The sequence below is a fragment of the Trichosurus vulpecula genome, chromosome 1, assembly GCF_011100635.1.
Source record: "Trichosurus vulpecula isolate mTriVul1 chromosome 1, mTriVul1.pri, whole genome shotgun sequence".
Taxonomy (NCBI): domain Eukaryota; kingdom Metazoa; phylum Chordata; class Mammalia; order Diprotodontia; family Phalangeridae; genus Trichosurus; species Trichosurus vulpecula.
This window is the reverse complement of record NC_050573.1, coordinates 405,055,027-405,127,115: the sequence shown is the minus strand read 5'-3', so window position 1 is coordinate 405,127,115 and position 72,089 is coordinate 405,055,027.

Below are 72,089 nucleotides of genomic sequence, written 5' to 3'. Positions count from 1 at the left end.
CTTAAGCAATGACTGTGAAGGTAGGAACTTCATAGTACTGTGAATGTTGTTTGTATAGTTTTCTTTTTTAATATATCTGTGATATATATATATATATATATTCATTTATGCCATCATATTTCACAAAGCACAATTTTTAAATCATCCACTGTAATTTTTCTATCTGAGGAAATGCTTTTATATTTCCATTTTTATTCTACTATGCATTTTAAAGGTGAGGCAGTTAGGTGGCACAGTGAGTACAGCACCAGCCCTGGAGTCAGGAGGACCTGAGTTCGAATCCAGCCTCAGACACTTGACATACTTACTAGCTGTGTGATCTTGGTCAAGTCACTTAACTCCAATTGCCCTGCCTTTCCCCCTCCCTAAAAAAAAAGAATTAAAAAAAGATTTTTATTTTATTTTATTTTTATTTTATATACAAACAAGCTATGTACATGATAAATTGGAGATAGTCAATGGAAGGAAAACACTAGAATTAAGGGAGATCTAAAAAGGCTTCCTATAGAAGCTAGGACATTAGTAGGGACTTGAAGGAAGCCAGGGAGACAGGAGGTGGAGATGAGGAGGGAGAGCATTCCAGGCACGGGAGACAGCTAGTGAAAATGTCAAGAATTGGGAGAGTCTTGTTTAAGGAACAGCCAAAATGGCCAGTGTCACTGGATCACAGAGTATGTTGTGTGGGCATGGGGATGGGGGATAAGGTTTAAGACTGGAAAGGGTAGAGGAAATTATGAAGGGCTGGCCATATTTGCATTCATCCTAGAGGGCTTTAAACTTTCCATTTGAACATTTCCTGTGATTTGTACCGAGCTGGTGATTGAATAGCTAACTGCACGCCACTTTCCCACCAGTGTGCAGAATAGGGCAGATTCCTATGGGCTCTGAGCCCATCTGTGTTTCACAACACCTCAGTCTAGACTCTCAAACCTCAGGGTGGCTTGATGTACTCTGGGTAAAAAGCAGGCAAGTTTCAGAAAAATCTGTCACCAGAGGGAGTGTGCTCCTTAGCAGTATTGGCTGCTTCCAGTTGGCAATATTTATTAGACTCTGTGGTAGGTGCTTTGGAAGGTCCAGTTAAACAGAAGAAACAATTGGTGTCCCTTAGGAGTTTACTAAGTGAGTTGAAGAGACAAGCCATAGGTAGATGCAAAATAAAAACCCAAAGCAGGATAGCATTAAGTGATAAATGAGTGATCCTGACAATAAGTGGGGTTAGGGGGGTTTCATGGAAAGAACACTGAATTTAGCAAGTTATTGTTTCAATCCTAGCTTTCCTACTTGCTCACCACATAACCTTGGGCAAGGAGCTCATTTTCTCTAAGTCTGTTTTCTTATCTCTGAAATGATGCAGCTCAACTAGATAATCTCTAAGATCCCATCTGAACTGAAAAACCTATGATCTTAAGTACTAAAGTAATTCTGAGAAGGAATAGATTACTGTGAGGTGTGGTGATCTGGGAAAGCCTCGGAAAGGAGATAAGGCTTTAGTTGGACTGGAAAATGGGTAGGTATTAAATAGGTGGATTTAAGAGTGGGAGTAAATTATAAGAAGGGAGAATGATTTGAATATGGATTCAGTAGAGAAAGGACGAAGTGTTTTCCCAGAAAAAAAGAAGAAATCTGGCTGGAGTACAATGGGAGATGATGTTGGAAAAGTAGGTTAGGAGTAGATTGTGGGGAGCCATTGAGTCCCTTGAACATTAAATGAAGGAACTTAAACACCTTCTAAGAAGTAGTGACTTATTGAAGGCATTTGAATAGTAAATTAATATGCCTGCAGGACAGAATGGATTTGAAGGGAAAAGAGCTGAAGGCAGATAGACTAGGGAACAGTCTATACAGAGTAGAAATCCTGGAAGTAGGTTTATGATTTATATGGGAGAGAAAGAGGAAGAGGACAAATGATATGGAGGATGCAGAATTAAAGAATGTCTGTTATTACCTTCATGGAAGATGCAGAGGACGATGGGAACCTTCTGGTTTTCATCTTCTCCAAGACATCTGTGATTTCTTGATTGAACATCCTTGTTTGTTCTGGGTTGGAAGCTGTGTCATAAGTAAACTAATGCTTCCTCAAGCAAAAGTAAACAATGTTTTTGAGGTTTACGTAAAAGAGGAGACATTTCTCTGCTGGATTTCTCAGGGAATAATATTATCATGGCAGATAGCCTGTCTCTACACAGGAACTCATTCCACTGAAGAATGCCATAAACGTATGAGATTGCTGATTTTATGTGAACAAAAAGTTAATGCAAGACCTCTCCACTATACCCTCCCTCCCACTACCACTGCTGGAAAAATCAAGGACTTGCTTGGGTGTGGTAACAGGAAGTAAAGGGAAAGAATACAGACCTGGCAGAGGGGTACCATGCTCAAAGTCACTGGAATATATGGAATACAGGGCAGCTAACTTCTTCTTGCTAGACCCGGCCATAGGTGTACTCACTGTGGTCAGTGATCGGCTAGGACTTAGAGGTGGGGAATCTGCCCACATAATCTGGTCCTAACCTAGAGGGCTATATGTGGCCTCAAGGCCATGGGTTCCTCACCCCTGGGTATAATCGGGAAAGGTCAAGGCTCCTGCCAGCAGCAAGAGAGCCAAGAAAGCCACTTAGTCTACTCAGATTACAATTCTATTCCCTGTGGCATGAGTCTCAGGTCCAAAAATTTTCCAGAATTTCTGCTTCATCATCCAATGAGCTGAGGATCAAATAAGCATTCCTTTGATTGTTCAAAGGGGAACTGAGAAAAGGAACTAAACAATCAAACTGGACATTTCTTAGGACTCCTGAATCCCAATATATCCTATGTCTGGAGGAGGAAAATGGCAGGTTTTCATGCCATTGCCCTCCTGCCTCTCTGAATGCACCATGTCTATCTCCCTTGCTGGATCTTCATCTATACCTCACTCACTAGCCAGTGGTGCCCTCCAAGGATTTGACTCGGTCCCTTCTTCTCTTACTGTCTTATTTGATGATCTTATGTCTATAAGAAAGATTCCCAGATTTATATATCAGGCCCTCATCTTTCTCCTGAACTCTAGTCCTGTTTCACTGTCTGCCTGTTGGACATTTTGAACTGGTTGTCCCATAGGCATTTCAAACTCAATGTATTCAAACAGAACTCATTATCTTTCCCCCAAACCTAGACGTCTTGTGAACTTCCCTATTACCATGTAGGCTACCACTATCCTTTCATTTTAAATAGTACTTTTTTCCAATTACATATAAAGACAATTTTTAATGTTCATTTTTGATAAAATTTTGAGTTCCAAATTTCCTCCCTCACACCTTCCCTTCCCTCCTTCCTCAAATGGTAAGCAATTCCATATAGGTTATTTATGTGCAATCATGTAAAACATATTTCCATATTAGCCATGTTGTGAAAGAACAAAAGAAAAAAACATAAAAAAATAAAGTGAAAATAATATGCTTTGATCTACATTCAGAGTGCATCAGTTCTTTCTCTGGATATGGATAGCATCTTCTGTGATAGGTCCTTTGGAATTGTCTTGAATCATCATATTGCTGAGAAAAGCTAAGTCATTCAGAGCTAATCATCCCGCAATGCTGCCTTTTATTATTATTTACTTGTTTATTTTTGTGAGGCAATTGGGGTTAAGTGACTTGGGGTTAAGTCACACAGCTATTAAGTGACAAATGTCTGAGGCCAGATTTGAAGTGGGGTCCTCCTGACACCAGGGCCTATGCTACCATCCTTTTAGACATCCAGCTTCTCAACTTTGTTTATATCCTCTACTCTTCACCATCACTTACACCATATATCTGATCAATTACCAATCATGTAATTTCTTTCCACACAACATCTCTCAGATGCTTTTCTTCCTCTCCACCTACATGACCATCACCCTAGCTCAAGCATGCAGCAATTCTCACATAAATTGATTGCAATAGCCTCCAAATTGGTCTCCATGCCTCTAGCTTCTTCCCTCTCCAACTTATGCTCCACCCAGCTATCAAGGTGATTTTCCTAAAGTGTAGCTCTGGCCATCTTGTTCCCCTCCTCAATAAATTCCAAGGGCTCCCCAATACCTATAGGATCTAGTTATAAACTCCTCTGTCATTTAAAAGCTATTTAAAACCTGTCTCCTTCCTATCTTTCCAGGCTTTTTACATATTTTTCTCCTTCACATACAATCTGCTGCAGCCATATTTGCAAATGGGCCTTTAATAGCCTAGGCCTACTCACTGTTTCTCACACATGATGCTCTATCTCCCATCTCAGTGTCTTTGCCTACATATCTCCATCTCCTGAAAGGCTCTCCTTCCTCACCTCCACTTCCTAAGGCTTCATGCGCTTCCTTCAAGACTCAGTTCAAATACCACCTCCCGTAGGGGGACTTTCATCAGCTTTTAGCAACTTCCCCTCTAAGGCTCTCTCCCATCTACTCTCTATGTATCTTGCATGTAGGGGCCTATGGGGTGTTCAGAGAGGACTTGCACCTCTGATGTGAAGGCTTGCTGAGCCCTTTTCAGGGCTTCTCATCCATCTTTGGTGTCCACATGGCACTCAACTTTCACTTTGGCTCCAAGAAGCTGTAGCACGTACAGCAGCCACTGACCAATAAAATTCTCTCAGCAGATGGGCTAAACAATGTTGAGGGTAACTGATGGGCTTCGAACCTGTCGGTGAGTTAGGGGGATATCAACCCCAAGCACATGAAGACTTCCCCAAGGCAGAATGGGTGGATGAGAACAATTTGTTCCAGTACCCTAAAAGCGGCTGAAGTAGGTGCAATGGAGTGCTTAGAGCTTGATGCCAGGGTCACCCACAGCCTCCTGGACCATCGCCAGTCATCTTAGCTGTGTCTTGCCACTGGACTTTGATGACTCTGGAAGAGAGAGTGAGGTTGATGACTTTGTACAACTCTGCCTCACTTAAATCCAATTCACACGCAAGTCAAGATATCACCCAGTGATGTCATTGGTCTTGTTCTAAGTTGAAGGATGAACAGCAACATTTTGTATTTATTTATTTACTTACATTTTCTCTCCCCAATTAGAATGTAGGTTCCTTGAGGACAGGGACTATTTTCACTTTTTCTTTGTAACATAGTGCCTAGAATATGATAAGTACTTAATAAATGATTATTTATCAATAAATTGAAGAAGAGAAAAGAAAGCCAATAAATAGGAGCAAATGTTGTAAAAGCTCATTTTAATGCTGGTATAAAGTATGAAAAAACCTGAATTATCCCAATATAATGGGATAATAATCTCAATATATAATATATATTAACAATAATATATATAATAATGCATAGTATATATAATATATATTATATAATCCCAATACATATTATGTAATATAACAATCCCAGTATAAAATATACTAGTGTCATGACATAGCCCTGTATATGAGAGAACATGTGCTGTAGAAATTTACAGGTCCAAAAATCCCAAGTGCCAATTCTTTTCTCTATTTTTGTCTTTACCTATGATTCCATGGAAATAAATAACTCTTTCAATTCCCTATGCCAAATTAGGTCATATGCAACTTTCTTTAGAGTTTCCTGAAGTTGCTAAGTGGCTATGAGTGACTTGCCCAGGGTCTCATATCCAATGTATTCCAGAGAAGATTCTTGAATCAAGATCCTTGTGACTCTAAAACAAGGTCTGTGACATCATGTCAACTCTTCCCTTACTGAATGCTTGGTTAAATAATTCATTTGTTTTGTTCAGCTATATGGTTCGATACGGTGCAGGGGAAATAGATGTGAACTGGGAGTTAGAAGACCTGAATCCGAATCCTGGCTCTACCACCTACATGGTCTGTGGCTTTGTTCAACTCAGTTCATCTCTCTGGGCCTCAGTTTTCTCATCTGTGGAATGACAGAGTTAGGGTCTATGCCAGGGGTGGGGAACCTGCAGCCTCAAGGCCACATGTGGCCCTCTAGGTCCTCAAGTATGGCCCTTTGACTGAATCCAAATGTCAGAGAACAATGGAGGAGTTACTGAGGACTTGACAGCCTGACCTGATTTATGCAGTAATGATTAATTGCCTTTTATGTTCTTGCTGTGGCTGCATGGGCTTGTTGGAGTCACTCTAAGAAAGGTCCATCAGGGACTAAGTGAAAATGAACAAATTTGTTCTCTGAACTTTGGATTCAGTCAAAGGGACACACTTGAGAACCTAGAGGGCCACACATGACCTTGAGGCTGCAGGTTCCCCACACCTGGACGCCCTCTAGAGGTCCTTTTAACTCTAAATGTCTATTATCCAAGTATAGGTTACAAAACTTGCCTTCTAGATCAGAAGTAAAATAGTGCCCCTTATTTCAGGTACAAAACTCCCACCTTCCACCACCACCACCACCCTTTATTTCTAAACATAGAGAATTTGTTTTATAAATTAAAGAGGGAAAGAAGAATCTCCTTTATGTTAAAATTTCCTTAAAATTCCATGTAGTCATTATAAGTATTAATAAATTATTAAGAGAAAGCATATGCTAGCTTCTTTTTGTTATTCTTTTGGGGGAAAAAATGACTCACATTCTGAGGGGGGATGTTGGGGGAGGGGAGGCAATGTAAATAAGCTCCATTTTCCATTTAACAAAGATCCTAACCCTATCTCCCCGTTCCTCTCTTTGTCACACGTAAATATATACTTAAAACTTGCTATATACTTAAAACATTCTCTCTGAACTTTTAAATTTGGTTTTTTGGGAGTGGGTCATTTTTCCTAACAAAAAGCCTAGTTGTTCTTATGGCATGCCTCTGGGAACAGCACTCTGGCTGGATTTTTAGTAGTTTATTATGAGAAAAACACAAAGAGGGGTGGGAGAGGAGTGATGGCCAAGAGAAGGAGTGCTGTATTATTAAAGGAGGCTGGAAAGGAGAAGAGGAAGCAGTTAAGAAAGCAATTGTCATGGCCCATCAAAGAGTTCTTTTGACTGAGCCTGCACAAAAGTTGTGTGGTCTATGTTGAGTCTAAACATCCCGAGTAGCCAGATTTCAGAACTATTGTCCTTAGTGGTATAAATTTAAGTTCACAGTCACCAATGTAATGATTTCAAAAAGAAATACCTTTCTATTGCTAGCTTGCAAAAAATAAGAATTTTCCCATTTGTAATCCCTTTGCCCCTACCAGCCTGTGTGATTTTGACACTTGTGCTTGCTCTCTTTAGAAAGATATAGCATCAAATTGGGCAAGAAAATTGTCTTTGTAGGAGGGCCACTGAAATCTGGAAACCTTTACTGGGAGGCTTTCAGAAAGGAAAAGTCGGCCCCTGTATTGGGACTAGGACTTGCCTCCCTACTCCTTTGCTGCATTCCCAGATAACTATTCCATCCAAAGGTGAGGAGTTAGGAGAGAAAAAGTAATTATGAAAATGCCTGGAGTTGCTACGGACTTGACAGCCTGACCTGATTTATGCAGTAATGGTTAATTGCCTTTTATGTTCTTGCTGTGGCTGCATGGGCTTGTTGGGGTCACTCTAAGCAAGGTCCATCAGGAACAAAGTGAAAATGAGCTATAGCAATTCCTTAACAAAAGGCATTTTGCTTCTAATTAACACCTCATACGAGTCATATATATCTATATATGTATATATATATATATACACATATTTACACATGTGTGTGTGCATGTGTGTGTACCTTTTTCTTACTTTTTTATAAAGTGGTGTTTCCAAGGAAATTTTGGTTGAGAAATTGCCCTGTGGGGACAAAGTCATTTATTCATTAGAGACAAAGAGTTTTCTTATTTGTGCAAATAAGTTGAAGACTGTTAGAGGCGGTGTGGGGTAGTAGTGGAAAGTACATTGGATTAGGAGTCAAACAAGCTGGGTTGAAATATCATTTCTACTACTTACTACCTGCCTGACTTTGGACAAATCATTTCATTTGTGTTGGGCCTCAGCTTCCTCGTCCATAAAATGAATGACTTGGTTCTTTGCCATTTTAATTTTTACGATCTTACAATTTGATTGAATTTATTAAGACAAAGGTGCTAGAATTCTAAGGACAAACTTTTAGGGCTGGATTAAGTGTTGGGAAAATTGAGTGTGAGTCCTGAGCTCTACTTACTAGTCATGTATGTTGTTTACAGTTGTGTCCGACTCTTCGTGACCCCATTTGGGGTTTTTCTTGGCAAGGATACTGGAGTGGTTTGCCATTTCCTTCTCATTTTACAGATCAAGAATTGAGGCAAACAGGGTTAAGTGACTTACCTGGGGTCACATATCTAGTAAGTGTCCAAGGCCAGATTTGAACTCATGAAAATCAGTCATCCTGCCTTCAGGCATGGCATTCTAACCACTTTGCCACCTAGGTGCCCCAGAACACTAGTCATGTGACCTTGAGCTAAACACAACTTCTCTAAGCCTTGATTGTCTCTTCTGTAAAATGGACATAAGGCTACTTTCAAAGGTTGATATATAGTTAAAATGAGAAAATGTATGTGAATTTATTTTGTAATAATAGAGCACATTATAAATGTGAGCTATGATGAGGAAGGGAATGTCAAATTAGTTCGGATTTTTCTGTGGCTAATTGACAGTTGTGGCATCACATAGATCTAGCCACAAGGGTCTCCAGAGTAGAATTTTAATAATAATGAAAGACACTTTAAAATTCATATTCTGAAAAGAGACTTATGTGGAAGGGAGATGTGGTCATTAAAGTAAGTGATATTAATTGTGTGAACAGGTAACAGTAATGATAGCATAGTTACATAGGGCTTTGAAAGGTGGATAGGGAAGATTATATTATACTCATTTTAGAAAGGGGGAAACGCTCTCAGGGAGGATAAATAACTTCCCAAAGATCCAATAACTATGACAGACCTAATTCTAAGTTCATAGAATCATTAGCACCTCAAATTTGGAAGGAAACTCAGAGGACATTGAATCCAATGTACATCAGAGTGGGAATCCATTCAATACCATCGCCAAGAAGTGTTCATTCTGTTCCCTTCTGAAGCCCTCTAGGGATATGGAATTCACTACTTAAGGAAGCCTACCATTCTTTTGATAACTCTAACTATTAGAAAGTGTTTCCTTATTTAGAGCCGAAATCTCATTTCCCAGTTTAGAATCATAATTCCTCAGCTTTGGGAGTGATCTCAGAAGGCATCTAATCCAACCTGTGCCAGAAGAAGAATTCTCTTTATCACATTCTCAGTAAGTAGTCATAGATCACGAATATCTCCCACGTTGGGGAAGTCACTGACTTCCCAAACAACCTCTGCTCTTTAGGGTATCCTTACTTATTAGGATCATTTTTATGTCTTTCCTAAGCCATGTACTGAGTCTAATTCTACCCCCTGGGACAAGTGGAACAGTTCTACTTCCTCTTCTGTAGGGCTGCCAGCCCTTTAGATTTTTGAACACAGTTATCATGCCCTGATTCCACACCCCCTTCCCCAGTCATCTATTCTCCAGATTCAATTTTACCATTTCCATTGACAAATTCTTATACGGCATAATTCTGAATATCTTTACTATTCTAATTGCCTTCTTTTGGATATATGTTCCAGCTTGTCAATGTTTTTCCTCAAGTATGAAATCCAAAATTAAACATAATGCTCCAGATGGAATCTGACGTGGACAGAATACAGAAGGAACACAACTACCCTGAATCTGAACACTATTTTTCTGTACCTGTAACCTAAGATCACATGAGCTTTGTTGGTTGCCATATCAGAGTATTGACTTGTTTTGGGCTTGCAGGCCGTGAAAACCCCCAGATCTTTTTCATATGAATTGCTCTAGCCACATACCAACAGATGATTGAGCGGATGATTTTTCTGAACCCAAGTGTAGGATTTTACATTTATCTCTGGTGTATTCCATCTTCATAGATTCAAGTCATCATTCTTGCCTGTTGAGATCTTTTTGGATCTTGATCCAGTATATTAACTTCCTTTCCCAGTTTTGCATCACCCAAAAATTGTGTAATTCTGCTATCTATGTCTTAATCAAAATGATTGATACACATGTCGAATGTAACAGGGCCAAAGACAGATTCCCTGGGCCACTCCACTACAGACCTCCTGCCAAGTTGATGTCTATTCATTAATCACTATTGTGTTTATCTGGTCTTTCAAGGTTATAAGGACATGTAACTGTATTATTATCTAGTTCACGTTTCTCCATTTATAATGAAGTTTATTAATCTTTTTTTTTTGCATTGTGGACTCCTTTGATAATATGTTGAAGCCTATGGAACCCTACCAAGAATAATATTTTTGTTTTTTAATTTATAGTTGAAGGACATTCTGAATTTCAGTTGAAAATTAGTGCAAATAAAGATGTATTTTTTCCCACACAAATTTATGAGCCTCCTAAAATCTTTTACAAAGATATTGTGGGAAACATTGTCAATTCCTTAAAAATCAGGTATTCCACATTCACAGCATTTTATTTATGTTACAACTGTTTTAAAAGAAACTAAAAACAAGGGAAATGAAGTTAGTTTGATGTTATTGGTTTTTGAAGAACTCATATGGGATGGTAGTGATCACCACTTCTCTTTCTGAGTGTTCACAGCCTATTCTGTTAAAAAAAAATTCATTTAAAAATATATTGTAAAATTTTCCAAGAATCGTAATCAAGCTCACCAGGCTATCATTTGAAGAAGCCAATATCTTTCCCCTTTTTGGAATTGAGAACAGTATTTACCTATTTCCACTCAGAATCAAAGAAATTCAGAGTTGATTGCTAATAATCACACAATTTTTAGACCATCAATAAACATCAGTTTCACTGTTGGTACTGTAAACATGAAATATTTATCCAATGTTGAAGTGGATATATTGTTGGAAGAGTTAAACTAATCAACATTTTAAAAAAAGTTCTGATAAGATATGCATTCACCCACACCCATGGCACTCCACCTCTGGGAGAAAAAAAGCAGAGAAAATGACTTCTTATAGCTCTTCTTTGGGGTCAAGCTTGGTCATAACAATTTTGGAGCTTTCTGTTTTGGTTATTTTGTTCAATTATCATGTTTATTGTTTTCTTGGTTCTGCTTCACACTGAATCAATTCAGAAGTCTTCCCATCCTCTTCTATACTCATGATTTCTTATACCACAGTAATACTTCATTGCATTTATATATCTGTTCAACCATTCCCAACAGATGGACATTTACTTTGTTTCTAGTTCTTTGCTATCAAGTGATCCATCAAAAAGAATTTATTGAGTACTTATTGTACCTGAGTGAGGTATATACCAACAACTGTGTGAGGCACTGGGGATTCACATACAGTATAAGGAATGAAAAAAATAACATTCCAATGGGAAAGACAATAAGTACATATCTGTAATTAAATGCTAAATAAATATAAAGTGAATAAATATAAATAAATACAAAATTGTTCAATATCAGGTCATTTGGGACATATCTCAGGAAGGAGGATTGTCATGTGGAAGAGAGAGTAGATTTGTTATGTTTGACCTTAGAGGGAAGAACCAGGAGCAATGAGTGGAAGCAGTGGTTTGCTGGGACCAGCTCTTACCAGCCCATGAGAGCTGATTATTAAAATTTCAGTGTGACCTTTTATAATAAAAAATTCAAATCATGGCTTAATTTATTATTTTGTTGACTGTCTAGACTTAAGTGGTGGAGAAAGAAAATATTAAAAATGTATACTAAACTTAAAAATTTATTATGGACATTTTTCCCCTAGCCCAAAAGCTGATTGTTAAACATTTCCCAGCACACCCCTGGGTGGATACTACAAAGACACACACACACACACACACACACACACACACACACACACACACAGAGGCTTATCTGTGTATGTGTGTGCTTGCTATCAGAAAAATCTTTCTAACCAGTGGAGCTGATGAAAAGTGGAATTAGCTGCCTCAAATAGGTGGCATCTTCCATCACTAGAGATGTATAAGCAAAGGCTAAGTGAACACTTATTGGGCATATTATAGTAGGAATTATTTTTCAGGTAAGAATTAGTTAAGATGTTTCCTAAGGTACCTTCCACCTCTGAGATTCTGTGTCACCTGAACTATTGCAATAGTCTCCAAACTAGATGCCAGTTCATCCTCCCCTTTCTCCAATTTGTTGTGCATATACCACTGCTGGATTCACCACACTAATGCAACCTACCATTCAAAAACACTTGGTGATTATTCATTGTCTCTGAAAGCTTAGAGATATTTAAGGCTTTCCACAACCTGGCTCTAACCTAAGCTCCGATTGTAGTGCCAACTGGAGACTCCAACCTTTCCCACCCTTTCTCACACTATTCTACCTCATATGCCCCAGACAAATTGAACTTTCTGTCCTCTGTGCACATCCATGGAGCTTTCTGACATATTTATGACTTTTCCTCCACTTGATCAAATTTGGCTGATCCTTCAAAGGTCAGTTCACTGCTATCTTGATTTTAAAGCTCTTATTGCATCATCTAGAAGTGATGTCTTCTCCTTTAACTCTTAAAGCACTTTGCACATTTCTTATTATAGTCTATCTGAATTACTTATCTGTACACATAGCCTACAACCTCAACTGGAATATAGGCTCCTTGAAGGAAGCACTATGCCCTATCTCTAGAAAGTGCCGTGTATACAGTATTTTAATAAATAGTTATTGATTTTATTGAGATGATAAAGTAGACAATGTATTTTTAAAGTTTTCCATCAAAAATGGTTGAAATGAAATGTTTCTACTCTCAAATAATTATCAGTAATCCAAGAGAGATATCCTTAATAAACACTTTAAAAATGCCTAGATGAGAGTAAAATGGGGTTCAGAAGGATATGTGAAACCAGCAGGACAGCACTTGAACTATTAGGTCAGATTTACTAGACACTTAAAATATTCAGACTATACACAGTAGAGATACATGGCTCCATGTGAAATATGTTTTTTCCTATGTTTTTTTTAAAACATGGACAAGTTTCTCTTAATTGATATTTATTGTTGTTAATAATAAAAAATTAAAAAATGAAAAAGTTAAATTAAACTTGAAAAAGAAATTCAGCTATCCCATATACTCTTTGTAGTATACCTGCCACTATGTTCTGAGGGAAGAGATGGGAAAGGAAAAGAATGCAGCATTCTTAGTATATAGCCCTGCCATCTTCCCAACCCAGATACTACAGGAAGTTGCCCAGGGCTTGATGGAATTTTCTTGCAGTCTCTTGGCTATGGGAGATGCAGGAAAGGAAGAAGCCTCAAAGTTTTCTAGGAAGGTGGCTTGTACCCAAGAGTCTGCAGCAGAAAGTAGAGACCCCTTGATGACTTGGATGCTCATAGGAGTGGCTTTCAGAACTATGATGAAAGGGACATACCCAGATCAGACTTGGGGAGCCCTGAGTCCCCAGGCTGGGTACTATGGAAGAGGACATAAGGGCCAAGGTAAAACCCTGTAAAATAGCCAAAGAGGACCAGTGCCATCTGCTGGAGGCCATTAGGCAGAGCAACATTATGGCAATGCTCAGAATAATTGTGAAGCAGGGGCCTGCTGAGAATTAGCCCAAGAGAGACTAGATATGAAGAGATGAGAGACACCTCAGAGGCATGAGGAACTCCCCTACTTATGGATGTGACTCTCAGGGCCTGATATCTGCCACCCAAGTTTTGGGGAAAGATGTAGTCACTGAAGGACATTATTTTTGAGAGGTGCTGTGATGTATGTGATATATGCTTTACTTGACCTGTAAGTTAACCCTTTCATTCTGTAAGCCTTGTGACACATGGACTACTGAAGGGGAGCTGGTGACAACTTCTTGGAGAAGGTGTCAGATGCACAAGTTTAAGGGTTATAAGACTGGGGGCAAAAGAGAAAGAGAAATAAAAGTCCCCAAATGTCTAGCAAGGGTGCTCTTGTCAAGAGGGAGCCTCTGACACAACGGACACATTTGAAAAAGTCACAAGGATCTGGGAACAAAGTGTTTCTTCTATTCTCACCCAGAGATTTAAATGGTTCCCAATGTCACCATGAGGAATTGTCCCATGTTACTGGCTATAAAGGCCTTTGCAAATATAAAGGTCTCTAGAAATGCTAAATAAACTACAACTGAGATTTCAAAGTATTTAATTCTGTACTTGGGTCAAAATGAAGTCAACGTCCACAAAGGAAATACAAAAAGAGATGTTTTAAGCAACTGACTTTAGGAGGTTTGGAGAGCCCAGAGGAAATGCATTATGAGTCATGGTTTTTTTTTTTTCCAAAAGGGTGTCAAAATGGGCCCAGCAAATTTCCTGCTTGGTATTTCTGCCCCTAGATTATTGGAGTGAGTGAAGAAGCATCTGTTATTTTCTATGAGAAGGGAAATGATCACTACCAGAGTAAAATGCCTGCCCAGCACAGGTGAGTTCTCATTATCCATGGGACAGTGGGCACTGGTTTTTCTGTAAAAGTAAAGAGGATTTTGTAAGATTGTAAGAGGATTGTAAAATAGGATTGTGTTTCAATTTTATGAATTAGAAACTCTAATGAGGGAGGAGGAGGAAGAAGAAGAAGACAATGATGATGATGATGATGATGGCAATAGAAGGAAAGTGATTTCCATGCATGCGGGAAGACCTCTACAGATGTATGGAGATGGGAGAACTCAGGATGAAACTGGATTATAGTTAGCAGTCCACTGTGGACTCTGGGTATATAGAGTGTATTTTTAAAAAGTAAAATGAAATATGTCCTTTAAAGTCTGTTGAAATCAGACCTTAAGGAGTTGATCTTATAGGCCAAAAGGGGATACTGACAGACTTTTTAACAAGGGAATAACATAAAGAAAAGGGAGCATGGGGTAGTGGGACAGAGCAGTCAATTTGGAATGAGGAGACTTGGGTGTGAACACTGATACAACTTAATTACAGTGTGACCTTGGACAAGTCTCTTCACCTCTAGCACACCAGATTCCTCAGCTATAAAATGACCCATTTGGACCATATGAACTCCAAAACCCATTCAATTTTGAATCTAGAATCCTTATGACATCTCTTATGCCTGGTTTACTAACCTATGAATTGAGAGGGGTTGGACTAAATGATCCCTATTATTCATTTCAGATTTAAACGACACATTCTTAAAGATCCATGCATGAGAAACAATACTTTGGCCGCTATGTGACAGATAGAGGAGAGAGTCAAAAAGAAAGAAAATTAATTAGTGAGCTGTTAAAACAGTGTAGGTCAAAGGTCATAGGGACCTGGTGTGGGACAAATGGGTGGTCAATTCTTACAACTCAGTGAGAGTTAGTCATTTAACAAGTATTTATTAAGCACTTACTAGATGGCAGGCATTTTGCTGAGAACATGAGGAAAGGCACAATAGTCCCAGCACTCACAGAGCTCACATTCTAACGGGTAAGAAAATGTATAAATAACCAGAACCGGGCACATACAAGATATATGTACAGTGGAAGGGAGGTCATTTGAAAGGGCAAGGCACTAGAAAGCAGCTGGGGTGACTGGGGAAGGCCTCCTGCAAATGGCAGCTGTCAGCTGAGTCTTTGAGAAAGCCAGGGAAGCAGAGAAATAGAGGTGAGGGAAAAAGCATACCAGACATGGGGGATTGCCAGTCAAAGGCCCAGGGGCTGAGCAGAAGTGTCATTTTTAGGGAACAGCTAGTAGGCCAGACAAAGTCTAGGTCATGAAGTGTTTGGATTGGAGTAAAATGTAAGAAGACTGTGAAAGGTCTGGCATTGGAAGGAATCAGGTTATGAAGAGCTTTTAAATGTCAAACACATGACTTTATATTTGATCATGGAAGCAATAGATAGCCGGTGGAGTTTAGGGGGATTACATGGACAAACATACACTTTAGGAAAATCATTTCAGAAGCTGAATAGAGATGGATTGGAATGAGGAGAGACATTAGTACAAGATACCAGTTAGAAGGCTATTATAACAGTCCAGATGAGGGGTAATGAGGGCCTGAAATAGGGTGAAGGTTGTTTGAGTGGAGAAGAGGAAACAAGAGATGTTATGATGGTTGAAATGACAAAGTTGGATGATATGTGGGGTGACTAAAAATAAGGAGCGGAAAAGAACACCAAATAAGTCTGGGTGACTGGGACGGTGGCTGTACCTGTGACAGTAGTAGAAAAGTTCAGAAGGGGGAAGAATTGGGGGAAAAAGATACTGAACTATGTTTTGTACATGTTGAGTTGGAGATATCTACGGGATGGACATCCAGGTCAGTGTATCAAGAAGGCAATTAGAGAAGCAGTATTGGAGTTTAGGAGAGAAGGTAAGGATGGAGATTATACATACATACATACATACATACATACATATATATATGTGCGTGTGTATCTATATATATATGTATATATTTGTGTGTGTACGTAGTATAGGTACATACATGTGTACATATGTGTATATGTGAATCACTTTCATAGAGATGACCATTGAACTCATGGGAGCTAATGAGATTGCCAAGATAAGATGATCACAAGTGAGATAGAACGCAACAGAAAAAGGAGACAGCCCAAGGTAAAGCTGGGATTAATGAGTATGACATGAATGAAGACTTGGCAAAGGACACCAAGTTGTGGTTAGTTTCAAAGAGAACCAGGAGAGAGCAAGGTCACAAGAATCTAGAGAGGAGAGAGTATCCGGAAGGAAATGACCAACAGTGTCAAAGATTTCAGGGAGGTCAAGAAAGAGGAAGATTCGTTAAAAGGCCATTAGATTTAGCAATTAAGACATCACTGATAATTTTAAGGTTTCTGTTGAATGACAGTGTTGGACACCAAATTGTAGCAGTTTTAGAAAATGGGAGAAGTCGAGGTACATAGATGCCTTTAACTTTAAAGATTAATGGAGAAGGGGAGAATAGATGTATGATGGTAGCCATCAGTTATGTTGGGATCTAGTCAAGAAGTTTTAAAGATGAGGGAGACTAGGGTGGGTTTGTAAGGCTCTGGAAGGGAGCAGTAGATAGGGAGAGTTTGAAGATTAGAGAGAAGGTAAATGATTGAGGGTACAATCTACTGGAAAAGACAGGAGAGGATACCATAAAGAGTAGATATAGAGGGGTTCTTTTGGCAAAGAGACGGTCAAATTCTTCATCAGAGACTGAAGCGAAGGTGGAGATAGTGTGAAAGATGTTAGAGTGATATGAGTTGTGGAGAAGAGAAGAGGGGAGTGTTAGCAAAAGGCACAGTTTTTTTTAATGCAAAGTATTAGATCCCAGATGAGATGGAGCATCTAGGTGGGGCAGTGGATAAAGTGCCAGGCCTGGAGACATCTTCCTGAGTTCAAATCTGGCCTCAGACACTTACTAGCTGTGTGAACTTGGGGAAGTCATTGCCTCAGTTTCTTTATTTGTAAAATGATCTGGAGAAGGAAATGGCAAACCACCCCAGTATCTTTGCCAAGAAAACCCAAATGGGGTCATAAAGAGTTAGACATGACTGCAAAGTGACTGAACGATAACTAAGATGAGAGGGAGGGAAGAGGAATGTCAGGCAAGCTTAAGGAAAGAAGACAAGATTCAGAATAGCAGATGTTATGAGTCTAATGGAGAATCAATTGAAAAGGAAGAGGAGGATTGCCATGTTGCAGTAAAGGTTCAGCCTTAACAAGAGGAAGGTCTGATTCTTTATCAGGGACTGGATTGAAGGAGATAGCAGGGGATGATGTCAAAAGGATGTAAGATGATGGGAAAGGAAGAAGAGGGAATAATTGTCTCAGTTAAATATGAGATAAAGTCCTCCCCTGAGAGGTGTGGGGAATATACCATGGATAGAGCATTGGCCTTGGAGTCAAGAAAACCTGTGTTCTAATCATGCTTCTGACACTTACTAGTTGTATGATCCTAGGCAGGGCACATAAAACCTCCTTGCCTCACTATTCTTATCTATAAAATGGGGATAATAATAGTACGTAACGCTCAAGATTGTTGTGATGATTAAATCAAATGAAATATAAAGTATTTCACAAATCTTAAATTACCATGTAAGTGCTAACAATCATAATTTAAGATGAGAGAGTTTGAAACAGTTGCTATGAGGGGTGAGGAAGAGGCAAAAGTTAAAGGTGATTGTGAGGTTTCAAGCCTGGGTAACTGGGAGAAGGGTGGAACCATTAAGAGAAAAGGGAAGCTTGGAGAAGGAAGAGGCCTGAGAGGAAGGGAGGGAAAATGGTAAGTTCAGTTGTAGATATATTGAGTTATGAAATTTGCCAGTAGGACAGCCATCTATAGAGTTTCAGCAAGGAAATAGAAATCTTGTACTAGAGGGTATACAAAGAGCCAAGGATATAAAGTAGCTATAATTGTGGATTTGTGTGTATTTCTCATGGTGTTAAAAGAGATCAAATAAATGAATTTTCTAAAGCCTGGAGGTTTAGGCAAAGGAATTAAATTATTTTCTTGATAAAGTACCACAGAAGAAGATGAATTAATCCATGTATATAAACACAGAGAGGGAAATGTAAGATGTGTTCAAACCTCCCTGAATTATCTGAATTATCCATTTTGGAACAGGTGTGTCAACTGACCCGAGATAGTGGTCTAGATATTGGTTAGAGAGGAGGAGGAGGAGGAAGACGGGGGGGGGGGGGAGAGAGAGAGAGAGAGAGAGAGGGAGGACAGAGACAGAAAAGGACAAAGACTTATAGTTAAATTTTATCATGAACTTCATTTTCTACTTGTCAAACCAACAAGGGAAGAGGTTTCATGTGTAATCATATTTTTTAAATTATTATACTATGTTGTGGAAATGCTTGTTTTATTCTATAAATTTAATTTTTTTTAAAAAAGAAGGGAAGAGGTTCAGGGGCTGCAATGTGATACACACACACACACACATATATTATATATATGTAGTTCCTTGAATAATGAGCACAGATTTCAGTGAGGGGACACCCCAGCCCTGGCAGTGCCCATACAATATGTCTTCCTGATCATTCTGTCCCCTCCCCCAATGTTCTCTGACACTGAATTAAAGCAATACCAGAATATCGCTTCACTGGCCATTCAGAAATTGCCAGTGTCAATAATTATTCATTCAGTCTGAGGATTCACTCTCTCCAAAAGCACCATCTGGTTTTCTCCCCAAAAAAGGGTATATTGCTTGCATTCTCCCAGGCTCATTGTTTCTGATTTTTTCAGCAAGATGAGGCATAGATATGATATGAAATCATCTATACATAAGTCATCTTGTTTTGTTTGAACTTGACCTGTGATTTTATCAATCTAGGGAACTCCCAGGGAGAGGGGGGAAGCTCCCTCTGCCATTGCAGATCACCTGCTCTACAATTTATTTTCTTAGAGAGTGATAAGTATAAAGCTTACTTTATCTTGGACATTAAATCTCAGTTTTCCCTCCAATAAATTTTCATAACATCTTATATCTCTCTCTTCCATTTATTGCAATGTATTCGATTTGCTAGGGATTTTTATTTTGGTCCCAAACTGCTATTTAATTGGCATAAAGAATTCTCAATGAGGAAACTCTTTCCACCAATACATATGGGTCTGTGACTTACAGCCTTAAAGAAATGCCCAGGGTACTGAACATTTAAGTAACTTTCCCAAGACTTGAGGCAGAATTTGAACTCAGAGTTTGCTAGTTCCAAGACTGAGCCTCCATCTATGGCACAGCACTGCCTCTCTAATCTCTCTGATAGTATTCTCTGATACTATGCTTGTGTCCGTGCCATATCCTCCCACTGTAAACTCCTGGAGGGCAATGACTAACTCATCTTTTCATCTCTTACTTTCCCCCAGTGCCTCCCACAGCACACCTACACATGGTAGGCACTTGCTAAATGCTTGTCGAACTGGATTTACTAACTAAAATCTCTTTGCAAGGCTGAATAGTTATGAGTCAATTGAACTCTCTTTAATTTATGAGTAAGCACAGACCTCTGATTGCTTTTAGATTAAATTTGTGTTCATTTGAAACTGAGTCACAGTGATAAAATATTTGTTGCCCTGAATTAATTCAAGACCCTGCATTATCTCCATGTGTGAATGGCAGAGAAAAGAACTGCTTAATGCTACTAATGATGTCTGCATGCAAAGATGTTCCCTGAAAGGCTAGGTGATTCATGCTTTCAGACATAGCTGGCCCCACTATTATGCTGTCTCAAGGTACTAAGAAACCTGTTAGAACAAGAGGAGCCAAAATGAAGAATGAACACTATGGAGCAAGTAAGGCAGTGATAAATGAAGCTGCTTCTTGATTCAGGGGAGAGGGGTTCAAATCCCACCTCCGATATTTACAATGTGTGATCTTGGACAAGTCAGTACATTTCTTTTATATTCTAAATGGAAAAAAAAACACAGTAAAGTAAGAAATGTTATTGACTTTAGATAGAATTATGGAAAAACATTGCTCCCGTCTGACACATGCAAATTTACACTCTCTCTCTCACTCTCTCTCTCTCTCTCTCTCTCTCTCTCTCTCTCTCTTATTTGTAGATGAATTTAAGGTCTCAAAGGTAAATTTATACCCATAGTCATACGTCCCTTGCTGAGAAAGTGTATAGTACTCTGTATTCATGAAGATCTTCCAAATTCTACATACCCAACTCTCACTTATTTCCCACCAAAGAAGAAAAGTGAAAATCAGCTATATTCCAAAATCTTCCTTTCACCTGGTATTCTCCTTTTGCACCCACATTTTCACAAAAGCAAGAGACAGAAAGATTATACTCATTCAGGATTCAATTCCTCTTCTTTTTCCAGATGGCTACTCTAATTTATGGGCTGAAAAGGCACCACAGAGAAGCAATGAAAATGGGGAGCTGATTTTGTATTTTAATTGAGGACACTGTACAGTATACGCTGGGTACTATGATATGCAAATTCATAGGATCATAGAATTAAAGATGAACAGGACCTTACAGGCTACTTACTATATGCCTCTCATTTTTAGATGAGGAGACAAAGACCTAGACTAACTAAGCAATACAAGAAGTAGGCAGTGGAGCCAGGATTTGAACCCAGGCCCACTGAATCCAACCCCAGCAGTTTTTTTTTTCCCACTATGCCATGCTGCCTAATTATAACTTCATAGTGCTATTAAAGTATATAAAATGAAAGTCATTTGCTTAAGTTACTCAAAAAAAAGAAGCGGGGGCATTTCACTAGTCACAAAATAAAACATACCAAAATTAGTGCCTAAAATCTGCAATTCTAGACCAGGGGTTGCCAATTTTTTTCTATCCTCATACTCTGTGACTGTCAGTAAACCTTTCCATAATACTCCCTTATCAAATATGAAGGAAAATAAATTCTAAAGTTTACCATGTATAGACACATAAGAAACAAAATAAACTAATTTATTTCAATTAGATAATATATTTACCAATACTCTCACAAACCCCTTGACAAGCTTCCCACACTCCCTGAGGGTCTATGTACCCTAGGAGGAGAACCCTTGCTCCAACTATTTATTGAACACAGAGTAGTCCTCCAATATTAAACATTCAAGGTCAAGATTTTCGATCAAAAAGCATGCTCTGTGTTTACATTAAGGATCTAATTTATTCAAATCAATTCAATAAATATTTATCAAGCCTGCTAGAGGTGGTTCACGGATGTGAAAGACAAGTGTAGGAATTACAGGCTGTGGTGACCAAGCTATGTCTTAGTAAATGTGTCTTCTTCATGTGACAATAGCCACTCCTTGGGGAGTATTAGCTTTTGGTCACGTCACCAAGACCTGACCCAGATGTCATGTTGCTAATGCATATTTAATAAGTGGCAGGCACAGACAATGGCCTTTCTTATCCAGTGTCCATTAACATTTAAAATAGCCTCACAGTTCCATGACAATGGGGGTGGGGAATGAGGTGTTCTGAACAGAAAATGTATGAAAGGGAGCCCTATGTTGGGCCATTTTTTTTAAATGGAAGAAGGGAAGCACTTTGTGAGAGGTGTCAGCAGCACAGATCAGTGCAGAGCACCTGGCTGTTTGGAGAGTATCCCCATCCCGAATAGGATGGATTGAGAACCATGCTAGGACTGAAACAAGGGGTCACTTGTCATTAGCCTGTATTAATGAATTTGGCCAATAGAGAGCCAGCTGACTTTGAGGAAACATAGAAGTGGTGGAACTATTCTGTAAGGGTTAAAGTGAGGACTTAAATAATAACTTAGCACCATGGTCCTGAGGACTAAACAGTCTTGGTTGATATGACACTAACTAAATGACTATCAAGAGGATAAGGAAGTCATTGTGCCAATGGGAGAGTCAGAAACTCAAGTAACTTGATCTTAGTGAGAAGAGCATGGAATCTAGAGTCAAAGTATCTGAGTTCAAATTCCAAATCTTCTACTTACTGCCTGTATAGTCTTGGACAAGTGACAACACCTCTCTTTGTCTTGGCTTCCTTATCCATAAAATGAAGAAATTAGACCACATCAGGGGTTCTCAACTGGGTGTCCATGGATACTCCAAAGGGTAAGTGGATAGATTTTATGAAGTCTGTGAATTTGAATAGGAAAAAATCACATCTTTACTTCAACACAATTAGTTTCCTTTGTAATTCTATGTATTTATGCACTTTAAAGCATTATTTTGAAAAGGGTTCCATGGGATCCATCAGACTTCAAGGGGGTCCATGAAACAAACACAATTAAGTCCTGGACTAGACACAGTGTTTCTTTCAGCTCTAAATTCTTTTAAACTAAGAAATCCTAATAAATGCTTGTTGAATGAATTGAATTAAATTGAATGACTTCCACAGCATCAGTATTTGGGTAGTCTCAACCACCAGTACCTTTCTCTTGATTGGCACTCCAGTAGATATACTCTCCCTGAATCTGGTTCCATTCTCCTGCCTAGAGACATGAAACAGCTTACTCAGGAAAAGGAGTCAATCAGTAGGCTCCTTGCCAAGAGCAAGGTGGACCAGGGGATCTTGTTTAGAAGGTGTAAGAGCAACCCTTGGCAGGTAGAACTTTTTGGTTCAAGCCACTGCCTTGAATGGGTAAGCTACAGCAAGAAAAGAGGTCTACCTTTACTGGGAGAAGAATGAAAATATTAAGGGGGACAAGGGAAAAACTGGAATGGACTTTTCAAAGAAAGAGGTCCATGGGAAGAATGTTCAGGACTTGGGAGCTCTGAGTTGAGCTATGCAGACTTTCAATCATACTCAGAAAAGCAGTCAAGCAATAAAAAGAATTTTGTAAAAACTGTGGGAACCAAACCCCAAACCAATATACAAAAGAAGGAAATCCATGCCTTTGTGAATGTGAGCCAGTTCTCCCCAGGCACAGGAGTACATGAAAGGAGTCTCTGTCTCTGTCTCTCTCTCTCTCTCTCTCTCTCTCTCTGTCTCTCTCTCTCTCATACACACACACACACACACACACACACACACACACACACACCCCTCAAGTAGGAGATGGGAAAAAGAAGGATATTGGTGGAAGGGGATGAGAATATTGTTAGTATCTTGTTAGAGAAACTATCAGCAACAGAGTCATGGAAAAAAGTTGGTCCACTCAGCACCAAAACCATGAAAAGCAGAAAAACCATCACAGCTGTGCTGAATCATAAGTCCATTGCTTCAGCATGCAGGGTCAGTTTTATCCAAATTATTGAAAAGGAAGATATGTTATGAGTGTAGAGGATATGCCCAAAAGTTGCAGATTTCCATTTGCCCAAAGATTGCCAATATTAAGTCATTTCTGGTTGGTTTCAGCGCCAGGGCAAACCAGACCAGTTGTCTAGGGCAGACATTATGGAGGATAACTGAGAAAATTTTAATGTCTTTTGCAGAAATAACATAGTGAGAAAAAAAGAGCTGTGTTGTTAAGGGAGAAGAGGGGAAAAATAATGATGAATTTGGATTTGAACATATTGAGTTTGAAATGCCAGCAGAATATTTAGGTGGAGATATCCAGCAGGCAAGTGCAGGTGGGAGACTTAAACTTAGAAGAGAGGTAAAGATTTGGGAGTCATCCCCAAAGTTGAAGCTGTGGGAGTAGATGAGATCATCAAGTAAGAGAGTATAAAGAGAGAAGAAAAGAGATATAAGGACAAACTTTGGTGAATTATTCTAATCAGGGAAATGGAGGAAGAAGCAGAAGCAGCAAAAGAGAAAAGGAGTTTCCAGAGACATAGGCTAAAAAACAGTATATTACAGAAAACTCCAAGAAAAATAGAGTGAAAAAGAAACTTGTGTTGATGTTAATAATTCAATTCAACGAGCATTTGCTAAGCACATACTATCTGCAAAGCACTGTGCTAGAAATGAGCAATGTGAAGAAAAGCAGAACAATACCTGTCCTCAAGGAACTTGCATGCTATAGGGAGGCCTGAGGCCTAAGAATGGAAAATTAAGTCAACAAACATTTATGAAGCACTTACTGAATGCCAAGGCTCTGTGCTAAGCCCTGAGAATGGAAATGCAAAAAAAAAAATCATTTATTAGATTTGTTAGCTAGGTCTCAACCCAATTTCTGGTGGTCTCACTCACTCAACCTATTAAATGAACTCAAGTGACTTGAAATTGATATCCCTGGTGAGATTTTATTATGGGTTTCTGGTTTTAATTTAGTTTGGATTTGTATTATTCAGTTTTGCCATCGCAGTAGTGTCTTCCACATACTCTTCCAAAAAAACAGATGTTAGTGTTGCAGTACGTTAGTTAACAGAGACTTCATTCTCTCATTTGAGTAATATCATTCACTCTTATGTGTTCCATGACCACCTATCTGTCAACAACCTACAAATCTATGGGATCATCCATAAATCTGCACTTTGGGTCCAGTTCCGCAGAGTATCCTGCCTATGAGACAACTTGAACTGTTTATATCATCCCTTGTTGTTGTTCAGTCTTTTCAGTCATGTCCAACTCTGCAATGCCATTTGGGGTTTTCTTGGCAAAAATCATGGAGTGGTTTGCCATTTGCTTTTCCAGCTTATTTTATAGATGAGGATATTGAGGTTAACAGAAGGTAAGTGACTTGCCCAGGGTAATACAGTTACTGTCCAAGGCCAGATTTGAAATCAACTCTTACTGACTCCAAGCCTGGTACTCTATCCACTACCCCACATAACTGCCTATATCATCACTTATATAATCTAAATAGAGAGACGATAGAGCCTTTCTTCTACAACCAATATTGCTCAATTTCTCCAGAACAGCGGCAAATAGTCCAATATTGCAGGTCTTCCAGACAAGAAAACTCAGTAAGTAACCTGAAACCTCTTTGTCCTAACTAGGCACTATAACCCCAAATAAAGATCACATTAGCAGCTGGGGAAATGATAGGCAACAGATATGTGAATATGCACAAATATGTGTCCATGTCTGAAAAGAAAAAGCAACTGATTAGTGTGGCATGTTGGAAAGGGTAAAGGACTTAATTTCCAGAAATATAGATCCTAGTCTTGGCACCAGAAGAATTAGCTGTGTCATCTTAAATAAGGCACTTAGCTTGAGCCTCAGTTCCCCCAACTACAGTATCACAGACTCATAGATTTAGAATTAAAAGGAATCTTAGAGCTCATCGAGTCCAGGCCTCTCATTTCCACCACACCACTGCCAAAAGAGTGGGTTAGACTATAATAGGTACCGTTCCTTAGAGCTCAGATATGCTATGATTCGAGGCTTATCTGTAACTGACCTGAACCTCTCTTCTACATTCATTTGCCTTGTTAATGGAGAGGTGAATATACTGGGCAGGGTTGGGGGGGAGGTGGGAATGGAATACAATGCAGACCTATGCCTCTTCTCCCTTACTATATTGTAAGCTCCATGAAGGCAAGGACTGTATCTCATTAATCTTTTATTCCTAATGGCACAATAGTAGGTATTCACTATTTCTTTTAATGAATGAATAAATAAAAGGATATAAAATTTGGTTCTAACTATTGCTGGTATATGGGGCCTCTGAACTATATTGCTTCCCTCTAAAAATTTTTTAAAAAATAAAAAGTCATGTTCTCAATAGAAAATACCAATGATAGGTCCAAAATGTGGAATTCTATAACATTCTTGAAAGGGGATAAACCAGACCTGGGAGTGGGAGTGGAGGGAAGACAAAGCACTTTAAAAGGTTGGAAGACATTTAGCTTGCTCTCAAAAACACAAATCGCCAAGATGTAATAACTTTAGACCACCCCATCACCATCAGATGAAGGTGGGGTTTCTGCATTTCATTATCAAGAAATTCATTTGAGAGAGCGTTGGCAAGTTTTCTCTGAGACTTGCTCCTCATGCATGTCAGCATCCCTGAATTACTGGCAGAAAAGGCAAATGCTGACAGTGTAGGCCATCCTGCACGCAAAATGTGAACTTAAAGATATGTGATTTCATGATCTGCTCTAGTCAGCAGGAGTTTCTGCCAAAGCTCAGAGACCCAGTTCCACTAGCAGTTTATAAAAAAAACGTATCCCCACTGAATCAGGATTAGGTTCCATGTAAGCTGGCTGTGGAAGGGCCACACATGCTGTGATACAGAGCTCCCAGGAACTAAACTCAATTCAGCTTGTCTTTTTGGGACATAGGTCCTGGGTTTTTTGGTTTTGTTTCCATTCTGAAATGCCTCAACCAACAACAACAAAATTATTCCAGATATTATCTGGAATTGATATTCTTTAAAAAAAATCACATCTTAATTTAGTATAGTTATTGAGATAGTGAGAAAAGTAAAAAAAACAAAATCCAACCTTCTATTAAAGTACGTGTCTTTTTAAAGAGCCCTAGAATCCATAGAATTCAAGAGCTGGGAGGGATCTTGGGGATCATCTCCTCCAAACTCCTCATCTCATATGTTATCAGTATCAAGAAATCAGTATCATTTAGCACCTATTATATGATAGGTCTTAACTTATCAAGAATATTTTCCATATAACATATTTATTCATTCAACAAATATTTATGAAGTCTTTACTACGTGCCAAAAACTATGCTAGACACTTGTTACAATCATAGGAGATTATAAAAGCCCTTTGTAAATTTTAAAAGACATTGCAACCCCCAAACCCAAATGTGCTTGTGGGGGGTAGGGGTGCCACCAAAAGGAAATTGTATACATATATGAGTGTATGCCTTATTGAGAAGCTTCAGAGATGGGGGGGAGGGATGGAGAGAGACAGAGAGACATAGAGAGGAAGGGAGGAAGTGGGGGAGAGAAAGAGGAGGAGGAAGAGGAAGAGGAGTGAGAGAGAGAAAGAGAGAGGGAGAGGGAGAAAGAGAAAGGAGAAAGAGAGAGAGAGAGAGAGAGAGAGAGAGCGAGAGAGAGAGAGAGAGATGAACTTCAAATACCTAAAGGAAGGCCCCAGAACAGTAGGCATTAGATTAGGGAGGAGCAAGCATCCCAACATGTCCTATGATTCCCAATTCTTGTAACTCAAAGACTGTTAAGAGTAGGTGAGACCATTCTCCTCAACTGAACAGAAATTTCCTCTCTTCCTGAGCAGCAGAGTCCCCAGACTCTTATCTGTTCTATCATTCAAACTAATCTGTATGATTTCCTTGATTACTATTTTACTACTTTGTTCGATAAATATTTTTGTTTATGATTCAAAATTTTCTTTTGTGTAACAAGTATATTACGAGAGCTAAACTGACTGAGATTACTCTGCTGTCCTCCAGGTTTGGGCAGAGTTAGACCTCTACCTCCAATCCCTGCTCTAGGAACCAAGAAATAGAGCTTGTATTCTGAATTCCATCCCCTCCCCCTGAAAAAAAAATAATTGTGTTCCTGGACTGCATATAGATCTGTTTGCCTCAGTTTCCTCAAATGTAAAATGAGCTGGAGAAGGAAATGGCTAATGATTCCATTATCTTTGCCAAAAAAAAAATGGAGTCTCTAAGAGTCAGAAATGACTGAAATGACTGAACCACAACAGAAACTCCTCAATAAAATCCGTGGCTTCTCCAAAGAGAATTGTTTCTCATTTCTTAGAGAAAAAAAAATTGGATACATAATATAGACCATCTATATGATGACATGGAATTGGACAGGTAGCTCAACAAGCTTGTCCATCAGTAAATAGAGTTTTCAAAGATACTGCAATTGGAATGAACTGGGTCCAAAGTTGAAAAGAATGTGGAGTTGGAGCTGGATTGCATTTGGGAAGTGGTGAGTAATGTGCTGGAGCCAGCTTTAACCAGCTCAGGAAAGCTGATTGCTAAGTTTTCATTGTTAAATTTTCAATTTTCATGGTGAACTACAAATAAGAACTTAATTTATTGTTTTGTTGATTGTCTGGAGTCTAAGAAAATGTTAATAATGCAGTTTAAACTTAAAAGTATACATACATATATATACATATATATATATATATATATGTATATATATGTATATTCCTCATCCCAGCCTGGTTGTTAAATATTTACTAGCATGCTCCTCTGTCTATAAATAATAGCTGATATTTCAGTAGTGCTTACTAGGTGCTAGGCATTTTACAATTATTTTCTCATTTGATCTTCACAACAACACTGGATGGTAGGTGCTATTATTATCCCCATTTTACAAATGAGGATACTGAGGCCGACAGGGGTTAAGAAACTTGCCCAGGATCATGCAGTTAATTAGAATCTGAGGTCAGATTTTAACTCAGGTCTTCCTGACTCCAGGCCCAGCACTCTATCCACTGAGCCACCCAGCTGCCTCTATAAGTCTTGCTTGAGCTCAACAGGAGTACAGTAGAAAACTCAAGGAAGGAAGTACTTGCCAGACTGGAGACCTGATAAACTATAGGATAATAGTAATATTATTATAATAACTATTATAATAATAACAGGCATGTGTATAGTGCTTTAAGGTTTGCAAAGTGCTTTACATTTATTATCTCATTTGAGTCTCACAATACTCCTGGAATCAATGCCTTTATTCCAGTGAACCTTAACGGCTAGCTTCTACAAATGCCTACCTTTTTAATGCCGTTTTCCACTTTCCTGATGTTGCTATATTAACTATGAAAACATAAACCAAAAAGCTTAAACCAAAATCTCAAAATCAAAATGAAAAATAAACCAAAGGCAAGTGGTAGCTGTAGGTAGGATACAACAGGTGATCAAAAATGCTTTTACCTGAGAGGTGGCAGAAAGGACATTCCCCAAGGGCATGTAGAATCAGGGGAAAGAGGTACTGCAAGGAAGGGATAGGAGATTGAAGAGCAGAGTACAGCTAGATGGCTCAGTGGATAGAGTTCTGGGCCTGGAATCATAAAGGTCTGAGTTCAAATCCTGATTCAGTCCCTCAATGGATATGCGACCCTGGGCAAGTCATTAAATATCTTTCCACCTTAGTTTCTCTATCCATAAAATTGGGATGAAAATAACACCTACCTCACAAGGTGTCTATGAGAATCAAATGAGATGACATTTGTAAAGTACTTTACAAACCATATTTATTATTATTAGATCGCTTCTCATCTTGTATGTACTTACTTGTTTACATTTTATCTCCGCTATTAGAATGTAAGCCCTTTGAGGGCAGGGACTATTTTTGCCTTTCATTGTATTCCTAGTATTTGTACAGTGCCCGGCACATACTAAGTGCTCAATGAATGCTTGTTGATTGACAGTAGAGCAGCCACATTGATGAGATCATGAAGCTATTAAGAGTATTGAGGTATTGAGAGTCTGTCATCAAAGAGTTTAGAAACCACTTGGTCTAGTAAAATGAGTATTGGACTTAGAAGTCTTGAGTTCAAATCCTGATACAGTATACAGTTATTAGCTCCATGATAGGCAAGTCCTTTCAACTCCCAGATCTGTCACTTCCTTACCCATAAAAGAAGGATAACAATGTACCATCCACAGCATAGAACTGTCCTAAAGAAAATGCTTTACAGACCCATGATAAATCTGTATCTAAATGAGGGGTTAATGACATCAGAACAGCAGTGACTGAGCTGGATTCATGCCAGGCATAACATCATTCAATATATGGAAAATAATTGTAAGATTAATAATTAAAACAAGCCCATTATATTTTTCAATAGCTGCAGAAAAACCCCTTGATAAAATATAGCAAACATTTATGGTAAACACCCCACATAAGTATAGTCATAGAAGGGCATTTTTTTTTTACTATGATCAACATTAAGCAAACTTCCTTCTCTCACCATTATTTAACATAACTGGAAATGCTAGCCTTAGCAATAAATTAAGAATACAAATTAAAGGTATAAATAGCAGCAAATAAGAAACAAAATCATCCCTTTTGCAGATGATATGATGATGTATTTGGAAAATGGCCAAGAATCTGCAACGTAACTAATTGAGATGATGAAAGTTTCAGCCAAGTAATAGTTAGAAATTAAATCTAGGGGGGGAAATGCAATTTTATACAGTACTAATACAAACTAAGAAGAAAATATAGTAAAATATCATTCACAATAACCATTAAATACAAAAATGTCTGCAAGTTAACCTACAAGCACGGTATGATTTATATACATACAACTCCAAAGTATTCTTCACAGAAATAAAGGAAGACAAGCACAACTGGAGAAATATTCCATGTTCACCATTTGGCTACACTCTTACAAGAAAAATGATGGCACTGCCGAAATGAATTTTCATATTAAGTACTATGCCAATCACTTTATCAAAAGGAACTAAATTTACTTTATGGAACTAGGATAGAAGAGTAAAAAAATTGATTTGGAAGAACCAAACATTTAGAATCCCAGGAGAAATAATGGGAAAAAAAGGTAGGACTGAATAGGTCTGTACATTATATTATGAAGCAATGATCAAAAAGAATCTGGTACTACCTAAAGTACTTTTTTTGCAGGGGGGAAAGTAGGGCAATTGGGGTTAAGTGACTTGGCCAAGGTCACACAGCTAGCATGTGTGTCAAGTGTCTGAGGCTGGATTTGAACTCAGGTCCTCCTGACTCCAGGGCCTGTGCTCTACTCACTGCGCCACCTAGCTGCCCCTACCTGAAGCATTTATAAAGTAGATCAATGGAACAAAGGGGATAAACAAAGCCCAGAAGTAAGAGAAAATATTAATTTGGGTTGTGTAATCCAAGAGCACCAACCACTGAGAGAAATCTCTTTTCAGTAAGAAATCCTGTTAAAACTGTGAAGTAGTTTAAAAGAAATCAGCTTTATACAAAAGTCTTTAAAAAACTCTAAATGGATAACTGAATTGAAAGACTTACATGAACTTACACAAAGTAGTCAGCAAAGCTGAGAGAACAATATGCACAATGTCTATATCAATGGAAATGAAAAAGATAATCATAAAACAGTTAAAATTAATATAAAATTATAAAGAATAAGCTTGGCCCCAAAGATTAGAAATCAGAAGAAACCTGAACCTATTCCTTTGCAGAGGTTGGAAGGGGGTAGAGAAGTGGAGTGATTCATGACTATGGAACATTACATATATTGAGAGGGTTGGGGATATATTTATTAATCGATTTTGCTGAATTTTTTTTCATCTTTTAAAAAAGTATTATCAGGGATGGCTCTCTCAGAGGAGGAAGAAGAATATAGGGGGAAAATTAGGCAGTAAAAAAGCAAAAGTAATCAATAAAAGTCTATTTTAAAGTAAATTCCATACTACAAGTGGTGAATTTTCAAATTAAACTTTTAACAATAAGTGCTCAAAATGAGGGTTTTAAAAAAAGTAAATTGTACTTAGAATTAAACTTTCTCAGAAATGATTTTTCTTTGAATGAATGAATGAAAAATATGAAGTATTTAGTCTATACTAGTCACAGCGCCTCTTTCCAACTCTCTAGACTTTGCCACCATTCCTCAGTTGTCTTCTCACCCTTAAAGACTCTTCTACCCCGTAACCCCCTCTTCAATTCAGTGAGTTACTTTCACAACCTACCTCCATTTTGAGGAAGTGTTCAAGCCATCCAGGGCATTGGAACCTTTCTCTCTCCTTTTCAGCACTCTTTTATGTAGTATTTTCTTGTTTTAGAATGCCAGCTCCTTGAAGGTAGGACCTGTATTTCTTTTCCTTCTTTTTGCTTGCATTTGTATTCTCAGAATTTAACACAACACCTGGTACAACAATTCTTGTTGACTGACTGATGATATATGTAGGGGGAGATGTCCTGGCAAAGTTTGGTCTGTAAAGTCACAGAATTCATAGGGAAGCCAATTAGAGTGACCCTTCCAGAAGTAACAGTGATATTGACATGATTACTACTACTGGCAGGAGGTAGAAGCCACAGACTACTAAATGGGGACAGGACAAGGGATAAGAGGGCCCATGTGGATAACTTGGGGAGGATGTGAAACATGGTCTGATCTGGGGTCAGTTTGATAGAGTGAGTAAGTCTGTACTTCTCTACCAATCAAAAAGGCTCTGCCCCCAGATGGAAGTTCCAAATCTAAGGAAACTAATCACCTCATTGATTTGGACCTAAATCCACAGAAAAGGAAAACACAGATGCACTACTGTTTCTGTCAACAGTTATTTCTATTTCAAGGGGAAATTTTTTTAAGTCTCCATGTTATATGCTATTTCTCCTAAAGGAATTTACCAGTGTGGGAGATCAGAATTATTTTTTTTTAAATTTATTTATTTATTTTTAGTTTACCACACCAGTTCTACATAGTTTTGAGTTCCAGATTTTCTCCACTCCCTCCCCCCTCCCTCCCCAAGATGGCATGCAATCTCATCTCATATAACTGTCATGTATAACTTTGCATTGAATTAATTTATGCACTAGTCAAGTTGTGGAGAAGAATTTTGACCAATGGAATGAATCATGAGAAAGAAGAAACAGAACCAAAAAAAAAAAAAACAACCCAAAAACAAAAGAGAAGCAAAAAAAGGCGAGCATGTAGTGCGCCTCGATCTGTATTCAAACTTCACAGTTCTTTCTCCGGATGAAGATATCATTCTCCATCGTGAGTCCCCTGAAGTTGTCCTTGCCCCTTAGGTTGCTGAGAAGAGCGCAGTATGTCAGGGCTGGTCCTCACGGAATCCATATATCTGTGGCTGTGCACAACGTTCTCCTGGCTCTACTCCGCTCACTCAGCATTATGTCGTGTAGGTTTTTCCAGGTTGTTACGAAGTCTGCATCATCCCCATTTCTTATGGCACAATAGTATTCCATCACCTTCATATACCACAGCTTGTTCAGCCATTCCCCAATTGATGGGCATCCCTTTGATTTCCAATTCTTGGCTACCACAAAAAGAGCTGCTATAAATATTTTTGTACATATGGGTCCTTTTCCCGCTTGTGTGATTTCTTTGGGATACAACCCTAGAAGTGGTATTTCTGGGTCAAAGGGTATGAACATTTCTATAGCCCTTTGGGCATAGTTTCAAACTGCTCTCCAAAATGGCTGGATCAGCTCACGACTCCACCAACAATGCAACAATGTTCCAATTTCCCCACATCCTTTCCAGCATTTATCATTTTCCTGTTTTGTTATTTTAGCCAACCTGACAGGAGAGATGTGGTATCTAAGAGTTGTTTTGATTTGCATTTCTCTAATCAGTAGTGATCCAGAGCATTTTTTCATATGCCTATAGATAGCTTTAACTTCTTCCTCTGAAAACTGTCTGTTCATATCCTTTGACCATTCAGAATTATTTTTACAATTATATCTTATAAGATCATCAATCTCATTTACCCGAAACACAGTTTGGAATGAGAAAGTTAACTGAGCAGCCAATCTAGACTTCACAAAAATTAGACATCACACTAGATGTAATGAATAATGGACTTTATTTGGAAACGTGTCCCTCAGGTTCTCATTCTGAACCTATTTACTCATAATCTTAGAAACCAGATAGCCAGTTAATTATGTATTTCTAAAATATAATGGATTAGAAATGGCAAATTAGAAAAAAAAGTAGAAGCATGCTATATATAGATATACTTTTACCAAAATACTAGTTTTCAAAAAATTTTCCCTTTTAAAGAGATAAACCTGCTATCCAAAAAAATATCCTTCTTCAGAAGACTCATTCCCTCAGCTTTCTAGGTGGTCAAAGCTTTGCTTTATTTAGTAGTTCACTTTAGAGCTTTCTGTAGATATTCTCCTTGCCAAAAGGCTGTCTTGGGCCCTCTGATCTTCTCCCTCTATAGTTCTTCACTTGGTGATCTCATCAGCTCCTATAGATTTACCTGCCCTCTATGCCGATGATTCTTAAATCTACCTATCCTGCCCCAAATTCTCTGCTAAACTCCAATCTCACATCTCTAACTACCTTTGAATGGAAGATGAATTAGAGTGGAGAGAGATTAAAAGTAGGATGACCAACCAGCTGGGCTATTGTAATATTCTAGGCATCTCCAACTGGATGTCCAATAGACATCTTAAACTCAATATGTCCAAAGTTGAACTCACTATTTTTTCCCCTAACCTTCCCCACTTCCAAATTTCCTTATACTGTCAATGGCACTCCTAGTTCCCCAGGCTTACAACCTTGGAGTCATCTTGGACTGCTCCCTCTCACTCACCACTCTTCCCCCATCTCTTCCATATCCAATCTGTTGCCAGTCTGTTGATTTCACCTTTGCACCATCTCTTCAATATGCCCCCTTCTCTCCTTTGACATTGCTACCCATCTGGTGAAGGCCCTCATCATCTCAGGCCTGGAATATTACAACAGCTCTGCTGGTGGGTCTGCCTGCCTCTAACCTCTCTCCACATCTAATCCATTTTCAGCCACCAAAGTGATTTTTCTGAAGTACAGGTCTGACTATGTTGTTCAGTTGTTTATTTCAGTCATGTCTGACTATTCAGGACCCCATCTGGCATTTCCTTAGCAGAGATACTGGAGTGTTTTGTCTTTTCCTTCTCCAGCTCATTTTTACAGATGAGGAAACTGAGGCAAACAGGGTTAAGTGACTTGCCCAGGGTCACACAACCAGTAAATATCTGAAGGCAGATTTAAACTCAGGAAGATGAGTCTTCTGGACTCCAGGCCTGGTGCTGTATCCACTGCACTGTCGAGCTTCCCACAGGTCTGACTACATCACCCCTCATTTCAAATTCTAGTGGCTCCCCATCACCTTCAGGATCAAGTACAAAGTCCTCTGTTTGGCATTCAAAGCCCTTCACAACCTATCCCCTCCCTTCCTTTCCAGTCTTCTCACACCTCCTCATCTTGGTCTCCTTATTTTTCTGGCTTCCTTCAAGTCCCAGCTAAAATTCCAACTTTTATAGGAAGGTTTTCCCCATTCTTAATTCTAATGCTATTTCTCTGCTGATTATTTCCTATTTACCTTGTACACAGCTTGTTTGTACATAGTTGTTTGTATATTGTCTGTCATTAAATTGTGTACTCCTTGACAGCAGGAACTGTCTTTTGCCTTTCTTTGTATCCCCAACACTTAGCACATTGTCTAAAACACAGTAGGCATTTAATAAAGACTTATTGGCTTTTAAAAAGATTGATGTTATTCCAAATTATTATGTTTATATTTTTTTCATTGTGAGTTTCCTCAAAGTGGGCATCAGGGACTAGGTGCTTGTTATACCCAAGGAGCAGGATACCCTACAAGGTCTATACCAAGCCAAACCAGGATCAGACTTGGGGCTGGGGGGTGGGTAGAGATGGTGCTAAAAATAAGACCAGATTTATCTTCTGATCTGACAACTGTCACAAGCAAGAAGTTCTGACATGAACTTGTACAGATCTGGATGTTAAGACATAATTGTTTGTGTGTGTGTGCGTGTGTGTGTGTGTGTGTGTGCATGTGTGTGTTTATGCATGCGTATTTCTTTCTTTGCTTCATGAGGCTCCATTGTCATTTCTTTAACTCCATCCTTGGGACCCTTTTTTGGCGCTGTACTCATTGTGACTACATCTCCCCATTTCTCCCTAGATTTTTATATGACATCTTCAAAGCAATGACTACTCAAATTAAGATTTAGCTTATATTAATTCAGCAGTAGCACTATGATGTACTTGTTTCTTGTGATACCACTCACTATTTCAGGCCACATCCTTTCTCCAATTCCCAGGTGCCTGAAGTATTTGTTCTTGTTTTGTTTCAACATATGTACTTAAAGATCTTATTCGCTTTTCAAATCTTTATTATGAACCACCGATTGGATTACTCATTTTCGGCCATATCTTATGCTTTGTAATGCCTTTGAGGGTTTTCTTGACAAAGATACTGGAGTGGTTCTACAATTCATTTTACAGATGATGCAAACTATGTGACTTGCCCAGGGTCACATAGTTAGCAATTGTCTGAGACTGGATATGAACTCAGGAAGATGAGTCTTCCTAACTCCAGGCCCAGTACTCTATCAACTATGCCACCAGTTAGAAAGGGACCTATAGTAAGTGTATCATAAGTCTCTGATAATAGATGTAGTGGATGAATTTATTCTCAGTGCAGGGATTAAAGTAACCAGCTTATTTAGGATAACCATTAGTGAGTTCCACGCCTGCGGTTCAATGTACTCTGAAAGTTAGGAGGAGATAAATTGCTAGCCTACCTATTTGAATATTCAAAATCTTGGATGGGACTGAAGGAATCTTGACCTTACACTTTGCTTTCCCTATCTAACAGTAATAACAACTCTTCCCAAAATTTCAAAATACATTGAAAAACAAAGGATATTTGTTGCCTGAAGCTGATTTTGTCATGGGTTCTAATGAAGTTCACTGAACCAAAGAATCTCAGATTGGGAAAGACCCTGGAGTACACCCACCCATCCATTTTGGGAAACTTCCTCTACAAAGTTCTTGCCAAATGGATTATTTGGTCCTCGCTTGGATACTCCTAGTCATGAAAGCCTGGGAGACCTTTAAAGCCTTACTGTTTTTATGTACATTCTTCATTTTTTTTTCCTTTGGCTCCAAAGTTGTATGTGTTCCCAGATCTCCTGGAGCCTTCATTTAATAGTCTCGATAGTCAAAGACTCCATAAAGCTTCCAAATTTTGCCTAAAGTTGCCTCCTAGAATTGGCTATCTTTTGGGAACCACATGACCCTTGAAGAAAAGGCCAGTTAGTTGGCTGGGGAAAGAAAATATTCTTGAAAGTTCAACTCACATATATGGGCCGAACTGACACAATATCAAATAGCCAGATAAAAGAAAAAAGTGGAATTAATCTAATCACGTAGATGATTTATATCTGCAATGTTATCAAATGCCTAGGCATTTGCAAAAATTAGTGTGTGGGGGAGGGAGGAGGTTGGCCAGTTAGTTTCCATGCCTCACCAGCCCCTCTCCTACCCCTCATGTAGGCACAGAAAGCAAGAGCTATATAACAAGGGAAGTCAAATGGATCTATGATCTTGTCAATTTAGGAGTTTCTCAATCGATACATATGGCAACCCATTTGTTCTCACCCATCAGACTAGAGGTCTTTCTCACTTTCTCCCAACATGAAGGGACCAATAAAGTCCTCTGGACCTCTACATGAGGCTAACCCAACTTCTCTTTCTGTCTTCCCATTCTTTAATAAGATCCTTTACTTCCGTTCTCCAGAGTTCCTTGTTGGTTACATGTTTGTTGCAACTGCTCAGACACAACATGAACCTTTCCATTTCCTTCTGGGTTTTGTGAATCTTTAGTTTTTTTTGAAGGGAATGGTGCTCCAAGACTTGATGCCACATAGCAACACCAGTAAAATATTTGCATTGATAAGATAGGCCTTTGCCGATATAGAAAAGCTGGAGGTCAAAAGAAAGTACCTTTCAATTTCCCTGAAGCAATCCAATTCACTCTTCTCCTTTCAAATTTAAGACCAGCTCATTGTCCATCTGTCTCAAATATGTACACAGATGGATGAGCTCTATAAAGTATCCTCCGATATGCATGCTGAAACAGGAGCAATAGGGATTCATTATCAATTTGGTCTTGTAAAAAAAAAATTAAAACAATAAAAAAAATTTAAAAGGTAATTAAGTATTATTTTATCAATGAGGCATTTAACTCTGAAAATGCTTCTACCATCCTCATGAAGTGTAAAATAAATTTTTCTGATTGAATTGGAAGGAAACCTGAGATAGGCTGGCTGAATATTGGCCATATCCTTGGAGTCCTTCAAATAGGTAAGCCTGCTAGTCCTGGAAGGAATTAAAGCAGTTTGCTAGAATCCAGGGTGAGCAGGTTTAGATATTTAAAAGACTTCAGGGCATGCCTAATATCCCCTCTATCTATATAGGAGAAGGACATATATAGCTCAGAAATTTTTGTTATAACCTGGAAATTTGGATGGAAAGATAGTTGACTAGGTAGGTAGATGGCTTTGCACATAGGAGTGCCTTAAAATATTTTCTTAATGAATGAATGGCTGAGTAATTCAGACAGATACAACAAGCTCATAGATTTACAATGTCTGAACTACTTTAAAAAATTGCTCTTTCTCTCTGCATATGTGTATAGATAGATATCTGTAGATATCTATATCAGAAAGAAAGAGATAGCAGTTATTTATTTATATTTGTAGATATAGATATTTATAAATATCTATCAATCAATTTATCTATCTTATGCTAATTACAGTACCTGATATGTTCTGAGTACAACTCAAAAATGAATTTGTTTCTGGCAAATTTGCAAGTAGAACTGAAGTTCTTACTATATAATAACTCACAATCATACACTCTTATTACCTTCCAATTTATAAAGTACTTTCCTCATAAAAATCTCATGAGGTAGCTAATGTGCGTAGTATTCTGATTTTGTGGATGAGAAAAGCAAAGCTTAGGTCACAGGGGTGGGGAACCTGCAGCCTTGAGGCCACATGTGGTCTTCTAGATCCTCAGGTATAGCTCTTGACTGTGTCTGAGTTTTACAGAACAAATCCTTTTATTAAGGGGATTTGTTCTGTGAAATTTGGATTCAAAGGGCCACACTTGAGGACCTAGAGGACCATATGTGGCCTCAAGGCCACAGATTCCCCACCCCTGGTAGGAATTTAATAAACTGTGTGGGTTCAGAAAAATGGTGGACCTAGAGTTTGAATCATGGCCTTCTTATGCTAAGCTCTGTGCTCAATCCACTATACCCTACGGCAGATGTTTTCAGGAATTTGTAATGTACCAAAGTGTTAATGTCAAAGTCTAGCTGACAGTTGACATTGTTTTGCATCTTTCTACTATATTTGTCATGTAATTCCATATGATATTATTATATTAATTAAATATGTATATATGTGTATATACTGATGCAAAATCAAGTATGCAAAACAAGTCAAGAAAGATAACACACAGTGGCTACAATCATAAAGAATCAAATCAAGAGAAATCAGAATTGAACATTGTGTAATTCAAATGACCAAATTTGGCTTTGAACAAGAGAAAAGAGAATGCATCTTCCTTCTTTGCCAGGAGTTGGAGGGCACTTTGGATATAGAATAGTAACATTTACAGAATAGAATTTAATATGCTAGTTAGTTTTGTAGGAGTACTTTTTCCCTCTTTTTTTTATTCTTTGTTCCAAGGGTCAGCCCAGGGGGAAGGGGTAAATCATAAAGATATATTGGGAAATGAAAGGGATATAATAGTAAAAAAATCGATATTGTTTTTGTTGTTGATCATACTTCATTCTGGAAGAGGACCAAAGACATCATGAAGGTGGTGTCTTGACTTGCCAGTGAACTGGATATAAGTGAGGCTTTGAGTGTTTGCCACTTACTAGTTCTATGACCTTGAGAAAGTTACCTCATATTTACAACTCTATAATATGTAAAATAATACTTGAACTACTCACCTAGCAGGGTGATTAAAAAGGAGAGCACCATATAGATACGAGTGATATATGAGAGGGACTAAGCCACCTTCAAAACTTAAAGGAACTGATGCTCTCCAAAAGCTTCACAGTGTGATCCTATAACGCAGTCATTTTTCATCAAGGGTTAATGAAATTCTGTCTCTAAGTAAAACCCAATCATTGTTTCGTCTAACCTGAAAACGTGTCCTCTAGACTGTGATTGTCCAAATGCTTTCTACTACACGATTGATGTTTCAGTGAAGTTTTTGAATTGCTTGTTAAAGTGTGTCGCTGAAGGATCTCTTTAATGGAGAATCACTAATTTCTCCTAGGAAAAGGAAAATGGTTCTTAGAAACGAATGAGAACAAATTGTCTGGGTTACTTTGGAAACAGCAAGAGCATCACGATGGTAGTACACTAGGAAGATTAAATTGTAGAGGCTTGGAGGCAGAGGCTTTTTGTTATCTGTAATGTGTTTGTAAAGCAACACTAGAATTGCCTTGTCTACAATAAGAAGAAGATTGTTGCTTTGGTACATTCAAGTCGTACTTATATAGATCTATTAGATCCATGTAGCTATAGATCAATGTATAGAGATCACAGACCATAGAACATTCTCAGTTTTATAGACTGATAAATTATTTACAATGTGAGAAGCATCAAGAATCATAAAATGTTAGACCTGGAAAGGCTTTGGGAGATCCTTTTTTCCAATCCCTCATTGTTCTGGAGCTATAGGTATTTACAGTCTAGCAGGAAAGATAAGATAAGACATATAAATTGGCATATACATACACACAAGACATGAAAGAAGAGATCTACATCAATAACTACAAGGCAACTCCAAGGGCTTCAGAAATTCTGTGGACAGTAAATGCTATGCTATAGAAATTCAGAGAAGACAGAGATCACCTCTCAAGGGCTCAAGGAAGGGGTAGGAGGATGTGGCATTTGAGCTGGACTTTGATGGAGGGGCAGGATCTTAATCATCAGGGAGAGAAGATTTCAGGTGAAACGAATGGCATTAGCAAATAAATGTACAAAAGTGGGGAGATATCAAATATGGGTAAAGCCATAGATACGTGGTATCTCCTCAGTTTGTATTTTCATCTACCAGCTAATCCCAGAGCATGGTGCAGTGGTGTCCTTTATTGTGTGGGTGGTGTATTTTTCTTTGTCCTTCACCATTACCACCTCTGCTCTCTAAACTGGTTTTCCTTTCACCAACTTAAGAAGTATAAGAAGACATAAAGCTCTTTCTTTTCTCCCATTCATGGACAATGATTGATGAGCATGAGGGCAGAACATGTGTATATGAGTATTTTATGCCACACAATCAAGTTAACCTGACCACATACTATATACAGGGTTTTTTATAAAGTTATACCTATATCTATAGGTGTGTATATGTATATGTATATGTATATACACATATATATACACATGCAGATATGTATAGATACACAGATGTATATTATGAATATATACAAATATATAAATACGCATATTTTAATGTACATATGTGTGTATATGTATGTTTGTATACATTGTAAACATGCTATAAATGTAGATAATTGGATAGGGATTGCCCCTGGGATTTCATTGGTATAGGAATGCCCAGGTAAGGAAATTCTCTCTACCAGAGGTCAATACTTTTTCTTAACTTATAGCCTCAGAGAATTGCCTAGAGCAGGGGTGGGGAACCTGTGGCCTCAAGGCCATATGTGGCCTTCTAGGTCCTCAAGTGTGGCCTTAAATTCAGTCAAAGGGAGCCATATTGTGGCCTCAAGACTGAAGGTTCCCCACCCCTGGAGAGCACTAGTGCTTAAGTGACTGACCCAGGGTCACATAGCCAGTAAGTACCAGAAGCAGGACTTGAACCCAGATCTTCCTGGATTCAAGGACAATTCTTTCTATATATAGTCAGCAGACAGAGAGAGAGAGAGACATATATCACATATATGTGCATGTATACACATACAAATATAAGTGGAATTCCATCTATAATATGTAATAATATAAAATTATGATATATTGATATATTACATAGGATATCTATATGTCCCACTCCACTGAACTCATTTGGGCACAGAAGAGTGAGGTAACTTGTTCAAGACAACGTAGTTAGTAAGTAACAGAGTTGGAATTCAAACCCAGGTTCATTGGTTCCAAAGCCAAGGTTCTTTCCACTTTACCATGCATTCTTAAGCAAGTAACATTAAATTCCCATTCTCTCAAGCTGCTAGACTTGACTTTTCAAGGTTCATGAAGACTCCACCTTCCAGAAACTATTTTGCCCAACTTTCAAGTTCAGGAATAGGAACTTAGGGACTTAGAGAAAACATATATCCTAACATCTTCCCAGTTCATTCTCCCATGGGCTTCAGTCTTGTGTCTTGCTCACTTAAGGCTTTAAAACTGGGCATCAAGATATAAGGATCCAACCTAAAGCGGTGGCACATAGATGTGAGAGAGGAGGTAAAGAAAGGAAAGGATCAAAATAGCAGTTACTGGTTGGATACTAAAGGAAGAGAGAGAGATCAAAAACTTTAAATGTAAGGGTTCAGCCACCTTCCCTCCAAGGCATGTGTGTGATTAAGAGTAATTAATAAAACTGGTAGAAGAGATACACCTGCAAGAAAGGGCAGAGTCCAAGTACATTCGTTATGCCAGGATCAAGCCAATTGATTCCAATGCCAACAAACACAAGGATACAGGACAGAGAAGGTGCCAAAATCAAACCAAAGAGTAAGTGAAAGTTAGAGTCAATCACATAAAACTATTTGAAGAAAGTGCAATGGGTCTATAATTGACAGTAGGTTACATGGCTATTCCCCATCGAATACAGTATTGATTCATGGTGCTAGCTTACTAGCCACTCCTCCTACTTGCTCAGCCACTTTGGCACCAATGTGGGCCTGTATCACCTCATGTGATCACAAGTCCCATAAGTGGACTCCTTGCAGGAAAAAGCAGTATCTTCTTGATTTTGTCCAAAAACTTTCCCTTTCAAACCTCAGAAGGGCTTTGCCCAGTTTTTCTAGACTAAGATAGAATGAACAAAGATATAACCACATTTGCAGATCGTTCATGACTAAGTCTGTGATAGCATACCCTCCCCCTCCCTGGGATACCTTCCTTCTAGACAGAAAGGTCCCTTTCTTCCTTTATCCACTTCCTTGGACTGCACTGGGATCCATGTCATAACATTTTTGATGCTAGGAATCCACAGTGAGCGCAAAAACAAGGATAGGCCAAAAAATAAGGATTGTTGATGGAAAAGACATATTGAGGTCACCAGCAATTCTTTGAATAGGATGTTTGGGAAAAAATGACTGTCAGGAGTTTAAAACTGGACCATAAATCTGAGAAAAAAATCTTAAAGATATTTTCCGTATGTTTTCTTTTTCCTCATCTGGATTTAGTAGATTGTACAATGGAGCCAGTTCATTTTTTTTTAATTTCTCTGAAATGAAGAAATGTCTTCCACTGCTCAGTGTCATTCCTATCATTGCCTACATTTAGAAAGACATATTTCACCATTTTCTAAGAGAAAAGGCCCAGAATTATCAACTCATATCTAACAGTGGCCTTATACAGCAACAGTTGTTTCTTGAGAGAGGATAGTTCTTCATGTGGTAGCTGCTCTCAAGGAGTAAGCAGCATGGCGTAGTGGATGGCGTGAGGGTCTAGTAGTTACACCTATGAACTCATCAGACCTTCTGACTGTTTCTGTGCCCTATTCCCCTTCCCTCTCTGCAGGAAGGAACCCAGTAGAGAGACAGCCTGATTTCTGGGGAGTACACTACACTCGGGGTCAGAAGACCTCGATTCTACTGGCTGGTACCTGAAACTGAGTCTCAGTTTTCTCATCTGTAAAATGACAATATTAGACTAAGTGACTTCTAAAGTCTTTTCTAGCTCTCAATCTATCCAATGGGCAGCTTCATGTGGATAAAGCACCAAGCCTGGAGTCAGGAAGACCTGAGTTCAAATCCACCATCAGGTTAGCTGTGAGACCCTGGGCAAGTCACTTAATCTGTGTTTTTCTCATTTTCTTCATCTGTAAAACGGGGGTAATTATAGCACGCAGGGTTGTTATGAGAAATAAATGAGATAACAATTGTAAAGTGCTTGGCTCAGCAGTGCCTACACACAGTAAATGCTACGTAAATGTGAGCAATTGTTATTGTTATGTTCAACTATAATCCTATAACCAGATTGCCTTAGAATGTCCATCTGTTATCTTTCGGTCTTACATGATGGACCCACTGTATTTTCCAGTCATACTACAAAAGAATATAATCAGATGAAATGTCAAATTGGTGAATTCTCCCAACTGTGGTGCAGGGCAATTTTATACTTTTTAAATTTTTATATTGTAATGTTATGTTATGTTATGTTATGTTATGTTATGTTATGTTATGTTATGTTATGTTATGTTATGTTATGTTATCATATTATATCATATCATATATTAATTTTATGCAGTTTATACTTTTTCAAAATGTTTTCACAGTCATAATTTCATCTTCATAAACAATCCTTGAAGGAGAGATGTCAATTTTCTCTATTTTACAGGGGTTGAAACTAAAGCTTCACCTGAACTTAAACCAATTTGCAAGACTGCTGAGTAGACGTTGTCATATTTCTCACCTAGACTCTGTACCATCCAAAGAAATCCAGGTTCATATATTCTGGCGAGCCAGGCCAAGGGCTTGGGCCCAGCTTCTTGTTGGTGGGCATCTTCTTAACATTAAAAAAACTTCCTTCTACTGTGAAAATTCAGCTCCACCCTAGGGATCCAAGATTTCTGGACCTCTCATATGGTCACTTCTGAGTCTGGACACTGGCATCTTGAGATTTCCTATGAAACCCTTCCATATCGAAAAGCCAGTGACTCTAAATATATATTTTTTAATTTCCTATAAATCAAATTTAAGTCAAGTAAGTCTTACTTTTTTATTGACTTCAATTTTTATTTCAAAGAGCATAGATCTAGTTGCAAAAAGAAACGCAAAGAAAAAGAGATCCAGGTTCAAGCTTGTCTTTCTGAGTCCTCCTGCTCTACCCACCACATAAGAGGGTTCCTTTACAAGAAACCCAGTGAAAGGAAGCCATTAGCTACTTGGCAGCTTAGTTGGAATAAAGCCAGGGGCAGAATGCTTCCTTTGGAAAGGTCCATTGTATCCACTCACCACTCTAGCTAACAATTGTTTCTTCCTGCTCAGTGGCCAATAAAGAGGTTGATTAATCAGCTCAAGACACAAACCATTCAGCACTGAGTCACACATGACCAGAAGCAGCCAGCCACTGAGCTCATCATCCCCTAAACCCTCAAGCATTGAACTATCACACAGGGTTGTCCTGAATCAGGAGAGGCATCTTTGCACAGGCCCGGTAAAACCCCCAGTTATATGTGACTCAGGCTTTCCAGTCCTCTCTCTATCCCTGCCCTCCTTTTAAATCATGTTAACCTTTCCTCTGGATTATATATCTGGCTGGGGATAGTAAACTTACAGGGATTGCCCGTTCTATAAATGGTTGTTGCCTTGGTTCTGGCTCCACACCTGCCTCTGACTCTCAGGCGCCCTCTAGTGGCTACTGACAGCTTCACTTGACTTTTCCAGTACAAGAGGTCCATCCTTAGATAAATATGCATAGGATATTCACTTCCATTTCAAAAGTGGGACTGTTGATTCAACATTCCCCCACCGACCCCCACCTCATCTCTCTTGGTAGAATTTTTTGGAGCGTATGGAAAAGAAAAGTGAAGAATTTCAAGTATCCCTTCGATTATACTACATTCAGTAATTAAATGGCTGCCAAGTAGGTGAACCATGATATGCATATATCTATACGTACAAACTACATTTAAAACTATTTTAAAATTGGTGTGAACTGATTTGTAGTATTCTGGGATATATACATTGGAAATCTGAATGTAAAATTTTAGTCCATATTAAGAAAAACAGTAAATAAAAGAATACAAGTCTTAACCTCTTACTTTCTTTTAAATTTCTTTTATTTAGAGCTTTTTTTCATTACCTAAAGCAACCATTCACTTTCAATAATTATTACCAATTGTCTTTTGCTTATTGTTAAATGATATGACAAAGAGTGGCTTTGTCTTTTCAAGGCCAAAATGCACAGATGAAGAATTTAGTGAATGATCCAGTGATAGTAATTTGTTTAAGTAATGCCAAAAAAATGCATACTTAGAAATCGGAATATCATGTATGATATAGAGAAGATCTGACTCTTCCCTAGGGCACTGACAGGATGAATGGGATTTAACAATAGAACAGATGGATGACCTGAGTTCATTGAAATAAGTATGTTTGGTAGAACCAAAGAGCCCAATAGACCAAATGGAGCGGATTCTTTAATGAGTGTCTTTTTTTTAACTAGACTTGTAATTGCATTGGTATAGAGAACTCTGGCCGAGGAAGCTCCTCCCACCAATGCAGATGGACACCTGCTTTGTAACTTGAGGTTTAAAGAGTTGCCTGAGACAATGAGAGATTAAGTGACTTGCCCAGGGGGACACTATGAATGCATAACAGAGACACAGTTTTGTGAGTGTAAAAGCTAATTCTCAATCCAATTTACTAAATTGCCACATTAATGATTGTTTAAGTTGATCAGATAACTTAAAGGAATAAATAATAATAATAACTGACATTTATATATTGATTTAATATTTGCAGAGCACTATGCCTAGATTGTCTCATTTGATCTTTAGCAGTGTTTTTGGCACATTAAATTTTAATAAAATACCATCAACTTGACAAACATAAAATGGAGAAGCCATTTCTCAACAACAACATGTACTGGCAATCAAAATGGGCTCTTAGCACTTAATTCAACCAAGTGCCCTTGAAGAGTTTGACCTTTATTTCCTTGATTAAATTAGGAGTCCTTGATGACCTCCTTGCCTCAAGGGAAAGTCTAGTTTACATGGGTTTGAGTTACATGTTTGTGACATCAGAGGCTTTTATACCACGTGGGTTTAAGTCCCATTTTTGTGCCGATTTTAGGTCACGTGGGTGAGTCATGCATGTGTGACTCACCCTTGACCCTGAAAAAGATATAAAACCAGGGGTTGGCTTTCCTTTTTTGGAGCTCTGACCCACAGCAATGGCGACATACATGACTCTGGGCCAGCCATTATTATGAGCTCCCTGGCTGAACTCAGATATTGGTAACTATGAATTGTATTTGGTCTATCTGTCGATGTTTGTAATTTGTTTGTATTTGCTCTGAAGTTCAGGGTGCTGGCTTTTTCCCCTGAATTAAGTGAATGGTATTTGTATGCTGGATTAAAGTAAATTGTCAACCCCTTAACATAGCTTTTCTTGGTAAAGCAGATCAAAAGAACCTGGGATTGCAGTGTTCTATGAGCTGGTTGTTGTTGGTTTTTCACCCCCACAGCAGCGGCTAGCTGGATTGTTGAAACACAACATTCATCTGAAAAAGATCTGGGAGTTTTAGTGGGTTGTAAACTTAATAAGATACAGTGGTATGATATGGCAACAAAAAAATTAATTTTTTGTTGCATTAATAGGGGTGTGGTGTCCAGTGGTTAGTCCTGATGTACTCTGCCCTGGTCAGACCACATATGGAGTATTTAGTTCACTTGTGGGTGCCACATCTGAGTAGGGATGTTAACAAACTGGAAAGCATTAGAAGAAAGAAACCAGTATAATGAAGGGGTTTGGGGTCATAGCAAATAAGGATCAGATCAAGGAAATGGGCATGTTTAGCCTAGAGAAGAAAATAATTAATAACCTCAAGTATGTGAAAGACTCTCATGAAGTAGTGAGATTTGATTTGTTCCTGTCCTCAACACACTAGGAGCAATGGGTGGAAGTTTCAAAGGCAAAATTAGGCTTAATAAATTGAAAAACTGTCTCATAATTAGAACTACCCCAAGACAGAATGGGCTACTCACAGAAGCTGGGGAAAGAGTAATTCATCATCCTCACTAGGAATTTTCAAGCAATCGCTGGTTGCACAATTATCTAATATATTGTAAAGGGAATTATTTGTTAGGTAAGGGTTGAATTAGATAGTCTCTGATATCCCTTTCTAACCTTCAGGAGTTCTATGATTCTTCAAAGCAAAACAAAAAGGATAGTTAACAATCGCAAATCCCAAAGACTTCCCAAGTAGGATTCCTCTGTTGTACCTTCTTCTCCCATAAAAGTCTTTCTGCGTCTGTGGCTACACAACGCTTAAATGAAAGTGAAGTCAATGCTGGGGTAGCACAGAAAGTGTATTACAGTCAAGCGCTGAAGACTGAGTGGGGTATAAACATCCACACGGTGTCATACTTAAGACTTCACACCTGTCATTTGCCTTCGTGATACAACCTCATTCTTTCTCTGGGTTTGTCTCAATCATTCTAAGCTGCGCTCACACTAGCAGGTCTAAGTTTCCAGAGACAGATCACACTACATTAACATAATGGTTATATTGAAATACTCTTAAGATCACTGTCGAGGGAAAAATGTACTTCCCCTACTCACCACTCTAGCTATTGACCCCCCCACCCCTCCAATATGTTTTCTATCTATGTAGCTAGCCATCACAAGTCAAGTCAACAGAATATTTATTAAATATGTAAATACTGAGCTAAATACTGGATATATAAGGAAAAACAAAATGCACCCACGTGATATGTGACATTTATACAGTCAATCATTCATAATAACGATACTTTTAGATCTTAAACATAATTGTTTGCTTATAAGGCAAAAGGAATAATAATATTATAGATGCTATTATATTAAAGCAAATGCATGAATAATAAAATGTATCACAATACATATATAAAACCAGATCCCACACTTCTGCCAATGAACCCGATAGCTATGGTGAAAAGTCTGCACACCTTTATAGGGGCCTGGTAGCTAAACACATGGAAGAGGGAAACTCACATGATTAGAGTAATTCACAGCTCTGGACTGCAGACTTCAATGTTATTGGTCTATCAAAGATCATCTGCATTACATGAAACAACTTTTTTGCTCACTGTTTGACTCCTGATACTGTTCTTCAACTGGAGATTCCCTCTTTTCTCAACTCAAACTCAGTCTTTACAACTTCTTTAATTGAGCATCACTTAAAGGGACACTTAAAAAGTATTAACTGTCAATGTGAGTATCAGTTTTCTATAATCCAGACAACTATCAATTTTATGAAAATGGTTACATCTGAGCTTTACGAACCAGCCCAGGAAGCTCTTCATTCACTTGGACATGCACTATTCACTCCAGTCCAAGAGGTCACAGCAATGCATCTCTCACCAAGGTCCCAAAGCTGTTGCAAAGCTCCCTCTCATTTTTTTTTTCTCAAGCTGAAGATGGCAGGAAAGGGCAATAACTCTTTATGAAGAGCTTCACCTTTTTTTCCCCATCTGTGGTACCTCTGAAAGGCAACAGTTGTCACTGAAGCTCTTGACCAATAAAATCAATTCTTTCAGGCCAATCAGGAGTCATTCAACTTACGCCTTTTCTCAGCTGACTTGTCTAATAACCAGAGCTCCAAAAGAGCAAGTTTGTAACCAGTGCTCTGTCTTGAACTCCTCTTCCTCTCCCACTGATGCTGCTATATCTGCTCCTGTCCTGGCTCAAATGAGAGCCTCCTGAACCTTAGTGACTCACTTTTACTTAAAAAGTTACAGCTCCTCAAATTTCCCCTTTCAAATTAATAATCCTTTTAAAATCATACCTCAGCTTCCAAATTGTCAAATGGTTTCTCATTTTCTTAGTCTTCCTTAGTCTTAAAATGTGTATATGCAAATTAGCATAGCTTCCCATATGTGGGAAATTTCCAACAAGTTTCTCCAATTCTTTGATACCTTTAAAACTGTTTCTTTACACTCACATTTCTCTATTTTAAAACAAATAAAAGATCTTTTTCGTTTCTTTATAATATTAAATTGTTGAAATACAAGTGAAGACATCATGCCACACTGTTAAACAAAGAAATCAGAGTCTTCCAATCATATATAGCACATATATATATATATATATATATATATATATATATATATATACACCACAGGTTCTGTTCTCTCCAAAACTGTCCAAATCCTTTCATAAAGCTGTTTTTTCATATACAGACTTTAGAACTTTATATTAAAACAAAGTTATTTTCCTATTCATATTAGGTATCAAAATATCTATTCATTATGCAAGCAATGTCTTAATCCCTTGAAAAAATATAAATCTCTTCCTTTACAAAGAAACACCTTTTCTACTATTTTCATCACTATTTCTTCCTTATCAAAGGTCATAAAGAGACAATGTACTTTACACCAGTGTTTTTTTCTTCCCTTCTCCAGATTCCTGGTGAGCTTCATATAGTCCATCACCTTCTCAGATAATAATAATATCATTTGTATAGCACTTTAAAGCTTACAAAGCACTATATGTGTACTATTTAATTTGATCCTCACGGCGACTCTGGGAGATGCTTTTATTATCCCAATTTTATTGTTCCCATTTCACACATGAGGAAACTGAGGCAAACAGTGATTAAATGACCTCTTCTGGGTCATACAGCTTGTAATTGTCTGAGGCCGGATTTGAATTCAGACCTTCTTGGCTCCACGTGCAGCACTCCATAAGCAGCACCATCTAGCTGCCTCTGGATGAAGTGAGGTTGGCAGATCTCCATAGTTATTCACTTCTTTTGGTGCCATCTCCCTGGCATACGAAGAAGGGGAAAGAAAACTTCAATCTTTCTTTTCTCTTGGTTTTTCCCACTCTCTAGCATTAGCACTCCTTCACTTTCTTGTTGAGGCATGTTCAGACACCAAATCAGCCTCACCTATCGGAATGTATCTGTCTTAAAGCAGAAACTTCATTTTCTCCATTAATTCAAATAGGAGGAATGAGAAATATCTCTACACTTCTTATATTCACATAATAGCACTTAATAGTTTCAAAGGAAGTCACAAGGATTATCTCATTTGAACCTCACAGTGTACCTGGAAGATAAGGAGTGCAAGTATTATCATTTCCATTTTTACATAGGAATTAAAAGAAAATTAAAGATGTGAGATTACCTGCCCAATGTTGTTCAGTCATGTCCAACTCTTTGTGATCTCATTTGGAGTTTTCTTGGTAAGGATACTGGAGTAGTTTGCCATTTCCTTCTCCAGCTCATTTTACATATGAAGAAACTGAGGCAAAGAGGATCAAGTGACTTGCTCAGGATCATACAACTAGTAAGTGTCTGAGGCCAGGTTTGAACTCAGGGCCACCTTGATTCTACAGCTGGCATTCTATCCATTGTGCCATCTAGCTGCCCACAGTCACACAGTTAATAAGTGGTAAGTGTATGGCTCAAACTCAAGGTTTTTAACTCCAAAGGTAGTGGTTGGTTTGTTTGCTTTCAGCAATACCACATTTGATTAATTCATAAGAATCTTCCCCTCTGCCCTGCTATTGTATCATTTGTATGTAGACATTCTACAACCATTCCAGAACCAACATGCTCAGCTTCCTGCTCCAGATATTCAAATAACAAATAATATAGAACAAAATTCTTAACCTTTTTCTCTGTCATGTTTGTCATGGACCCCTTTGAGAGTCTAGCAAATCCCATGGACCCTATCCGAGAATAATGTTTTTAAATGTGTGAAATAAAATGTATAAACTGACAAAGGAAAGTAGTTATTTAAAAAAATTTTTATTAAGTTCACACACCCCAGGATAAGAATCTTTGCCTTAGAGAATAACAGCCCAACTACAAAACTATACTCTAGCAACTGCTTCAGATTTGTTCAGGCCTTCTTAGAGCTGTGGTATCTTTTCTCTGGGGCTTAATCGGATCAGACAGCAGTTCATCTGGCAGTAGAGAGAGCTTTTAGGTATTGTGAGAGGCTTTGAAAGAATTAAATTTTCTTTATGAAGGAATAAGCACAGTCAGCAGAATAAATGAGGACCTGTCATGACTTTTTAAAATTATGAGTTCCTTAGTATTATAAATGCTTTTAATGGGTATATTTGTTGTATATATGTTTAAATGGGGTAGTATGTGTATATGAAAGATAGACAGCATGGTGCAGGAGTGGGGAACCTATGGGCCATCCAGGCCACATATAGCCCTCTAGGTCCTCAAGTGTGTCCCTAATCAGTCAAAGGGCTGCACTTGAGGACCTAAAGGGCCACATGTGGCCTGGAGGCCACGGGTTCCCCACCTCTGTTTGATTAAAAGACTGAACTCAGAATCAAGAAGACCCTGATTTAAATCCTACCACTGATAACACTAGTTGGTAAGCATGGAAAAATTGCATGAAGTGACTCTCAAAGACTATATGTTACAAATGGTTTGCCTATCTGCATCAGAATAAGGTGTTTCTATTCCAAGGATTCCCTACAGGATGAGATCACAATTCTGTACCCTCAAAAAGGTATGTAAAACTATTTTGTAGATTTAAAACATATATATCATATTATAATATATAATAAATAAAATTCTATATTATATTATTATAATATATTAAATTAACATATGAAATTATATGATATATAAACATATAACATAATATATAAACATATATTATAAACATTATCATTAATAGTAACTATCATCATAATACATTTGGCAATTCTTTTAAAAAATAAATTCTAGATGTCATAAAACAGTGCTACCAATTGCTAAAAAGTTATGCATTTTGCAAAGTATATGACCACAATCAGAAAAGACATCTATAGGCCTTCCATGCCGTGGGATCACAGCACTAATGGGTGGTATAAACTGAGTAACAGTATGAATTGAAGCTAACCATAGGGGAGTAAAATGATACATTCTTTCCAGTAACAATGGTAGTATTGATTTGATTATGATTCCAAAGCTAGAAGGGGGTGAGGGTGACATTAGAAACCATGGAAATAGCGTAGATAGAAATAAGATAGTTGGGGTGGAATGTGAAGCATGGCTGGGGAGTTATAGTGAGTGATATAATACACTCACCAGTTAAGATCATGTAAGTCCCAGGGCAAGAATTCCAGAACTGAAAGGGTTAAGTTCCCTCAGGCATGGTCCTTGGAGGCAGCCGGAAGGTGAATCCAGCAGAGTGGATAGCAGGAAGTTGGCCAGGGTAGAATGGGTGGAGTTGGCCAGATATTTAGGAGGTCATAGTTTAGCCCCCTAGGTAAACCCACATCTCTAAGGTGCGTTAGATCCATTCCTCAGAGGAACCTCAGATGGTAGAGCTGGAAGAGACCTTTGGCATTATTTTTCACCCATCCCCTTCATTTTAGGGAAGAAACTGGGGCTCAGAGAAGGAAAAAAAGGCATCCAAAGGCCTAAGGGAGTGGCAGAGCTCAACTTTAGTTTACACAGAAATTTTCCTGAAGCTGTACTTTCAGGTCATCTTTAAAAGAGCAAAACATTTTGTACTCACTGCAGTGAGCCCCATGAACTTGTGAAAGCAGAGCCACTGAACTACATGAAGCATTGTTTGGATTAGATCGTCCTCTCCACTCTTGCTAAGCCTAGAAGGAGGGGGGAAGGCTCAGCCTCATAAGCAAAGTGGACAGGGCACAGCTGGTTGTCCTTGAGTTTAAGTGAACTAAACACGACTCAGGCATGGACAGCTCAATGACATTAATGTGGTTGGGGGTTTCTGGTGTCACTGAACCTTTAATCTGCCATTTGAAACTTTTTCTCATATATGTATCTATATCTATATCTATATCTATATCTATATATATATATATATATATATATTTACCAGCAAATTTACATTTGTGATAATAACTAACAAATAATTAGTCCTCATTTAAAGGACATTGGGAGGTTACTCACCACTTAAGTATGAAAATGAAGAACATATTTCTGCCATAGAAAGTTTCTTAATTTTTAAAAATTTATGGCTTTTGGATTCCCTCAAGGAAACCAAGTACTGACAAATGCATTCATAAGAGAGCAGGCAAGATTCAAGCTCTCCAATTTTGTTTTATTTTGCCAAATTTACAAACATGTTGCTTACAGTATCTCTTTTCATGAAAACCTAATATGAAGAGCACTCTCTGGAATATTATGGACTTTTTCTTATGAATTATAGTCATGCAATTCTAGGCTTGTGCTCATCTAAGATCTAATGATCCTGAAACAGGAAAGCAAGAAGTCTGAAGAAAAAGGCCTCAAATGAACTATAAAGGACATGTAAAGTGTAAAGAAAGACAGTATTTGCATCCAGAGAAAGAAATCATAAATGGAAGTATGTATAGAATAATTTATATATATATATATATATATATATATATATACCTATTTATGTCTAATGGTCATCTCTAGGGTGAGAAGAGGGAAGGAAGAAAAGAAAAGGAGAAATTTATATGATAATTTTCTCATATATTTGAAAAAAATAGCAACTTGTACATAGTAGATTTGCAGTTTCATGTACAATCATCTTTTTATTGTACTATGTTATAGAAATGCTTGTTTTATTCCCTAAATTGAAATTTTTGTAAAGAATTGGAAAAAAGCCATAGCCCTAGTTTCTAAGTAAGCAGACCTCCATGCACTACTGAGAGACCTACAAAGGAAAGTTGCTATAATTGATTGATGATTTTTTCATAGAATCACAAAATTTGAGCGTTGGAAGGGACTTCAACAACCATGTAATTCAAGCCATATACCAAAGGAATCTCTGCTTTTATATATCCAACATGTTGTCATCCAGTCTCTCACTGAAGGCCTCAAAGGAAGGTACCCCACCAACTTTCAAGGCAATACATTCCACTTTGGAATTATGAAAAAAATGTGAGAAAAATTGGAATTGTGAGAAAAAGTTTCCCCCCAACATTAAGCATAAAGTTGCCTCTTTCCATATATTGTTCCTGGTTCTGTCCTCTAGTGATAAAACAGAACAAATCTAATCCCTCTGCCACATGATAGCCTTTCAAATACTTCAAGACAGATATCATTTCTCTCCTGAATCATTTCTTCTTCAGGCCAAACATCCTCAATTCTGTCAACTGATTTTCATATGACATTCAGTGAAAGCCTGTCACTATCTTGGTTCCCCTCCCCATCTTAGTTCTGAACACTATCTTATCAATGGTCTCCTTAAACTATGGTGCCTGGAGGTAACATAATATTTCATGTAAAGTCTGAAAACAATACAGCACAATGGAACTCTTCCCTTCCTTTTCTTGGGAGCTATGCCACTCTTCATGCATCCCAAGATCACATGAGCTCTTTTTTTTTCACTTCCACATCCCACTGCTGACTAATATTGACTAATTTGTAGTTAACAGATCTGTTTTTCCCTTCAAAATAACTCTTATTTAACCATGCTTCCCCAATCTTCTACTTGTAAAACTTATTTTGGTACCCAAATGTAGAGAAGAATAAGAAGAAGAAGAAGAAGGAGAAGGAGAAGGAGAAGAAGGAGGAGAAGAAGAAGGAGGAGGAAGAGGAGGAGGACACAGAAGAACAAGAACAAGACCTTTATACTTATCCATATTGAATTGCATCTTATAAGATTCAGCCCGGTACTCTAGCCTGTCAACGTCTTTTTCAATCTTGACATCTACCATATTAGCTATCACTCCCAGCTTGTTGTCATTTACCAGTTTGATAGGCATGTCATTTATGCCCTTAATCAAGTCATTGGTAAAAACATTAAGTAGCACACAGTCAATTAGAGATCCATGGGGTACTCCATTGCAGATTCCTGCTATGATGGTCTTGATGCATTAACATATAGTTACATCTAGCCATGCAAGCGAATCTTGTATTGCTTCCTAACCTATGTCCTCTCTATCTTCTCTAAAAAAATATATGAGATACTTTATCAAAAACTTTGCCAACATCTATTGATAGACCCACTATATTCCTGTCATCTACTAATTTAATAATCCCATCAAAAAAGGAACTGAGGCTAGACTGAAACAATCTAGTCTTGATAAAGCCAGGCTGTCTCTTTTTATTCATTGTTAACCCTAATTTTCACCATCCATTTCTTTAGTAATCTATTCTAGAATATTCCCAAGAATCAAAGTCAAGCTCAGTGGCACATAGTTTGGACACTCTGTTCCCCTTTTTATGTCAAAGAACTGGGACATTCTCCCTTCACCAATCTAGTGGTACTTCTCCCATTTTCCATTAAATTTGAAATATCACTGAGAGTGGCTCAGCAATCATATCAGCCAATCCTTTCAGGACTCAACCATAGAATTCATCTGCACCAAGAAGTCTGAATGCATCAAGGTTAACTTGATGCTTTTTTATTGTCTCCTTACTTCTCTTGGATACCAACTCCCTGTTAGTCATTTTTGTTCAGTCATTTCCAGGGAAACGGTTCTTCTCTTCTTCAATAAGAAAAGAAAAGAAAAGAAAAGACAGAAACATTAAGACATGAGTGGCTCTGCCTTCACTCTGTTACCAGCTACCATCTGTTCCGTCCATCTGAAGCAAATCCTTTCTGAGATTCTTTTTCTTTCTTCTCAAAGCTTTAAAAACCCTGTATGACCTCTTTCTGTTGTCCTTAGCTTCTTCACTGGCTTCACCTCATTCTGAGTTTTAGTTTTCCAGTTTCTATTTTTACTTCCTTTGCCAAAAAGGATAAGGAATTCAGAGGCATTTTCTTGGGAGCCCTGACCCAGCGATGAGAAGGGCAAAGGACTCGGGCCTCCTTGGCTTGAATCTTAGCTCTACCACTTAACTAGCTGTGCTACATTTAGCAATCTCTGGCCTCAGTTTTTTCATCTGTAAAAAAAGTTGGGCTAGATACCCACTAGCCTCCCCTTCTAGCCTTAAATTTATGATCCTATGATTTTATGAATATGATATTCACCAAAATATAGGATTACAAATTTCTTTTACGGAAAAGACCTTTGAAGTCATGTAGGGCAACGTCTTATTTTACACGCCAGAGAACCAAGGCTCAGAGAGATTTAGCATCTTGTCTGAGGTCGCATAAATAATGACCAACAGAACCAGAATTTGAGCCCAGGTCTTCTGACTTCAAATCCAGCACTCTTGCCACCACCACACCCTAAACAGCTTGGCTTCATGTGGTAGAAAAAAGGGAGTTAGAGAATCTGAGTTCTTGTCTTAGCTTTGTGTAGCAGCAAGCACCCTGGCACACTCAGAATGGCCTGCTAGCACAGGTTCTTTGATTTGTTTTTAAAGGAAAGCAACTTTAAAAGGGCTGACAATTCTACTTTTAATTACATTCACTAGTTCAGGGGAAAGATCAGCACCCTGAGCGTCAGAGAAATACAAGCAGAGAAAATACAAACAGAGAAATTAGTACAAAGACCAACAGACAAGGCTCCAGCTGCTTGAATCAAAGCAATGTACTTTATATATACCACTGGATCAAGGGAGTACAGACATCTGGGTAGTCGGGGGGGATCTTAACAAGATGACTACTCAGAGTCCCGTCCAGGGAATCACAAAGTCCTTCTCATAAGTGAACCCCCAAAGCAAAAGCTCACCTCTCAGAGTATATACTCTTTCAGCTAATGGGCTCAGAGCCATTCTGGCATCACAACCCTCATGACTCAGTGCCTAATTAGCTAGGTACCAAAAAGTATGAAAGCCTTCCTACAAGCAAGCCTCCCCCTAAGCAAGCCCCTCCTTAGGCAAGTCCCTCCCCCAATGGGCTCTATGTGACTCAGGATGTATCACAGCTGGGCACATAGGCCTATTAATGGTCAAGGAAGATCCTCCTATTCCATTAACATTACACTTTGCCACTAACTCCTTTTGTGACCAAGGACCAATCTCTGGGCATCAATATCCTCATGTATAAAATGACATACTCGTGCCATATGATCTCTCTTTGAATGTTAAGATTCAAAATCTAAGCAAAACTCAGAGCCAATACCAGACTTAAATATAAAAGAAGACTAATTGTGGTCTATGCAGCTTGGTGGTCCAGTGGGTAGAGCCCTAACCTTGGAATCAGGAGGATTCATCTTCTTGAGTTCATATCCCACTCAGACACTTCCTAGCTGTGTGACCTTGGGCAAGTCACTTAACTCTGTTTGCCTCAGTTCCCTCACCTGTAAAATGAGCTGGAAAAGGAAATTGCAAACCACTTTAGTATCTTTGTCAAGAAAATCTCAAATCATGTCACAAAGAGTCAGACACGACTGAAACAACTGAACAACAAAGCATGGGCTGAGTTACAAGGGCACTATGAAATCATTAATAGTAAAGAAGGCATCCGTAGTGGGGAAGGCCAAGAAAAGTTCCGGGGTGGGGGAGGGGGTGTTGTTGTTTGCTGTTTGTCCTTTGTTCTTGAAGAAGTCCATGACATCAGGAGGGTGATGTCGTAACTTGCAAGTGAATTAGATTTAAGTGAGACAGGGTTGTGCAAAATTTCCAGCCTCACTCTCTCCTCCTGAGCCACCTGGGTCCAGTGGCAAGACATAGATCAGGATGACTGGAGATGGCCTCAGATCCTTCCTTCCTTCCTTCCTGCCTTCCTTCCTTCCTTCCTTCCTTCCTTCCTTCCTTCCTTCCTTCCTTCCTTCCTTCTTTCCTGATGTCATGGTCCTCTTTGAGAATGAAGGATAAGCAACAACAACAAGAAGATATGAAAGAATATGATGTCAGAAGAGAGGATACCTTTTGGAAACATATGTCCTCCCCTTTCTGCCTGTTCCGAATTGCCTAGACAATAGAAAATGTAACTCTAGGGAAGAGTGACATTCACCCCCTTCCCACCACCTAAGCCCTAAATCCACTTCATATATTTCTTCCTTTCTCCCTTACCCCCAATTTAAATTCCAATTTCCTCAGGACCCTTTCATCATCTAGCACCAGGAAGAATCTTATTAAATTAGTATACAGAGAGAGAGAGAGAGAGAGAGAGAGAGAGAGAGAGAGACAGAGACAGAGAGACAGAGAGAGAGAGAGACAGAGACAGAGACAGAGAGAGACAGAGAAGGGGGAGGGGGAGAGGGAGAGAGATGACTGACAACCAGCATCACCCCTCCACAAGATGTTTGCATCTTAAAAGAAGGGTTTAGTAACCTTAAGGAATGGACACCTCAGAGTGGAATTTCTTAAAAATTTTTCATAAAAGAATGAAGCTTCCTGACACCCTTCAATTTGAACCATACAGGGTAGTCCTAGGCCATGGCTTACAGCAGAACAATGACCACAATGATTTCTGATCAGTCAGCAAGCTCAGGCCTACTGGTTAGGGTTCTCATCCCACTGAAAAAGGCCTGCAGGTGGGAACAGCAGTATCATTCAAAAAACCCACCAGTGGAAGCTCTAGGCTACCCCTATCCTGATAAGCCCCTGTGAGAGAATGAAATACCCAGGATCTGGCCCAGCACTGACAGGGCAAGGGAAGAAGTTTTTGCAGCTTGATATGGATGAATGCTCTCTATCTCACAAGGACCTCCACCCTATTCTATCCCCTTGATTACTGCCAGTGTAAGTGTGTGCAGGCACACTAGAGGCAGCTAAGTGGTACATGGATAGAGCTCTGGGCCTAGAGTCAGAAAGACTCATCTTCCTGAGTTTAAATCTGGCCTCAAATACTTACTAGCTGTGTGACCTTGGGCAAGTCACCTAACCCTGTTTTCATCATCTGTAAAATCATCTGGAGAAGAAAATGCCAAACCACTCCAGTATCTCTGCCAAGAATATCCCAAATGGAGTCATAAAGAGCCAGACAGCTGAAAAATGACTAAACAACAACGTGTGTATGTGTACCCCACTGTGCTGCTGAACTAGATTGTCCGGGCATTCACACCCCCTGTAACTTCCCCTGCAAGACTAATAAACCATTGCACTCATCTGCATTCTAAATGTCTCTCCTCCCTTGAGGAATGTAAACCCACTGGCCAGTTTAGCCACCTTAGTATCATCCATCATCCTGGGGCCTTCCCATTCTTATTCCAGTCCTAATTTTTTTCCCTTTGGGGTTTGTGTATATGAATACATGGTATATTTTCTAATGCCAAGAGCAGAGCCCTCATCTGCACAGTATATAGGAAGAAGCTATTTTCCTCCAAGGGGGAAAAAATTCCAGACCAATATACTCCCTGCTAAGACTAGGAGAGAATCATGGGATCATAGAATTTCAGAGTTGAAAGGGATTTCAGAGGTAATGTTGGCTGACCTATATCTGCTACAATCTACAACATACCCCACAAATGGTCTTTGAATCTTCGCTTGAAGACTTCCAGTAATTAGTATCATTCTTCTTTCAAAATGGAAACTTTTGTAAATACAAGTTTTTGAAATTATACCCATTTTGCAGAAGTTTGGGGGAGAAATACTTGGATAACACATTTTGTACTGAGTCATACATGTTTAGATATGTTTATGCATATGAAAAGAAAGCTCATCCTCCAAAAGTCCCAGCACAGCTATTTAAAACAAGAAATGCTTCAGTTATTAGTACTCCCACCTTCTCACCATCACCTTGTGTTGCTTTGTACACACTTAGTATTTAATTCCTTGACTATATGTCATATGCCCCTCTAAGTTATTCATTGGCTGAAATGTTTTGCTTTTGTCTTTGTGTCTACAACACCTAGCCCCATGCCCTGTACAAAGTACAAAATGATTTGGGAACTGAATTGAATTGAGCTGATATTGATTTCAGTTTGATGCAATCCCATTGGCAAAGCATCTGTTAATGGGGTAATGGTTTTTATGACATGTCAAATGAATAATTACAGTATCATCTCTAAGGGAATTTTTAAAAATCCCTCAATTTTTCCCCTTGTTTGTTTAGTGCTAGATGGAATGAGAAGAACTGGTCAAGGCTATTTTTATCTTGACAGAAATACAAAAGGAATATTTCAGACAAGCTGTTGACCACTGAAGGCATAAGACATAACAACCAAGCAAAACATTCACCAGACCTGTTAAGAAAAGTAAAATCTACTAAAAAATAATCGTTCTTTTATATTTGTCAGAGATTGAGTTAAGAATGTACATATGTATAAAGAGATGTCATCAAAGCTATATTTAAGTGTAATAGAATAGTACTGCTCTGTGAAAAATGATGAATATGATGGATAGAGAGAAGTATAGGAAAATTATATGAACTGATGATAAGTGAAGGAATTAAAGTAAGGAAAATAATATAATATATAAATTCACAATGAAGTAAATGGAAACAATAATAATAAAACAATAAAAATTTGGGGGGATGCAAATGGGTTCTTAAAGGGTGAATGTGAAAAAAAAGTTTTCCTTGATGTTTCTCAAAAATAATATATAAGAACTAAAACACTGGCAAACATGAATGGAATATGCTGATACTTTATACTCAAAATATAAAGTCAATATGGTTTAGCCTCCACAGGATCCTTCAAACCCCTATTGTAGTAAACCAATCTAAGACGGATACCACTAATGTGAACAGATAGATGTGAAATGTCCATAATGAAATTTAACAAACAATATACAAGTGGGTATTGAAATACCTCTATATAACAAGATAGAAAGTCAATAGTGTCCGAGTGGTGGCATATTTAGGCAGAGTCAGACCAGAAAAGTGAAAGGCACTACCAAGATCTCTCTCTCTCTCTCTCTCTTTCTCTCTCTCTCTCTCTCTCTCTCTCTCTCTCTCTCTCTCACACACACACACACACACACACACACACACACACACCAGCAACAACAACAACAAATCTTATTTAAGCACTATTTAGTAAATTCTCTGTGGAAGAAGATGATAAATTCAACATGCAACACATCCTGATCCAGCAATTCTTTGTTTGACCAATTCTTAGAAATATTCACCAAAGTTTTAAAATTTATACTAGAATGCCAAGGTTTTTGTTTTAATTTAAATGATTAAATGCTGGCAACTCCAGGCTATCATTTTCTAACTTCTCCAGACCACAAAAGACTGGAAGAAAATGATGTTTATTGAGTTAAGGTATTTTCTAGTGGAAGAAATGACAGGCAATAAAGATCACAATAAACCTTGAATGTTCTGGAAATAATTATAATCATCAGCATGTAGACATGAATAAGCCAAGCTAAGAAATTGTCTGCAAATCAGAAGCTGATAATTCAGTTCTTCACCTTATTTTACTTGTGCCAAGACATTTGCCCTCTCTTGTGTCTCATCCTTTTGCTATCCATGAGATCTCAGAATTTTAGAGTTGAGGGGGACCTAAAAGATCACTTGGTGCAACTCATAAATGGCCATGAATTCCCTCTTAAAAGCACTTCTACTTTTTATATTCGGTGTGTGTTGTCTCCCCCCATTAGATTGTAAGCTCCTTGAGGCCAAGGACTATCTCTTTTCCTATTTGCATCCCCAGCATTTAGCACAATACCTGGCACATTGGAGGTGCTTAATAAATGTTTATTGACTGACTTAAAAAGTTGTCAAGAGTCACTTAAGTAGAGATTAGAGGCAGCAACCCAGCTGAGCTCTTCTAACATCCACCTCCAAAAAACTTTAAAGTAATGCTTCAAATCAAATTTTGGAGCGGCAGAGCCAACGAAAGATCTGAGTGAGACATTTTTCCAGACTTAGACGACTTAGGAGGTTGGCAAGAGAGGCCTCTGGCACCAGTGTGAGGCCAGCCTGGAGCTGAAGCACCAACAATAGCACCATTCATAGGCCTTGGAGGTGGCTGCAATAGTGGTGGCAGCAGCAGGGACAGTAGCTTTAGGAGCTCCCAGCCAGAATAGAGTAACAAGGTATGGTATCTCACGCAAAAGAGATTACAGAAGACTGCCTTGTGGGCATGGAGTTCAGTTGGCACCAATTAGCACCTCTACTGCCCATACCCAAATCTGGGTTGCAGTTCCAGAGTGGAAAGAGAAGTACTTGTAGTTGATCACAAGGGAGCAGGAGCCCTGGTCACAATTTCAAGCATTGAGAAATATTAGCACTTGTGGCTGCAAGAGACTACAGGCCATGTTCACAGTTCTAGGGCCAAAAAAAACTACTAGTATTTGTGGCTGCAAGGTAGCCTTTCCTGGGCAAAAACCAGAGCCAAGACCAGGAAAGCAGTAATCACACCTCTCCTAGGATAACATCACCTTGGGATCACCCAAAACTTGTAGACCCCCATAACTAGCTCTGAAAATACCAGCACAAAAAGGCCTAAATTTTGGGATAGTATCTCCCCATCTCCAAGTAAGCTGAGCCCAACTTTAACATAAAATTCAAAGTTAAGAAATATAATGGAAAAATGAGCAAACAACAACAAAAAAGAACTCAACCATAAAAAGCTACTAAGATGGCAGAGAAGATAAAGACACAAACTCAGTAGGAGACAATGTGAAAAACAGCTACAAGCAAAGCCTCAAAGAAAAATGCTAGCTGGACAGAAACCCAACAAGAATTTTTGAAAGTGTTAAAGAAAGAGATAAAAATGGTAGAGGAAAAACTGGAGAAAGAAATGAGAGTGATACAAGAAAATCATGAAAAGAGAAGTAACACCTTGGCAAAAGAGATACAAAAATACTGAATAAAATCATACCTTAAAAAGCGAAATTGTCCAAAAAGAGGTACAAAAGATCATTGAAGAAAATAATTCCTTAAAAATTAGAATTCAGCACCTGGAAGCTAATGACTCCATGACACATCAAGAAACAATAAAAGAAAGTCAAAAGAATGAAAAAATAGAAGAAAATATGAGATATCTCATTGGAAAAACAACTGACCTGGAAAACAGATCAATGAGAGATAATTTAAGAATTATTGGACTACCTGAAAGCTATGATCAAGAAAAGAGCCTAAACATCATATTTCAAGAAATTACCAAGGAAAACTGCCCCAATATCTTAGATCCAGGGGGTAAAATAGAAATTGAAAAATTCCACTGATCATTACCTAACAAGATAAGGTACTGAAAACTGTTTCTTACTTGAAAGGCCTCTTGACACCAGCCTCTGGTCTTCTCACTCCAGAGCCTTCTAAGATAGCCCTATGTTAGCCTGATTTAGTCTACCGATGCATGTCTTTCCCCTCCCCACTGCAGGACCTTCTTCAGGGATCTGGAGTCTGTTCATAAACCAAACCCACCTTAAACTTTGAATTTTTGCTTCTTGATCTGATTCCTGAGAATATACCTCTAACAGCTCCTACTCACTGTGAGTCAAGCCCGTTTAAGCTCAAAAGACATAAATTTACCACCTTCTACAAGGTTGGACCTTGAGGGAGGACCTTGAACAGTCTAAGCATCTTCCTCCTTCAGTAGGCCTCCTTCCAGCCACTGACACTCTGCCTGGAATCTTTCCTCAATGATTAGCATACTTCTATCCCATTATACTTTTCCTGTGATTCTGGGCCCTCAGTTGTAGAAGTATAAACCCTATTCACCATTCCCCACTTCCCACTTCTTTACTTCCATCCCTCTTTACAACCTCTCCCTCCTACCAATGTCCCAATATAACACTACCCTCCCCTGCCACCATGCTCTTTAGAATGCTTGCTCCATAATTTATACACTTATTTTCATCCTAATTTTTTTTCCTTTCCTAATCCTTCTATATTCTGGCATTAATGGAGCCCGGAACCCTTCCTGATGATATTGAATCCCTAGCCACCCTTTCCAGCACTGATTGCGCTTTCACTTACATTCTTTAACTCACTCATCATTGTGGTGTAGTCAAAACACGTTTCCCATTGCCACTTCCAGACTCTATTTCTACCATCACTCGGTAACTTTGTTTTTTATGAGGTTCATTCAATCCAAATTTATCATACAATTGATACAATTGACTGTTCTCTACTTAGCCCAAGGACATTATTCTTCCTTCTTCATTGAATTGTGTTTGGCTCACACTCTTTCTCTCCACATCAACTGGCTTCTTCATACCAAAGGATTTCATCTTACATACTGAAAATCCTTCAACTACCCTAACTTACCAGTTCTTCAGTCTACTCATTTCCCATGAATTTCACATCTCCCTCTACTCTGCCTCAGATCTACACAGATCATACCCTTAATCTTGCCATCAGTTACCATATTCATGACCTCTGAAATGTCTTTGTCTGATCATAAACTTGTATCATATCATAACATTTTGTCATTCCATCTTTCTTTGTGCCTTATGACTGACCTTACACTCTGCTCTTTATCCTTACTATGACATCCAATCCTTCTGCTCCTAACTCAAATTCACCTTGCACATTGATTCTGTTGCTAAGTCCTGTTTCTATTTTCACAACTTCGCCCCTCTACATCTCATTCTTCCACTCACAGGTAAATCCCTAATGCAGGTCATCATTACCTCACATCTAGACTATCCTTATATCTCTTTTTCAGAACCAACCTTGACTACTAAAATTTTGCAGCACTGAGTTTTGTTTTGTTGTTCTTTCCACGGTCATGATTATAGCTAATCCAACTTTCAATTAACTGACAAGTTTTACTAATTCTATTTCTGGAATACCTCTCATGTCAGCTTCTGAATAGAAAAGCCAGTCCTCAATCTTAGGTCTTCTAGCAGAATCACCATTGTTCAGTGTATCAGTAAGGCAAGATTCGTGATATCAATGGTGATCATGAATATGCCTGTATAGCTCAGAATTGCCAAGTACAAGAGACTCTCTGTATAGAAAGCAGAATAAATAAAACATTTATTCAGACACCAGAGGATCAAATCCCAGAACCAATAACCCCAATTTGACATAGAAGTAATTGTATTCCAAAACCAGTATGTCCACTTCGGTGTAACAGCAAGGAGATTAAAATGCAGCATCACAGCAAAGAGCCAAGCAATCCTGTAACCTTCCCTTCTGCTAGGGCCTTCCCATAAACACTCACTCATGAATCCTAACTGTCTGCTTGCCTGTGTCCTCTCCTCCCACAGTTCTGAAAGCCCTTGAAGTTTTCTCAGAGCCCTTCCAGTTCTCTCTCTGTCTCTCTGTCTCTGCATTTCTTCCAGTTCTCCATCTCTCAAGGCTCTATTTCTACTCTTCATCTTCTTCTTCTCCTCGCAGATCTCTTGTCTCTGCAGCACTCTCTCATCTCCAATCTCTACAATTCTCTCATCTCTGCAGCTCTTTAGTCTCCATAGCTCTCTAGTCTAAGTCTAATGGCTACACACAGGCTATGTATACCCTGTGTAGGCCTGGGGCTTAGCACCTAGTAGCAAATGGGTGTGGGCCTGCCTACAAGCAAGCCTCTCCTAATAAAGCTTCCCTTAATTAGCTCCACCTGAGACCTATTGAATGGATGGAGAAGATCTTTGATCACATTAGCACCACATTCAGTTATTCAGGTGGAAATCTTGGAATCACGCATGTCTTTCCTCTTCCTAAGAATCCATATCTCTGTGTTCCTGATAGCTACCATGCCCATTCCCTCCTTCTTTCCACTTCCACTGCCATAAGTCCTCATCCAGATTTTCATCCCTTCTCACCTGGATTGTTATAATAGCTTTCACATTGGTTTCCCTGCTTCCAGTCCCATCCCTGTTCAATTGTCCTTCACCCAAGAGACATTTCTCATTCATGTAGTCTTTTTTTTCATTCACTATAGTTCTTTGTGTGCTTCTTTCATCTTCCTACTAAACTATAAACTCATTTGAGATCAAGGACAGCATAAGTTTTAACTTTGGTATCCTCAAGACCTCACACAGAATGGTGCATATAGTAGGTGCTCTGTAGGTATTTGATTAATTGAATTGAGGGGGATATAAGTTCTATGTAAGCCAGGAGAAGAAGGTATCTTTCTAAGCCTAGGGCTCTCACACCTAGAGTCCTCGTTTTAGACAAGAGATTCAGAAGGGCTAAGATATGCAAGACCTTCACCAAACCAAACCAAATTATCATCCAAAAATCTAATGCTTGATCAAACATATACTAAAATAGGACTCAGCTACAGATAACTGAAAAAGATATTGCCCACATTTCTTTCTTTGTAACATCTCTCCCCTGACACAGTTACCACCTTGGTGTAGGCCCTCATCACCTCATGTCTGGACTATTGCAATGGCCTACTGGTTCATCTCCCTACCTCAAGTGTCTCCCCACTCCAATGTATCCTCCACTCAGATGTCCAATTCATTTTCTTAAGGTTCAATTCGAGTCATGTCACCCTGCCCCCTCCATTTAATTACCTTCAGGATCAAGTAAAAAAGCATTTGTTTGGGGCTTTTAAAATCCTTTATAACTTTTGTACCTTTTCAGTCTTCCAACATTTTACTCCCCTCCATGCACTCTGAGATCCAGTGACAATGGCTTCCTCGTTCTTCCCGAAAGAAAACCCTTCATCTCCCAACTCCAGGCATTTTCACTGGCTGTGCACCCTGCCTAGAATTCCTTTTCTCTGACTCCTAACCACCCTGGCTTCCTTTGAGTTTTACCTAAAGTTTACCTGCAAGAAGCTTTTCCTAGAACCCCTTAATCCTTCCTAGTGCCTTCCCTCTGAGACAACCCTCAATTTAGCGAATATATATCTTGTTTGTTTATAGTTGTTTGTATGTTGTCACCTTCTCTGAACTCCTTCTGATCAGGGACTGGTTGTTTGTTTGGGTTTTTTGTTTGTTTGTTTTCCATTATATCCCCAGTGCTTAGTTCAAGGCCTGGCATATAATAGTCACTTAATAAATGCCAGTTGACTGAATGAGAGATTGTAGTATTTAATAGTAATAATAATAACATAACCACCACATACCCCCACACCAGAGGTTAGAAGGATTGGCAGAGAGCCAGGGAGCCAAATCCTGGAGCCAGTGTAGGAAAAGAGTTGAAAGGCACTTATACAATAGGCCTGTGGCATCACATCCACCTTTAACCTTCCCCTTACCTTTTCTCATCAAGAATCATATGGTAGACCAAAACTTAATCTGTCTGTTGCTTAATAGCTTTGTTAGCTTACGTTCTTGTCTTCTGGACCTTTATACACATGTTTGTTAAAGATATTCAGATGAATTCCCTCAGACACTTTTTTTCCTTTGATGCCCCAGTTAACAATATGAAGTGTTCATTTTCAGTTGACTCAACAGATTTATTTCTGTTTGCTTAGCATTCTTAGCTCCCCACCTTTACAACAAACATCCGTGAGAATGGTATACCAAGGCTATGAGAATTCAAATCTTTTCTGATTATGTTGAAAAAGTGTCTGTTCAATGTAGGATTCTGGTTAACTAATCCTCTGTGACCACCTTCGGTCTTCCAATTCAGCTCCGTTACTTTATAAAATTTATCAAGGTTTTGTCATTGTTCTAAAACACACGCACGCGCGCACACACACACACATGCACACACAGAGCCATTTTTACTTAGACACTCCTGTGGCTCCTTCTTGCCTCAAGAAAACAATACTTAATCCTCTATTTGACTTTTAAAACCCTTTCCTACAGTCTGACTCATTTACCTTCCCAGGCTTCTTGCATATTGAGCACCTTTGTGTACCCTATTTTTCAGCCAAACTAGTTAATTGCTATAGCATACATGTGATATTGTATTTCCCACACCTTTATACAGGCTATGTCTCTCAAACTCGAAATGTAGTCCTTTCTTACCCATGCCTCCCAGAATCCCTAGCTTCCTTCACAGTTCAGTACAACCTCCATCATGATTCCCTCCACCAAAACAATGCTAGTGCCCTCCATGCCAAAAAAAAATCATCTATTTCGTATATATTTTGTAGCTACTTCTCAGTGTACATGTTGTCTCCCCTTAACAGAATACAAGTTATTTGAAGGCAGAAACTGTCTTGTTTTATATTTTGTAGCCACTTTTCAATGTACATGTTGTTTTCCTTTAGCACAATATAAGTTACTTGAAGGTAGAAACTGTCTTGTTTTGTATTTTGTAGTCTTTGAGCCTGACACATAGTAGGCATTGAATGAATGCTTGCTGTAGAAATATAGGGTATCTTTTATACATGAATATCAGGCTTTCATACATGAAGACCCAGCCACTGATGCTCCTGACTAGCCATCAGCAGAGTTTGCACTTGACACTTTTTCCTGAGCAGTGGTGGAGATTCATGTTACTCTATCACATTTTCTTGTATGATCCAAAAATAGGTATAGAGGGAAGGAGAGTTTACCAACTGATTAAGCCTATGTTTCAAGGCGCTAGCCTAGTTGAATGTTTGACCTCCTAGGTTAACAATCTATCATTTGGCCTTTAAGTCTAGTTCTACTGTATAACAAATAATATTAAATTATATGTACATAAAGGAGTATTAGTCTATGCTTTTTCTTTTCTACATCACATTGTCAACAATGTTAAATCAGTAGTTCCAGAACCCTGCAGGTGCTGAACCACTGGTTAGCACTAACACATCTGCTTTTCAACCAATCAGAGAAATGTTTCAAAATTTAGTAGGAAGCCTTGAGACAGCTTGTCCAAGCAGTCACTACCCTAACAATCCTTCAGTCTCTGACAGAGCATGGATGAGAGAATAAGCAAGGGCTCAGAAGGTATAGCAAACACACAGCTGTACTCATCTTGTGTCCCAAAGCCTTCATCACCCAGCCCTTGCATGGCGTCTGCGCCCAAGACTTCAGGCAGCTTGCAGGACAGCTTAATGGAGAAGACTTCCCCAAGAACAAACACAAACCAAAGGAAAACCATCATGGCACTTACTATACTTCCACAAAGAGCTTCCATCTGACCCTCTTGTTCTTCTGCCTTCCGATGCCACAGTAAAAACAGAAGAGCCTTTATATTGTAGGTCTAGACACTTAGGCAACTTTAGAAATTGGTGCTTTTGACAGGGACATTTGCAACTGTTCCTCCTTTGCTGGCTTGTGCCTGATTACATTAGCACTAGCCCCACTCCACTCCCTAACCCACTGTCTTTGCTCCTTGAGTAAAGTGACCGCCCCACCTCATAGGTCTGGTGAAGGAAACAACTGGAGTCTATAACATTCTCTCTCCTTGCTTTTGAAACTATGTCAGTATTGGTTCATTTTTTATAAATGCACCTGAAGCCTATCTGAGTGCATCCCTCGCCAGTATTCTTTGTCTTTTATTTTCTTCCTTCATGTCCTTCTCCTAAGAAACTGGGCAATACTAAAAACTTTGATCATCTCTTGTACTCCCTTTATATCTTCATAGTTCTACAAGAATGGGATAAACCACCAACTCATTCAATCAACCAACTCATGTATTTTCTCTTTACAAGATCTTCCAACTTGGCCAGAGTCTTGACTTAAGAATTCTATCTGCCAGAAATTTTTCTTTATCCTAATAAGGAAAGGGCAAGAAATTCATTGGTAAGGTCCCTTCTTCCAGGTTTCTTTTATTGAAGACTCCAACTGGTTACAGTGACCTGAGACTAAATTAAGATTAGGGCTCTGCTGCCGGGGCCATTGCAACCCCTTATACTATCCTTGTTCAGAGGTAGCAGTGAACACAGCCTCAGAATGAACCAGCCTCATTAACTCCCTATTGTTACATTTCTGTCCTTATATCCTCAGTGTCTGGTTTAGCATCAAGCAATGGTAGGCACCTAGAAAATACTTGGATGACTGAGTGATAAAACAATGACTTGGAATAAGAAAAACTTGGGTTGGAATCCTGCCTCAGACACAGCCTAGCTGTGTGACCCTGGGCCAGGCAGTTAACTTCTTCAGGCCTCATTTATCATACGAGAAGTGTAGAGTTGTCCCTTGAGCTCCGTTTCCAGATCTAAATCTATGATCTTCCTAGTCAGTTATGGGGTTTTCTGCTATGTTCTCCCTCCCCCCAAGAATCTCCCTATAGCCACAACTCACTTAAGGACAATCTTCCTTCTAAGTGGCATCTCACTATACCACTAAGGCTAAGGGTAATATCATTCCTGGGGCTCCCTAATTAATCATGGTTTATATATAATATTCATTCTGGACCCAGGAAAATACTCTCTCCAGTGTAGACAGTTGAAATACCTTTTCCATACCCTAGGACTGGAAGATCTACAAGTCCCTTATAGCTCTAAATTCTGTAGAACAAAGAAATTGCTCAAACCTCCTCCCTTCACCATTTAGCTGCCTGCAATAAAGGACCATGGTTAGTGTAAAAATCCATGCCTGAGTCTCAGAGGACAGATGTTTTGCCTTTAAGCCTACCCCCAAGAATGTTAGTGGGGAAGTAAGGAGAGACTCTGTAGTGATGCCAGTTGAGACGCCAGGCTTGTACTTGGGATGTTCCTACTATGGCGGTTCTTACAGCTCTTCACTCTGCCCTCATATAATCTGTACTAGTCCCTCAGTGTATAGGAGAAAAGAGAACACTGTTCTTCATGGTCTTTTGGTCTTACCATCATTGTCCCCTGACTTTGTCCCCTGACAATCACACACAACACAATAGGGAAGGTCTAAAAAAAGTGTCAAGGACCCAGCTATGACTGACCCTGTGACACACAGACAATATCAACTAACTCAGACACAGGTGTTCTCTGAACCCCAATTCTCAGGCAGCTTACAGCACAACCAAGCACACAAACTTCTAGTCTATGTATAGAACCAATGGGAACAGGCAATCCAAACACAGAGGAAAAAAATCACATAAGAACATCACATCTATATGCTCCACCACAAGGAATTTTCTTCTGGTTCCCTTTCCTTTCCTTCTTCCAAGAGACTGTAACTTCCTTGAGTTTAGGAACTGTCCTTTGCCTCTTTGTATCCCCAGGTCTTAACACACTGCCTGACACTAAGTAGGTGCTTAATAAATGCTAATTGGCTGACTGACTGACAGCACACAGCTTAGCCAGCAGAATATAATGAGTCAGCCTAGGTGCTAGCCTCAGAGTGGACAAGAGGCTGGTGCTCTAATGATGGCTCTTGCCAATAGCTTTCTTGCCAATAGTCTTTCTGCCCCACAGATCAACTGCTTTTCCTCCACAATTATGGTAACAGCCCTTTGCAGCCAAGCTATTTATTTGATGCTATTTAAAAACACCTTAATTTCACTTCTCACCTTAACCTACTTGTTCTCCAGATTCTACCAGTCTCCAAATGCACATTCTGTTTTCTTTCAGTGTTCACATTTGGCAGTGCATGAATGCCATCTGCTGGCAAACACAAAATCAAGTGAGAACGATTTCAGGCTTCTGAACTAGTTCAGGCTAGTTCACCAATGCATTGCAAGAGAAAAAATTTCTATTTTCCTGACATTCTGCTTTCTAACATGGTTTGCAGAAATACAATGTAGCAATATATTATATATTGTTATATATTACATTATATGTGTGTGTTATAAATACAATAAAGCAAAGAACAGCCATGCTTTTTGCAGAACCAGTGGAACATAGAGGAATGTGGCCTAGGCCGAAAACCAGCAGCTCTGGGTTCTAGACCCAAGTTCACCACTAAATAGCTATGTGACTTTAAACAAGTCGTTTCATTTTTCTGTGTCTTGGTTCTTTAATGAGAGCAGGATACTTAGGTCCCCTCAATCTCTAACATTTTATGACTTGATGGTCTCAGTGTTTGAAAATGTTCATTGCTAGCTTAAGGAATTCCAGAGTTTTAAATTATAGCTAGGTGACACATATAGATAGAGTGAAGGCCCTGGGGTCAGGAAGAATCATCTTCCTGAGTTCAAATATGGTTTCAGACCCTTACTAGCTGTGTGACCCTAGGTAAGTCACTTAAGCTTGTTTGCCTCAGTTTCCTCATCTGTA